The sequence below is a fragment of the Taurulus bubalis genome (assembly GCF_910589615.1).
Source record: "Taurulus bubalis genome assembly, chromosome: 2".
NCBI lineage: Eukaryota > Metazoa > Chordata > Actinopteri > Perciformes > Cottidae > Taurulus > Taurulus bubalis.
In genome coordinates, this window is record NC_136590.1 from 34375071 (window position 1) to 34447159 (window position 72089).

At 40.1% G+C, this 72089-nt stretch overlaps 4 protein-coding genes across 4 annotated transcripts in view; all 4 read left to right on the top strand.

Annotated features, from left to right (window-relative positions):
- Positions 1-13326: 13326 nt before the first annotated feature.
- Positions 13327-46117, top strand: ubl3a (ubiquitin-like 3a). Its single transcript, XM_079214134.1, has 5 exons — positions 13327-13937; positions 41732-41840; positions 43393-43479; positions 44694-44771; positions 45855-46117. Exons 1-5 carry the CDS (start codon positions 13911-13913, stop codon positions 45905-45907), a joined length of 354 nt encoding a protein of 117 aa, XP_079070260.1. The 5' UTR covers positions 13327-13910; the 3' UTR covers positions 45908-46117.
- Positions 46118-61501: 15384 nt separating this feature from the next.
- LOC306753742 (olfactory receptor 1-like) lies at positions 61502-62485 on the top strand (the record flags this gene model as incomplete). The annotated part of the gene is made up of 1 exon (XM_079237659.1): positions 61502-62485. One exon carries the CDS (start codon positions 61502-61504, stop codon positions 62483-62485), a length of 984 nt encoding a protein of 327 aa, XP_079093785.1.
- Positions 62486-67024: 4539 nt separating this feature from the next.
- LOC306753937 (olfactory receptor 1E16-like) lies at positions 67025-67993 on the top strand (the record flags this gene model as incomplete). Its single annotated transcript, XM_079237850.1, has 1 exon — positions 67025-67993. The coding sequence occupies one exon, from the start codon at positions 67025-67027 to the stop codon at positions 67991-67993; it is 969 nt and encodes a 322-aa protein (XP_079093976.1).
- A 3420-nt stretch (positions 67994-71413) lies between these two features.
- The window catches only part of LOC306753938 (olfactory receptor 8G17-like), a gene marked incomplete at both ends in the record, with an annotated part of 981 nt that continues 305 nt past the window's right edge, over positions 71414-72089 (top strand). The window contains one exon of the mRNA XM_079237851.1: positions 71414-72089. This exon is cut by the window's right edge and continues 305 nt beyond it. Coding sequence (XP_079093977.1) covers positions 71414-72089 — 676 coding nt within the window.

Genomic DNA, 72089 nt, shown 5'->3' on the forward strand with positions numbered 1-72089 from the left:
ACTATAATATAGTTTAGGATGCCACAAACTCAGTCCTCCTAAACAAGATACTATTAAATTCAAAATTGATATCAAAATGTAAGGTAATCTACTTTATGTCTACAATTAAAAAGTATATTTTACCATAATGTTTTAATTGTGAAGTAAAATAAAAAGATACAAAATAACTGTGGCTTCCCTGCATTTCTGAAAACGTCATCATATGTCTAATCTTCCTGGTAGCCTTGAGCTGTTTGATCCTCATGGGTTTATTTTCCAATTTGGATAACTGGACTGGGAATTGGCTGCTCTGCTTCCCTTTTCCTTTACCCATCTAATGTTTACATAACATTTTCATTTGTCTTCTAAAGATGTTGACATATTTTGCTTGTGACAATCTAAAAAAAAAGATGTGTGGGTAGTAAAATGTGCATTAGACAAGACTCAGTTTGACCCCCTCACAGAGACATTTGTCACTAAAATGCACAAAGGCTCAGTTTGTATGTGCAGAGCCTCGCCGCCTGAGACAAGACCAAGACTGTGATGATCAGCCACCCCCTGAGAAACCAGACCGATGATAGTCTTTTTCTAAACTGAAAATCTGTGGAAAACAACCTTTTCTCAACAGGCATTTTGCACAGCCGGGAGTCTGCAGTCAGCAGAAGAAGCACATCATAACCCAATGTCTTTCGGGGTTGTGTTCACTGAAGTGGGCATATCAAGCCTCTGCAGAAGCCGGCCAGAAGGGTTTGATTAATTGCTTTTTTTCTGGATAAGAGAAGACGACATCCCAGAAGGATTGTGATTCAGTGAGTTTTTCCTTATCTTTTTTGTTTTCTATGAGAGGTTCTTGCATGCATATGTAAGACCAATGTAAATATTTTTTTTTATATTAACACGATGTCTTTAGTTCGTGAAGTGGGTTGGTAACAAACGGACAAAAGAGGAGGTAAAGATTTTATTTTACACAATATTATTAAATATTTGCAATACTTTTTGTTTGTATTGTGTCAAATTACAGTTTCAGCTTAGTTATTCACATGATATAAGTTTAGTCATTCATTGAATTTGCTTATTCTACATGTTGTTTATAAGTATAAATGTATAAATGAGTAAAACGGAACATCAGGGTGGGACTCAAAGAAAGTACAACCCGTAAGCACACAGCACATGCATGCACATACTTATGGGCTCTCGGTGTTCATGTATATTGACGTCTTTTATCTGTCTTGTGGGAACATAAATCTAATAGCATAATCACTTTATTGAGACCATATCTCTCCTGGGGGCAACATCCATGGCATGATTCATGTTGTAAAGTGGAGATAACTGTATTACAGGATGTACACATTTTAAGATTCAGGATGTTATGGTTAGGGTACGTTTAGAATTAGGCTGGTAGCGCCAAAGGTGAGGTGTCTGCAGAAAATTAATGTTAGTCGTAAAAACACTACTGTGTGTGTATTTGTGTGTGTGCCATCAATATCTCCAATTAAAAAAAAGAGGATCGGTGGTTCGAGCCCCGGCTCCGCTAGTCCATGTCGATGTGTCCTTGAGCAAGACACTTTACCCCAAATTGCTCCCCGTTGCTGTGTCTACGGTGTATAGCAAAAAAAATGTAAGTCGCTTTGGATAAAAGCGTCAGCTAAATGAAATGTAATGTGATTCAAAGTGAGGAACCAATCAGGGGCCTTTACTGAGTACCAGCCCCCTTCTGCACCAATCACGTGAGTGTTGACTTCCTCAGGCCTGGAGAATGAGGGACCACGCTGTCTGAGTTGACTGATTTCAAAGAGAAACAACATCTTTTAGTGTCTTGCATGAGGAATTATTTTATAGAGTGAACGTGCTGATCTGACCGAAGCAGCGATATAAAGATGGTTTCCACCACCATTTCACCCGAGCTGCACACTGCCATACAAACTGTTCCTCCACTGGGTGATGCTGTTTCAAAGGACAAGGATCTTGTGTTTGCCTACATTCTACTAGTTCACAGCCTTTCTGTGAATTATACAACCACCTCATTAGAGTAATGTAAAGGTCTTACACATATTTTATAAATATTATTCAGAAGCAGCAGATAAGTACACATATAAGTGTTGTCGACATGTCAGGTGCAACACTTCTGTTTTCACAATGGTATCCTTCAACAGGTGTAACAATTAAGCGTACTTCATCCCTTTAGGGGCTCCACAAAAAATGCAGAAAGTTGAACAAAGACGTGGGAGACGAGTCAAATCAAGAGGCATCTATGCCTGTCTGTGAAAGTGAATGACAGCGCTCGAGTGTGTGTTTGCATGTTCTTGAGCTTTTTCGAGGGAAACATTGTCGCAAAAGCAAGTAGGAGGCTATACAAATGTTGAGTTATTGTGAAATCAGATTTGTGACACTGCACTCATTGTTGCATATTATGAGTCATCTTGCATCTCTTCTAGGCGTGTGTCTTTTGTATAAGACTGTATTAGTGTTTCGGCAGCCACTGTAGTGGTGTATGTGCTTGTATTTATATATTGTTTGTATGAACTATGTGTGCAATCTCTATATGTTGACTTGTAGCTGGTGCACAGGAGACAGAAGTGTGTTGTGTATTGATGCAGAAAAAGAAAGACAGGCATTGGCAGAACAACAAAGAGAGTGACTAACACTACTGGGAACAACAGCAACCATGATGCGCCTTCTGTTGAAATGAGTGACAGATTTGTCACGGTTCATAGAATAAAGGCTATCACTCAGACTGTTGATTTAAAGTGGCCCTTCTCTTCAAGTGGAGAAGTGGATCCTATCATGTCAGGAAAAACTTTGTGTTTAGTGCTTATCATCAAATGTTCGCATACTGGGTAACAAGATGGTGAACCGGTTAATTATCAAACCTGCACGTTAGCCTTTAGCTCTTTATCTACAGTTTATTGTACAGCCGTTCAGAGCCACTATGGCATTAGACTCATGGTTTTGTAGAACTAAACTTGTGAGAATGTGCAGGTTTCAATAAAAAAAAGAAGGATAAACTAAATAAAAAAAACTTTTAAACACCACGAGGTACGAATGTACAAGCTCATTCTTTATGTCTAAAATAGATGTGGGCCGGACTTGGGACACAGATATTCTTCTAATGAAGTTGTTAAGTTAAGCTAGAAGTTGAAATGGAAGTAGAAATGGATTGATAGATTTAGATAAGTACTGCGAGTTGGCACAATAAAACATTGAATAAAATATGCATTGCTAGGATCAAATGCATCCTCGTGCTTCAAATCTGTCAAAGGAGCAAACAAATAATAATAATTCCTGACAGGGTGTTATTTGTGTAGGTTTTCAGTTATAAGCCCAAATTAATAGTGACAACAAAGCTGACATTTAATGATATACACTGTTAATATAATGGGGGTGCTGTGATTAGCACTGACAACTGGAGAACAGATTGCAAACATTGAAAAAATAGAAAAAAAATTGTTCCTAACAGCAGTGTTAAACATCCGTTTATTGATCCATAATCAATACCTTCAGTCTGTTATATTCCCCACTGAGTCTCTCCATCAGTTTGTATTTTGTGTGTGTGTGTGTGTGTGTGTGTGTGTGTGTGTGTGTGTGTGTGTGTGTGTGTGTGTGTGTGTGTGTGTGTGTGTGTGTGTGCACTGCTGTTTCATTATACAGGCAAACAAATCAAGCTCGAGATGAAACTGAAATGTCAAAGGAGTTGCTCAGTATTGTCCTAATTCAATATTGAGAGAAGAACCATTGAAGATGACATTAGCTAAAAGATGTGGAGGAAGAAAAGGAGGGAGGGATTAACAGGATGTTAATATAATATAATATATATAATATAATATAATTATAATATATATAAACAAGTGTGAGTGCAACGAGCTTTGCTGCCTCAATGTGTGGAGCGTGTTGAGATTCCAGAGGCTGAATTAGGCAATCAGGTCATCAACACAGTACAGGTTTGATTACACTGATTATACTGCAATCAAAGAGCCAATATAAGAATATTTCCCAGTTGGGAATTGCAAATAAGGCATTTCTCTAGTTCAGCACTTTATCAGACTGAACAAATAAGCCATCATGGGAACCAGGGCTAATGTTTTTATCTTGAGGTAAACTTATCTCTTCTCTGTTGGGCAGCTGGAATTGTTGCATAAACAGATTTTTTAATGTCACTTTTCAATAAAGAAAATGTACAAGGAAAGCACATTTAGACCAGTTGCCATTTTCAGCACAGAACAAAGTAGCAACAAAACAGTACCCATTTACCCAATTAAAATAAAACATTGCAAAGACTTTACATACGTTAAACCCTCCACCCCCTATAAAATACGTTTGAAAGATAAATCCAGGATTTCAAACAGATTTAGCAGCAAAAAAAGGTAGAAAAGATCACAGTGTAATCAGAAGACAAAGCAATTAATAAGTAACAACACTGTTCCTGTGAAGCCGGGTCCGTCTGTATACTGTTATTACAAAGCAATAGCAGCATACATGCATTCAGTATAACTTTAGTTGCATGTTGAGTGCTAACGCTAGTTAATTGATGTGGTAACGTTCTCTGCTAATGTTAGCTCGAAAGGTTTTTACGTAGAAACGAACGTTTTAGAAACGCACATCTCCAACCTCTCCGAATAACAAGTATCACTTCTACAAAAACATGTTCAAACATGCCTAAAAATTAAGAAAATCTGGACCGATTGCATGAGAGTCTAAGGAGGAGAGGCGATTAATTGTTCGACCCAGTTTAAAGCTGGCCGAAGCTTCTTTTTTTTTAACACAGGGCTGTTTTTGGTCTACTAACTTCATATCAGGCTGAGAAGCAGTGTTTCATTTGACCTCTCTTGAATATTTGAACGTCTGTTGTTTCTCTGAGCACAAACAGCATCAGGTTGCTCTTTATAGATGCAAGGGATTTTGTTGTAGCCGCCCAGGGTAGCCCAACTTTCCTCCAAGTTCACAGATGATGCCATAAACTTAACACTGTTCACAGTTTAGTTGTAAACCCTCCAACGTGAGCTGGGAGGAAGATTGAGGATTTGGGCACTTTCACAATTTGGCTGAAAGTGCCCACATCGTGGGTTTTTATTATCAGACTCTCATAAGCCTCTTCTATTTAGGCTTTTTGCATTCAGAATTCTGGCACATTCATTAATGGATTGGTTATCAGCTAAAATCCTCATACTCATTACTATATACAACTTGATTGGATATTAGTAAAAAGCCATTATAGACACTACTAGACAGTAAACCCATATTAGGCTCACCCTGGCAACGTAGTTTCACTATAGGGGTGAATACAATGACATGTACAACTTTACAATGCTATTGCAATACATATTCACTTTGTGAATCTGATCATTCACATGAGGTACTTTGTAAAAGAATATAATTATCCCAGTATCATGGAAAATCATAAAGTAGTCACAAAATGCAATCTATTGCAATCTAACAATGCCAATGGAAAGTCAATAAGAATCTTTTTTTGGTAGTGGACACACAAATGAAATGCTTCCATGTGACTTTGCAAATTTCAGAACAAGTGAAGTAGTATTAAATATTGACAAAGCCCACTTTGACTTTCAACCACGAGACCGGTGTTCGGCATTACGTGTCCCAACGTCCGTGACGTTTTTCCTAAAGTGGTTTTGTTGCGTTAACCTTACTTTTGTTTTGTAACGTAATGTCGTTCTGAAAAATAAGTTGTTTCGTGGAACACGAATAAATGCGTGTCCCTGTACACAAAACCAATAGATTGCATTTCATGAACATTTGACAAACTATGAGACCGTGTTGTATAATTTACTGAATAAAGGCATTGATGTGAATGCATAATGTCTAATATGTCTAATAGTGTGCGCACCTTGTCGAGTAATATTCAGGGTCGTTCCCTTAAATGATTTACAGCTGCTTGACTGGAACATTTCCTGCACTTTTCCTTCCTTGTGTAATGAGGAAGCGATCATTTAATTCAGGGTCAACTTAAAAAAAAAATACCTCTGGTAAAAACGCTTTTGTGTGTTGTTGTTAAATGTGTGAAATGCTGAATGCAACTCCGCTTGTGACACCCTTCAAATGATGTTCTTGACACTATTTGTGCGTGATGCTTGAAGTTGTTCAGCCTTCTCTCGGTCTTTGTTTTTATATTCAGCTTTTGCAATCACTGCCATGTGATAATCTTTGTTTCTGTTGTATCACAAAGTTACGTGGTTATGGGACCAAAGGATAAACATTGAAGAAAACCAGCCACAGCCAACAGTCCTCTTGTTTTTGTTTTGAGCTCTATGGGGAAGACCGCTGCTCATCTAATCACAGCTGTTTTGTGACATGATAACTGCCTGACATCCACATAGCCATAATGCCAGTGCTGATAACGCCGCCTCACCCTTTACTTTATACCTGCCTAGTCACCATGAGAGAGGGAGGAAAAAGAGGAAGAACAAAAAAGGGGGAGGCAAAGAAGGAAGTGAGGCTGACTCTGGTACACAGAAGTTGGTGCTGCGTGTGGCTTGCTCTAAAAAAAGTGTGCGTGCCAATAATATCTGACAACAACTACTGACGTGAAAAGGGTTGAGACATTAATCACACTAGACTGTATCATAGGCAGACTCTATGATTATGGCAGGACGTCTGATAACAGTCACTGCAAATAAATGCAAGCTTGACGGTGTCACAGTGATAACTGGATTTCTACCTGATGTCATATGCATTCTCTCAAAATCATTCTGTTTGTCTCTGCAGATATAAGCGGTTAATGGTAATGGGTGGATGGTCCAAGCATTTGTGAGATTTTATGATAGCATCACCAGCATGTCAGTTTACGCTGAACCAAATACACCAGTCTGATGGTGGGGATAAATGAGATGCCCGAGTATCTTCATCAGGATACATCATCTGCGAACCACGAATACCACGGAAATGTCATGAGCCTTGAGTGGTGGACCAACCTGCTGGGGCAGCTAAAAAAAACCTCGCTCTCTCGCTCTCTCTATCACACACACACACACACACACACACACACACACACACACACACACACACACACACACACACACACACACACACACACACACACGAACACACACACACACACGCACGCACACACACATGCACACACGCACACACACACACACACACCCACACACACACCTACACCTACACACACACACACACACACACACACACACGCACACACACACAGGTTAAACAGGAGAGCCAGTTACTGTAATCTAGACTGAACAGAACATCCCTAGGACACATTGTACAACAAGTAGCAGTAAGAAACACACACACACAAAATGCTAAGTAACTCCCACACACACTTAGGTAAACAGGTAGGCACAAGGAGCATCTACTCTCATTGGGTTAAAAAAGCTACGTCTGCCAGCTGTGGGACCATGGGAGATTTGGATTGTATGCATGGGCAAACTAAACATGATGACACAGGTAGTTTTTGTGTGAGTGGGGAAGCTGCGGACGAGGCAAAGTAAGAGCAACATTTCTTGCAGGATTAAATAGCAAAGTCAAGAGAAATAGAACAGAGAAATGTGTGAGCACAAAGTGTTTGTTTGTGCAACTAATCTTCTCATCTATTCAAACTCAGGACCTATAAAGGTAATAGGAACATATTTGCCAAAGAGTGACACACATTTATTCAGCTTACAAATAAAAATCAAAACACCCCCCCCCATGCCCCCCCCCCCCCCCCCACACACACACACACACACACTCACACAGGTTAAACAGGAGAGACAGTTTCTGTAATCTAGACTGAACAGAACATCCCTAGGACACATTGTACAACCAGTAACAGTAAGAAACACACACACACAAAATGCTAAGTAACTCCCACACACACTTAGGTAAACAGGTAGGCACGAGGAGCATCTACTCTCTTGGGTTCAGGTGCACAGATATAAAATACAAGCATTGAGCATGTACTTTATTCCCCTTCTGGCAGACAGATGGCAAATACATCAGATGATGACAAATTGTTTTCACAGGGGGGAGGGCTTTACCAACAAGACTATTCAAATGTTGTTTCTCTTCTCGTATATCGTCAAACAAACCAGCAACTGCACTCGACACTCGTTCAAAACACACACACACACACACACACACACACACACACACACACACACACACACACACACACACACACTCAAACGCAGTAACTTGAGATCTCAGATACCACTTGTATCTCAGATTTAGCCTCCAGAAAATAAAGTCTATCTGAGGCCTCTCAGGACAAATCCCTGTGTATATTTATCACTCAGGGTGTTCGACAGGTAGGTAGATTAGAGGAGCACCCACCTCCTCTTGATCCCCATAACAACAGTTCATTATAGATAAGCCCAGGCTTAGACTGTCTCCTGATAAATCTGAGCCAAATCCAACTCAGGTTTAGACTTTTGCTTTTGAGAGGAACATGATCCTGCGTAATAAAGGCAGCTCTTTGAGGGTTGGTGACATTGTACCAGAGCTACCAGTCACAGAAAAGACTGGCTTCATGAGAGCTGTTAATGACGATGACAGGAGAGAGTGTTTCAAATGCAGGCTATAGAGGAATTTGGGGGCTCATTTACGGTTCAGTGCATTATGGGAGGTTGGAGGTTAATTCTGTACTTATTGCACTTCTGGCCATCCTGGGAGAGGGATCCCTCCTCAGTTGCTCTCTTTGAGGTTTCTTTCTTTTTTTTCCCAGTTGAAGGTTGAAGGTATGTTGTACAGATATTGTGCTATACAAATATAATTTACTGTAATTGTATTGAATTTTAATAGAGGTAAATGAGCAATGTGAAACAAGATGATATTCAGTTTTTATCCATAAGACAATAAATTATAATGCTTGACCATTTTTACAACACTATGTACATTGCCAGGAAGCGAAATTAATACCATGAACAAGTGGTCAGCAACCTTTTTGATATTAAGTTCCATTTTTTAAATTTTCTTGTGAATCATGCCATATTAACATTACGGTTGACATTCGAGAACAATTATGACACCACATAAAAATTATAACTCCAACAGATCTGTAATTTTATTCCATCCATGTAAGCAACGTGCTGCATTTACATCTGGGTTGGAAACATTAACCCCAACCATCCACCAATCTTGTTGATCAGCAATAAACAACTTTGGTGGGTCTTTGTGGAACAAACTACAATAAACAACAAGCGGCGCAACTGGCAAAAGCTGTAAGAGGTCATTTAATTGGCAACATTAGCATGCTAACTACTCACAACAACATTGCTGATGTTTAGCAGGTTTAACGTTCTCCATCTGAAATGTGTTTGATCGCATGATAATTTGCACTAAACACAAAGTGAAACTGAGGCTGACGGGAATGACGGGAGTTGCTTTGCGGGTAGTCATAACCCAAATTACTGGATAAACTGAAAATTGTATGTGACGATGGCAAAAAAAAGTCACGGTGTTATAAGGTTAAAACAATTAATCCCGATGAAAATACATTTCATGACATTCCATCCTATAGAGAGTAAAGACATGTCAACCACTAAAGAAACAATAGTCCATATGAAAACTGGTCACAGCGAGGCATGTGAGCTATTTGAAAGAGTTATTGTATTGGGGGTTGACAAAAATAAGATTGCACACTTAAAACCCAAACTATCTGCGTGCCTGTAGACCACTCGAGGAAAGTGAGATTTTGTTTATATTTTGGGTGACTTTAAGACAGCGTTCCCGTCGTTGACCTCTCTCAGTCAGAGACTGATGGCCATGAGGGACAAAGGACGAGCAGGAAGGGGACGTGAAACAATACTGTGGTTATGGTTATGTGGTTAATAATCGCTCACACCTCCTCTGGGAGAGCCAAATCTAATCGTCCTCCTATAGTCAGGGGATGTGAGGCGTCATGCTGGGTATTGCGTTGCGTCGCTGGTTTGCAACACCAACCTTTGCGCTTGCTGCGAGATCTCAGAATAGCTGATGGCAATCGAGCGTGTTAATAATCTGTGGGAAACATGGGGAGGCAGTGGCAGCAAAGCGGTGGGATGTTTGAGTGCTATACTGAACATCAGTGTTTATGGAGCAGCGGTTACCACCAAGTGTGTTGTGCATACTGCCCTTCAAAGACAAATAGCAGCAACTGTTTTGTAGTGACACTGGAAACAGGAATAGATCAAAGTTCATCATCCGCTCTGTCAACGTGCGAGAGGACACCGCATACCATTAAACAACTTTAATCATGCCCTCTGACCTTTCAAACACAGAAACTCCTTTTCATGACCGTTGTTCCCTCGATGTGTTTCATGTGCTCTATATGTCTGTGTGTGGTTTGAGCAGGTGCTCAGAGGAAAATCTAAATGAGAACAGAGTCAAGAGGCTTTAAAGGATTATAGAGTTGTATTGTCTTTGCACAAAATGTAACGTTTATATTTGATCAGCAGACCTTAAAGTGAAGAACTGAGGGACTGTAGAGGTGACATGAAGGCTCATATTACACAGACCTGCACTGTCGAACAAGTACAGGCCGGGACAGAGGAGGGAAACACACACACAGTGTACAGATGTACACACTTGATCTAGATACATTCATGAGATGGCAGCAAGTCAGATAATGATAGCACTTATGGAAAAATGACGTCAACTACATGCAGGTACTGGTGTGTCCTTGAACTCTAAAGATTTGTGTATATTTTTAACATAACTCGAATAGTCTTAACCCTCTACTATATTACACCTAAAATGACGTGATTTTGAACCTGATCATTGGACATTGCTGGAGCCTTGAAAGCAGAAAGATTACATATGTTTATGATTTAAGATGAATTTTCGCTGAACATTGAAGATTATTTTGTACACAATCCATTCTTAATAGAAAAAAGACCATGTGGGTCTTTGTTTCAGAACGATAAATCGATGAACTGATTAGTCGACATAAAATCGATCGACAATAATTTCGATAATATTAAGCTCCTCACATGGACTTTCTTTGGTTTAGGACTGTTGGTCAGACAAAACAAACAATTTGAAGCCGTCACCTTGAGATAATATTTCAATTCCTATTATACGTATCAATTTAGATTAGAACATAATCAAGAGATTAATTAATAATGACAATAATCATTAGTTAATGGCCTACTTGGTACTAGACAAAAATCACGTGGCCTTAATTTTGATTCACACCTTAAAAACGATTCACACCTTGTGTGTGTTTGTGCAGTATACATATGCTTGTGTGTGTGTTTGTGAGAGTGTGTGCCAGACTCACTACCCCATCTCCACTCTCCCTTTATGGTGGGGAGATTAGTTAGTTAATCCTGTAGATCTCAGAGAAAAGCCACTCCTGATGCCACAATGGATTTCACTCAGTCCACCAGAGAGAGGACAGACCTGCTGCCGATACACATCGACCTCTGACGGAAACAGCCCCCCCCCCCCCCCCACACACACACAAGGTGGAGCACTTCCCCAAGGACAGTATATTATATTACATGTATTAGATGCATGCTATAAATAACATCACAAGCTTATTGCGCTAATATTATGAAACTGTCATGCCTTGTTTGCACTCTCTATGATAATGCTTACTGAATACTGTATTACATCATGTAATACTTACTATATTGTATGAAATAATATATCTTACATATCCAGTAAAACCAAGTATTTACTTTGAAAGTCTCTCAGGCATTCTTTACCCGCCATGACAGCACATGTAATCATGGATAATGATTTGCTTATTTATTGATTAAGTCATTACACAGGGGTGATGAGCCTTTTCCCCTTGTCTTCACCTCCAAGTAACTGATCACTTCCAATGGACCTACTGCCACCAGCATGACTGTAAATAAAACTGTAAACAGTCCATGTTGAGTGCTACTGTGAATAAAGACTCAAGTTGAAGGGCAGATCTTGCAGTGCTGTTCTGCAGCTGATCCTGATCTTTAACCTTTCCAGACCTGATAGGCAGTTTAGAGTTTTTCTTGTCTGTTCAATAAAGTATCATATTGCTAATAGTTAGAAAAGCCTTGATTATGATTTTTCTACAGCCACTAAACCGACACTTAACGACACATTATTGTGTCTGAATCAGTTGTAGCATATAAACATTAATAACAGTCTGTCATTCATTTCTTATTTCCTCAGAAAGGAATTGATTATCCCCACCCCTTCACATCTCTGAGCCTCTTTTTACAAGAGCAAAAAAAACTCTCCAAGCTTGTTTCTGAGGGGTGTGTGTGTGTGTGTGTGCAGTCATTCCTCCATAAACTGCACTCTCTCCCACTCATGCTCCCACTATTTACAGCACTCTCTTTCCTGTTCAACCACCCGTCTGGGGACTGCCGCCATGTTCTTAAAGGGGCTGCATCAAGCAGCACGTTGAGAAACACTAAACCCGGAAACAAATAATTCTGACTTCAAAATAAAACATAAACTTAAAATACACCTAAAACACGATAACATCTATCAAAAGTGTATTGCAATTGGTTTTATAAATACGATTTTAATTTAAACATGTATTACATCTTTATGTTATGGGTAGGTGTTAAATCCACCTGGACCAACTCCAACTTTAAATACAATTTGCATGTTAATACATCAATAATAATGATTACATAATATGATAATGTGACACTGACTGGGTGACTATGCACGCTTAAACTTTTCATACTTTATTTCTATACCTATACTTATGTAATTACAATTTTGGATTAGGACTTTTACTTGTAATGTTGTCCCAACCTGGTTCTTGAGCCATGCCAAACATGGAAGACCCACGTGTCAATGGTTTAAAAAAATGTATTTATTCAACAAAAGCAATTGAATTAAAGTTATAACCAAATATTGAATAGGCTGGGAGTGTGAAAACCAGGTTAAATCTGTGTTGTAAGGTGCACACAAGATAACACTGCAGTCCTCACATGACTGAGGCCTGCAGGACAGAAGAGGATTAATTATGAGAGTGAGCAAACCAGTTTATTCATAGAGAGGTATCGCTACTTTCATTTAAACAAATGATCCGAATACTTCCTCCACCACTGTGAGGTCACATCAGTCACATGGGAACCACACATGTGTTATCATCTGAAGAATCCAACAGCTGATAAATATTTTACTTTTGAGGATTTAGAGTTGGGTGAATGCAACCCCATTTTACCCAACCTTAAACCCCTTCCATTTGTGTGCCCCCACGAATAAACTTGCCCTGCCTTTCCTAATGTTCCTTGTAATAAAGTAATATAATCACCCTCAAGTAAAAAAAAAAAAAAAAATGGGCATACTGCACAAGAAAGATCAGCGGTTTTATTTTATGAATGCACACCCGGAAGTCCCATGTGTGTTTCCATTGCTGCATTGACGTTAGTTTGGAGAGGCAGGCTGACAGCTGAACGGGTCGTAGAGGTACAGCAACGCAGTCTGGAACATTAGGTCCGCAACAATCACAACAAACTCCCGTCTTCAACGAAAGAACCGACAGACCTCGCCGCGTGACGCGTGTCCTGTACCAACCCGAGGACGTGTTTAAGTTCACCAGAGGACGGCCACCGTTAACCTTGCGGATATTTTTTTGTTCTTTTTCCACCAAGAGAGAAAAAAAGATCCGTGTCCGGATGTGCCAGCAGTGTTGGCTTTTTCGCATGGCGTAGGCACCTTTTCTAAAGCAGGATACTGTTGATGTTTGCAGGGTCGGAGGAGGCCCTCGGGGTCGACAGCGTGTCCCGCTAGCATTAACCTCACCTGCGAAAGTCCCAATTAGTGTGGGGAATGATCCACGGAATGGTTGCGCAATAGAGAGGAAGAAGCGTCGCGACACATCCCGTCCTCCCTCACTTCTGCGCCTGTGGAGAGAGACAGCGAGTCACCGGGATTACGTTCCTGCTCCGAAGCCTCACCAACGACGTTTGTTTGAGATCTTTTGGCTCCTTGGCTCCTGTGTTGACTCTGTGAGAACCCCTCCGAGGATCGGGAGAACCTTCACGATGACGGGCAGCACCCCGGCGGACATGGTGAGAGAATTTCACCCGTAACCATTTACATCCATGCATTTCCTGCAGGGGGTCGAGCGAGTTCTTCAAGCTGCTAATGGGTTTATTTGTTTTATTGGACAGCATCGTTGTCTAGACCCAGTATGAAATTTTGATTATGAACTATAAATAACATCGTAGTGGGTTTCAAAGTTGGGTTTGTGGCTCTACAGTGAAACTTGGAAAGGAAACTGGCAGTTCAACTTTATTATTATTATTATTATCAGTGGTTACACGTTTTATCTCCTTAACTTAAACTTGTGTATGCCTTTTATACTTTGCTGCACATACAATGTAATATATGTATGTATGTATGTATGTACAGCAGGTTTTTCCTATAGTTCCAGGTAGCCATTGGCTCCCATTGATTTCTCCCCAGTATGAAACTCGTTTTGCACACTACTGACACATATTTGTGTTCTGTAATCTATTGGTGAACACCAAATCCGCATTAAAGCCTGAGTGTCACGTCACCTTGACACCAGACATTTAATTCCCGGTGAGATTTGAATGTTTCCACTGACTTGCATCAGAATGTTGATGGAAGTCTGACTAAATTAATGTAGACTTGGTGTTCATTAGAGGTGAAACGGAGATATTATATATTAATAAGTTGAATGGGGAGATTTATGGTCAGTGTTGACCACTGAGTCGCCATTTATCAAGCACATAATAGCTGGTTCCAGCTTTTGAAATGTGGGGATTTCCTGATTTCTCTGTTTTATATGAACTTTATATTGAACACATTTAGTTTCAGACTGTTGGCCAACAAAACACACACTTTGAAGATGTCAACATGAGCTTTTGAGAAATTGTGATGGGCGTCTGTCAGTATTTTCAAGTAATTTATGGACTAACTGAGTAATTGGAAAAGTAATGGACAATAATATCAGCAATCAGAAATAAAGTGTGTACCCTGATGCTCATTGCGGTGGATTACAACACTTTAGTGAACCTCCAGCATCACAGAAAGCCAGGCAGGAAAGCCGTTGAGCAGAAGGCGAGCTGCTCTTTTGCTGGTCTGAAGTGCACATGCCCGGTAATTGCATTGCTTACTACAACCCCATTATGTCACACCCACTGATGTAGTGGTGCTTTTAAAGGAGGCTAAACTATGACTTTAAGTCTGCGGTCACCATCAGGTGACTTTATCAGCTTACCCCCCCACCCTCTCTGGACACCATCCTTTTATAACGTATTTTAGCTTACTGACTGGTGTGTGTTATGAGCTCCCATCATAAAGATTTATGTCAGCAGCTCGTGGGTAAGCTATTCCACAAATTTAAAGACGTGTAAAATGAGTTTAATTTGGCTCACCCAGTCTTAGACGTGATATTTCCCCTCTGTCTGTCATCTTTGCTGCTGGTGCGCTCTAAGAATAGTTCCAGGTCTATGTATAGAAAGGATAAACCACGTAATGTGCCCCTCTACGCAGAGATCAGCTACCCCAGCTGTGCCTGTACTCCTGCGTCCAAGTCGATGATCCCCTGAACAGCAGGTCCATTATGTTGTTGGGATAATACTGTGTAGAAGTTAAAGGTGAGCCGGCCTCTACTTATACAGTATGTGGTCCAGAGCAGCACATCACAAAAAATGTCCGTGAACATAATCATGAGTTGAATCGTTCATCCCCTGACCTCTTATGACTGGTAGCTAAATAAAAAATAAAAACGTTTATAGAAGGTCTTTTGTAACATCACTATCTGTGTGTGTGTGTGCGAGGCTTCGTATTATGACCTTTAGTCGCAGTGTTATGGGTCAGTTTATGGTCCTTGTGGTGTTTTTCTTGTATATTATAGGATTATCATTCAGACAACTTTGATAGACGCCTCCAGCTCCGCTGCTGAAGTGTCTTTAAGCAACACACTGATTCCCTGCCAGCTGGGTTATAGCTCAGCCTTTTGCTGTGAGAATATCCCTGTGGGGGATAGTATCACATTATTATCGCATCATTTATCGTCAGTGTCGGGCATAAAGTTCAATGGTAAAGTAATAATATTTCCAACTGCCAACTCCCAAGCATTGTTTTATATGTTTTTTTTATATTCCTGCCAGAGATGCTGTCTTCAGGCTCATGTTATCAACATGCCTGCAGAAGAAACATAAAGGTCAAACTCTGCACACAAGGAAGACGTTTCAGGATTACTGCCAGTGAAAATCTTCAAAGCATAGCTTCCTTTTGTGGCTTCGTTCAATCTATGCATCAAACTAGCTCCTTCCCCGAGGAAATATGCATTTAACTCATACTATGTTGTGGAAATCAGCAGCAGATGCACTCTTCGTTTTCCCCATCAACCCTCACTTAGTCTGGGGAATGAGCAAGTGTTTACACACACACACACACACACACACACACACACACACACACACACACACACACACACACACACACACACACACACACACACACACACACACACACACACACACACACACACACACACACAGACAGACACAGACACACGTATAAAGACTGTGTAGGGTAGGAGGAGAGGAGATTGCTGGTGCCAACATTGTGGGTGAATGAATCTGAGAGAAAGAAAAGGAGAAGGAATAGTCATGCCTCTTGAGAATGGAGGATGGGATTATTTTTTTCCTGTCCTGAAAAGGAGGAGGGGTGGAGGGACAGGAAGAGTGAAGGATGGGGAGGGGGCTAATTGCCTCGCTCCGGGTGGACCACAGAAGTGCTGACAGGGCTGAAATGGTTCCCATGGCAACAGTGGGACGCTTTGATGTGAAGTCTGGATGCCCGCGTGAGCATGTGGAAGGGTTGGGCCGGGGTGCACTGCAGCTATGTGTGCAACAACAAGCTGACAAGAGAGCAGTACAGAAGCAGGAGAAGAATAAAGCACCTCTGTTCAGATAAGACCCGACGAATAAATACACTCCAGAAAAAGACTTGAGAGTCCCACGGAGCAGAGAGTGAATTTCAAACATTAGCGCTTTCGATACATCCCAGCGGAGCGAGACGGGGAGAGTCAAATGTAGACACGCACACATAGAGAGGGAAGTGCATGAAAGTTCATCAGGTGTATCTATCGCCGCTGTATCTATGGTGTTTAATACGTTAGTTACTTGTTATATTACATTAATAAGAAGAACTTGGTTGAGAATCAACTGAAATTATTCAATTCAATTTCTTTTGTATAGCCCAAAATCCAAAATTAAAATTTTTGCCTCAAAGGGCTTTACAATCATAGAAACATCCTCTGTCCCGGGACCTTGCATCGGTTCAGGAAAAACTCTCCCAAAAAAACCTTTAACAGGGAGAAAAAGAGTAGTAACCTTCGGGAGAGCAACAGAGGAGGATCCCTCTCCCCGGATGGACAGAAGTACAATAGATGTCATGTGTACAGAATGAACAACGTAATAGTTGTTAGTCCAATTAATTAATTGATTACTTGCAACTATTTCAAAGTAGTATTGCCACACATTAAATGGTTTCCAGCTTCTCAAAAGTGAATAAAATAAATATATTTGTATTTTTTGACAAAACAAGTAATTTGAAGATCTTTGGAAATTTACGACAAGTTTTCTAAAGTCATATTTAATTTTTCTGTCTTCAGAAACAAGAACTTGTCAGAATCTGTTCTTTATAAATGATGTTTAAAACACAAGTTAATAACTGAACCATTAATGAAGCCAAAGCCCAAAGTGGTAACAACATGACTTCTCCTGTTTAAGTGTTTACTTAAGTTTTACAGGCATACATCTGATACTGATATGAAGAAATACACACTGTTTACACACGTACACAGTCCAGTACACACTCTGCGGGTAGTACTCAAACACCCTGTCATTTGTGCAGTGGTGAGTATGTGTTAATCTGTGTTGGAGATGGCAATCACAGCTCTAATACTCACCCAGACCATGAGGGACGGCAGAGCGAATTAACCCTTCAAATGTCAGGTGAAATTGTATTTGAATGTTCTTGCACACCATCAGGTCTTATTGACAAGTGTGTCGGATCATAAACTCTTGACTGAGAAGGAACCAAAGCATCCCAAACGATTGATCACTTTTACTCACCTCCTCACTCATTCATTTAGTCAAGCAGCTCCTGCACCACACGAGGTCTACGGGTCAACTGTTAGTCGGGAAATGCTGCTGGTGTCCTTTGATGGAAATATTCTTAATAATGTTAGTACGACGAAACTAACTTGATTTTGTAGGTTTGTTATTTAGGGCTGTGACTAATGATAAAAAAAAGAGAGAAAGAAATCTAGATAATCATTTAGTCATGTTATAACATATCATATCATATCATATCATGTCATAACAGAAAATAGTAAAAATTGTAAAGCTCAAGGCGATGTTTTTCAAATGTCTTGACAAATAGTGAAAACCCCAAGATATTCCGTTTAGTATTGTAAAAGGCGAAAAGAAACCAACAAGAATTCCCATTAGAGAAGCTGTAACCAGCGATGCTACTATAAATGTATCAACATTTCTATTTATAAATGAAACATCTACTCAGAATAGTGTATTTTTGTGTTATTTTACCAGTATGTAGCTGAAACCTACCTCTGCTACTCTGTGTGTGGCTAATTATAATGATGGTGCTTTGAAAGCAGTCTATAGTTCATTCCCACATTGTCAGAGTCCCCTTGGGGATACACACACACACACACACACACACATACACACACACACAAAGGAGGCAAAGGTTGGGGTCGGAGGTCAGCGGTGTGTCGGTTGCGTATGAAAGAACAATGGGGGGATCCTAGCTGCTGAAAACAGCACACCCTTTCCCTCTTTCCAACTCCAGTTTAGCTCAGCACTTATGACATCGGGTAGCTAGAGACGGAGAGAGGTCGGCAGGCGGGCCTTCAGCCTCGGGCAGGAGCTGCTAACAGGGCTTTGATTGACACATTCAGTGGGAGAAAGAACACTATTGAATCCTGACTGTTGGATGAAACATGTCAGGGAATATGTGCGCAGTTGCAGATGCCATGTGTCGCAAGTCTGAGTCACAGATCAGGATTACATCACCCTGCCCGGGTGCAGGTCTTGATGTATCGACTGTGACATTGTCACATGTAGGGTTCTGAGCGCAATGGAAAGTTCTGACGGCAGTTCTGAAGATGTGTGATTGTGCTGGATTTTGCATTAATTTCAAGCATATCAGGAAACTGATGACTCAGAGTTGAAATTCAATTCAATTCAGTTTATTTTGTATAGCCCAACATCACAAATACAAGTTTGCCTCGGAGGGCTTTACAATCTGTACACATGACATCCCTGTCCCGGGACCTCACATCGGATCAGGAAAAACTCCCCCAAAAAGATAGTAAAACCCTTTCACAGGGAAAAAAAGTGGAAGAAACCTGAGGGAGAGCAACAGAGGAGGATCCCTCTCCCCGGATGGACAGAAGCAATAGATGTCATGTGGCCAGAATGAATAACGTAACGGAGTTACAGCACATTCAATGAATGTGACAGAAATGATTCATATAATGAGTAGTATACATGGTCCATGATCCAGATAGCCATGACCCATTAAGCAGAAGGAGGTAGAGAGGAGGGGCATCCCAGGGGCAATGGGAGGAGAAAGCAGGGCCATGGCAGGGGGAGGACCGGGGTCCTCCCCCTGGTTCCAGGCAGCCACGAATCCATGGAAAAAGAAAGTAGAGTTAGTAATATGCATTGAAGAGACAATCATTTATCCAGAAGGAGAGAAAGAAGAGGTGAAGAGGAGGAGAGGAGGAGCAAAAAGAGGAAGAGAAGGAAAGGAGTAGCTCAGTGTATCCTAAAATGTCCCCCAGCAGTCTAGGCCTATAGCAGCATATTTAGGGGCTGGACCAGGGCAAACCTGAGCCAGCCCTAACTATAAGCCTGAAACAGCCCTAACTATAAGCGCCATCAAAGAGGAAAGTCTTAAGTCTACTCTTAAATGAGGTGACCGTGCCTGCCCCCCGAACTGAAAGTGGAAGCTGATTCCACAGAAGAGGAGCCCGATAACTGAAAGCTCTAGCCCCCAACCTACTTTTTAACACTCTGGGAACCACAAGTAACCCTGCATTCAGTGAGCGTAATGCTCCTCTGGGGTAATATGGCACTATAAGGTCCTTAAGATATGATGGTGCATCACCAATTAAGGCTTTGTAGGTAAGGAGAAGGATTTTAAATATGATTCTCGATCTTACAGGAAGCCAGTGGAGAGCAGCTAGTACAGGAGTAATGTGATCTCTCTTCCGCGTCCTCGTTAGTACACGAGCTGCAGCATTCTGGATCAGTTGGAGAGATCCAAGGGATTTACCAGGGCAGCCTGATAAAACGGAGTTACAGTAATCCAGTCTTGAGGTAACAAATGCGTGGATCAATGTTTCTGCATTGCGTTGAGACAGGATGTGCCAGATCTTTGAAATGTTCCGTAGGTGAAAAAAGGCGGTCCTTGAGATCTGTTTCACGTGGGAGCCAAAGGACAGGTCCTGGTCAAAAATAACTCAGAGATTCCTTACGGTGGTGGTAGATGCCAGAGCGATGCCATCCAGAGAAACCATATCATCAGATACTTGATTTCTGAGGTGAAATGCTGACAGATTGTGTAATGCTGCAGCTAAACTATCTATTCTGCTTAAAACGAATCACGTAAATGCCCGGTTGTTAATGGTATTACTGTACACTGAGTTGGTAAATAATAATTTACATTTAATATTTGTATTGACAGTTGCTGGTATTATCAAGCATTCACATTTTGTCGATGTCTATGTCCGGCAGCCTTCTGTTATTTTGTACCATCAATTCAATTGTATGCAGGTCTACAACAGCAACAGGAAGCACATTGAGAACCTCTCGTCCATTGGTTGCTTATGTAACTGTTTATTTGCATTGTGTTTGTCTGTGTATTCTTCATTGTGGCATGTGTCTGTGCACGTGCATCCATATGATGTCCTCCATGAATAATGACTACTACTGTACCTGCCTGTCAACACTCCTGCTGTGGCTTGTTCCATCTTTCATGTCGCAGATCACTTATTCATGATAATATGCTCTGTAGATGCTTGTTTCCCCAATGGGGCCCATATTTCTTATGGTGGTGGAGAATGTCAGAAATATATAATGTACAGGAGGCAATCAATATACCTTTCTGGAAACTTGACAGCTATGAATCTTTGATTTTCAGAAACTGCACAGTGCATTAACATGCCGTGTATTCTCCTACGTTTGAGTTGTCATCATAGTAGAACGATGCTCCTGTACTGTGTGTGTGGATCGAGCCTAATCTGGTCACTTTTACTGTTCTGGCCATAAATGTTAGCAAAGTCACTTGGCAAAGTACTAATCGTGTAAGATTCTCATTAGTAAATAGATCACTACTAATCACCATTGCTGCGTTTCCTTCTGTCACAGTAACGTTACTGCAAGCAGCTCCCCATAGGGGGGTGTTTCCTTTGCAACTACGCATTTCATTTGGTGGGTCTAATGATGCAAGAAGAAAAGGCAGCCGGTGTCAGAGCGAGAATATATTGTAGTTATATTAATATATTGCAAGGCTACTATATATTATCCTTCATTTGCTCAAGTTCAGGTTTTGTTATTGTGAATCTTGCACGATCAGCACTTTTTGACATTCTCTTCACTTCGTGGCTCAGTAGTAGTTTAGAAGGCACCAAAGGTTCAAGAGTCAGACACGATCAGGACCGTGTTCTTATTATTTTCATGTCGCCAGATAACAAATTATATTTTCGAAATGAAGATGGATAATATTTCGTGGTAATTCTGTCGAGACCTAAATGTTTTAAAAGACACCCTAACCCCTATGTGTAGTTATTACACAGTCATGTCTAATGCTGTGTTCACACCAAACGCGGTGCGAATTTTTTGCGCGACCAGATTACATGCAAAGTCAATGCACAATAGGTAATAGGTTGCGAAGACGCGTCTTTTTCACGGGGGGGCGCGATAGACGTGTTTGAGGCGGCGCAAACAGAACGTTTGACGCGGGTCAAACAGAGCGAAGGACGCGGCGCAAATTCGTGCCAGGGTGAAATTTCCCAATCACGGAAAAATCGTGTGAGTCATCGTTGCGTCAGCCAATCAGCGCTGAGAGGCTCTGCCCGTCACCACCGCCGTCCTGCCATTGCTGAATCAAACTGCTGCTGCTCCACCTGAAGTAGCGCTGGTAGCGGCTTCATTTAGACACTGTTGTGGGACTACGGATAATATTATGAACCCAGACACCATGGAGTTTGATGTTCCGACGTATGTGGAATTTACACAACAAGTTTAAAGCAGAACTAGTAGTTATTTTCATGGCGGAAGCGGTATCCGTTTTACAGAGATAAGCCAGGGAGACTGTGGTTCCTGGAGGAGTCGGTGAAATTCACCGAGCTGTGTGCGGCTACGGATGGTGTTATGAACCCAAACATGAGGGCGTTTCATGTTCCGACATTTTTGGGACTTCCACAACAAGTAAAGCTCTTTTCATGGAGAGGCAACGGAGATAAACCACTCCCCCTTCGGTGTGAACACTCTTTTATTGTCGAGCGAGTAAACTGCCGCGGTAAACGTTTGGTGTGAACGTAGCATAAGGGACCGACATGTTTGTTTCCTGGTTAGATGGCATGAGTCCTGAATGGCCGCACCTACGACCCATCTACCTCAGTTAATTAAAAAACAATTAATCTCACACGCCCTGGCATAAAAGCCAAAGTATGAAGGCATTTTGCTTTTTCTTCCACCCAACTCTGAGAGGGTGTAGCGAATCACGAAGGAGAATGCAATGTGCCTATGTTGCACACTTTGGAACTAAGATACAATGTTCCTCTACGTTTTTCCGGACACAGCGATACTCGGCAACCAAACCAAACCCAAACTTAAGTCACGGAGTCACTGAGGAAAGCAGGTTGGATGGGAACTCTGAGAGGGCGTAGCGAATCACATATTCCAGAAAGCTTTATTTTTGTACGAGACTTTAATGCTTAGTTCCTACAACAGGGGGATTCGTTTGAAGAGAAGTCTATTTTATTAATTTGTGAATAAGAACAGCTTGTTATGTCAGAACCTGCTGCATTCTGTGTTTTTACTACAAGGATGCTGCTACAGGCCCAATTTAATTTCTTTATTTGTTGGTTCTCTTTGCAATGCTTAAAAATGACAGTTAATGCATCTCTTCTCGTGAATTAATAGAAGATAAAGGAAGTTAATACTGTATATACATAACATAATCTGTTTTTTTAATAAAACATTTTGATGCGTTAAGATGAATCGTTTTATCATCGCATTGCAGCCCTCTGAATCGGAATTGAATCGTGAGCTGCCCAGAGATTCCCATCCCGACTAGAGCAACATTTCACAAAGCAAACTATAATAACCACCAAGATTAAATCTTTAGGATAAAGCTACACCTATTAGATTTCACCCACAAGGTCTGTAAGTGCGACCTATCTCCTTTGTTGTTGGTTTCTATTTCTGATCCGCCCAGCTAGAAGACTGAATAGTTCTGTGAGTAACTCGGAGGGTTTCTAAGAAGACAAGTCAGTGTGTGTGTGTGTTGGGATAAGGGCTTATTCTGCTGGAAAATCCCCCTCTTTTCAGCAGTCAGTGTTGGCAGGTATGGCTTTGCTCAAGCTGAGTAATGTCTTGAACTACTTCACTGTTTTTGGGGCTGCCGAGGTCCTGGTTCAAGAGAAAACTTCTGGTCTACCCCATTGATTCCGGTCCTGATCTCTCTCGACCATGAATAGGCACTTGTTGTATGCTGCAGGTCCTCATGCCCTTGAACATTAATATCCCAGAAGCAGAAATGGCGATCTAATGAGCACCAAATTCACAGCTCTAATAACTCATTCCTGATCATTGGGTGCTTCTCTACTGTGCATGCCCGACACCTCAGGATAGAAGAAAAGTGAGGACACTCTTCAGATTGTATGCACGCTGTCACAGTCAGAGCCTGACGCAGAAGAGTGGGTGTGAGTGCGAGCACTAATATGACAAAGTGCTGACTAGATTCTGTACTCCACAGTTTCTGTGCATATTTTGTTTATCCATGTGCACATTTGCATGCAGCAAAACCCAGCAAGATACCACCTGAAGCACAACCGCTTCTTCCTGTTCAGTGTGACGTGTTTGCTGTTGGCTTTGCCAGTGGAGTAACACCCATTAAACAAACTGGAGTGGCGCTTTAAAGGTCATTGTTTTACGCATGATGGCATTGTGGCACTGTGCCACTGTGCCACTTGGTCCCTCATACCGGTTACCTCTGTGTTCTATCTCTGTTAGTCTTACTCATCACCAAAAAGTGAGGGAAATTCTCTGACGATGATGCTGCTGAAAGCCTTCTCCGGAATTGCAGGGATACAATTCTGGGAGAAAAATGCAATTGTCTTTTTGCTTTAAACAAAGTCAGTCATTTTGAATGTACATTTGTGCAAACATACAAAAGATTTGAAAGTACGTTCCTCTCCTGTCCAACATATAGTGAATACAGATAATAATAATAATAAAGTGAAAATAGATTAAAAAAAAGAACACAGACAACATATATATTAAGAAAACTATCGGTCTGTATTGTAGCAGCAGTCACACATGGAATCTTAGCAGCATTCAGACATAAGAGTCTAAAAGAGGAGGGAGTGGGATGGTGGGGAGAGAGTTCAGCTTCCTGACAAACAAAGTGTAGTTGAGGTATAAATGTAGACTGTTAACTCTTCCGCCACTTCTCCGCCCTTTAAAACCAAACTCAGAAACCAGACCAAAGACATGGCCCAGTGTCCTCCGTGTAAGCTATGCTCCTGACTCTTTAAGTTAAACCCAATGAGCAACAACTTTTGTGTTAAAGGAAAAAGGAGAAGATGAGTTACTGCTTCCTCATACTGAAGAAGTGATAGTCATCGGGTGCTGTGTGCTGCTTGAATTGAGAAACAGAAATGAGGAAGATAAACATGTGTTGAGAAAGGGTCGCAGAGTGAGCGGCCGAACACAAGCTCATTTTACGGAAGTTCTCAGTCTCTAAACGTACAGTGTGTTTAACCTTTTGCTCATTTGCATTTCTCATATCAACTGAGACAGTTGTGTGCCTCATCAAATATTCTACTAAGACATGTAAGTAATGTGAACTAAAGTGACTAATTAATGGAGACAGGGAGTTCCTGGGTTATGCGTTCCCATTTTGGATAATACGTTAAGAATGGAAGATCTGTGTTCTCAGTGCACACACACTGTAATGATTTCAGTTGTTCACCAGCCAAACTCGGGCATCTTGATACAATCTTTTGTTGCTATTGTCATTCAAGTGATGTTTCAGGATGGGGTCTTTCCACACGCTGTCATTTTCCTACATATAATCTAAATAGATGGAAAACAAAGGCTCTCAAGTGAAAACACTGTGTTTGCTTGTGGGTCTAAATGTTGAGTAGAAATAGAGTGCAAGTGTGTGAAGGAGAAATCAGGGATGGGGAGGGCTGGTGTTTGACTAGCTCAATAAAAGGAGCCTTTCAGCTGCACTGGAAACAATTTCCAGCTGAGGGGACATTTATATTAAAGCTTCGCCTTTTCCAGCACAGACTGTGTGTGTGTGTGTGTGTGTGTGTGTGTGTGTGTGTGTGTGTGTGTGCATCAGGGCCGCTAGCTAACAAGAATAAACTGTCCCTCTTCCTGATACATGTTGGGACAGACTGCCATTTCTAAATCAGCCCTTAAATCTGTCCCAATATTAAAATGTCCTGTGCCAGTGCAGTCAGACGGACAATGCGTACTGGGGGAATTAGAGGGGCAGTGTTGAGGCTCTTTGGGTCTCAGACAGGGCAGACATTAGCCACGGAGCAGTCATCCAAAGGTCAGCCTCATCGACTGGCTGTTCCAACAGGATCAGCTGGCCTCTGGACCTCACATCTATGCCTTTAACCCAGACCTTTACTCTGTTGTGGCTGTTAATTAGAGAATTACCTTTGTATGCTTTCAAAATGTAAATGGTCTGACAAGCTTTTGTAGTTGAACCCTAATCAGCAATGCAGAATATTTGACTGTCTTATATCTTGTAGCTATAAGAGTTAGCAACTTATGATTATGTCCATAGTCAATTATTCTGTTTATTTTTGTGGTTCATTCAATAATAGTTCATTCTTTTAAATGTCAGTAAAAAAAAAAAATGCTGGTCAAAGCTCCTCAGGTTTGTCCAAAACCTAAATATATTGAAATGTGTTTTCATACAAAACAAATCATGACATTTGAGAAGCTAGAGCCAAAACATGTTTGGCATTTTGCTGGCGAAAAACACTGAAATGAGGAATCAATTATTCAAATTGATGGGGATTGTAGTATTTAGAGCCATCCACTATTGCAAACATATTGGACAAACCCTGATTCCTCAGTAACACAGCTTGAATAATTCAAATTTAAGACCATAACATAAACCTATAGGATCATTACATCATCCAGGAGAGCCGTGTCATGGGTCGCGAGGACAAGATTTCCAAATGTGAATGTGGAAAAGCGCTTCATGAAATAGCCGTCCTCGGGCCTCCCGACCCTGTAGACTGACTATTTGTCGCGAGGTAACCATCTCCAGAGTTCATCCTCCAGACGCTCGTGCGTCACATACACCAAGCACGAACTAAACTAGAGCCATACTCCTCAGCTAATAGCATGAGCCAGTTTTAGTATTTAAACTTTCAGGGGTTTGTGAACAGACGACAGTAATCCTGCAAATTTTACATATGGTTATTGTATCTAAAGTTATTGTTTTTGTCCACCACTCTAAATCCTTTTCAGCAACTTCAGAAGAAATATACTACTTTTGGTGCCCTTGGACTTCACTTACGAAGACAAACTCCTGTTTATTTGCTGTACACTGGGAAGTGTTTCTGATCCTAATGCTGAAAGATTGTCAAGTTTATGTTGAACAAGATGTGACGGTGCATTAAATGTGTACCGCGTGCATATTTTAACTTGTGAGCTGTAATGGCAAGTGCCAACACAATTGGCAGGCAATGTTTTGGCTTGTTGCTGAAACGTCATGATGTCAGAGGTACCAATAGGAGATGTAGGTTTTTATTTTTTTGCATTTTATTTTTGTGTGTGTGTGAGAATGATAGAGAGAGGGCATATTTGGCCTTCATGCTGTCTTACACAAATGTGTCTTTGCATGTTGGATGCTATGAAGCACTCTGACTGAATATCTCTAATGATCCCAGCGGGGTTTTGTGTGTGTCTGTGATCTGAATGAACTAGCATTAATGAAGCATTGGACCTTGGCTCTGGAATGATTGAATACTTTGAATCTCCTTTTTGTTCTTGGTTACTTATAATGAGGAAGCAGTGGTTTATCTTTAGGGAACCAGCAGAACTATGACTCACAAAAGAGGACATCAGATATCGACCCTATTGTTTAGCTTAATTACACATTTCTGTGAAGCGGCTTCTCTGTGCCAGAGATCATTTGGCTAAACATACGGTTACCAACGCAACGGCAGCGTTCACTGTCTCTTACGTTCTGTACATGCTCGTGGGTTTGAAAGCTGGAATGTTTGTTCCCCAGTAAGGCTGGCACGTGTTAGCTAAGTTGGGCTGACTTCCATTTAGCTTGGCACAGAATAGCTCAGTCAGGTGGTCGTGGTACAGTTACAGTTCATAGTGCAGCGCTGTTTAAGGCTCACTAGAACCATTAAGGCTCAGAGATGGCAGGTACAGTAGTCCCGTTTAATTTGTAATCTAAATGTCACAGTGTTGAATAAACAGGGCATTATCTGTGAAGCCAAAGTGTGCTTCATTCTCAATGTGGTCTTGACCTTTTAAGCTACGTCTGCAAACACTCTTTTTTTGGTTTTTGTGAACTCGGGTGGATATATGAGGAGTAATAATACGGTCTACCATGGCTGTAAACATCTTCATTATTATTACTTTACAGGCTTCACAACATCTCTTAAACACCACCCCTTGGCTGGCTATGTCATCTGTATTATATATATTTTTCTGCCTTGGTGTGGAACAAGGTTCGTCAAAGATCTTGATTGGGTCCCCAGCCGCCACCCTTCTCGTCCTCGCTTCCCCGTGCCTTCCTGTTGTTGCTTGTTTAAGCGGTTACCTCCACTGCTTCCCACTGAGGCTGCCTTTTCCTGTTGTGCACAAGACAAACATAACAAGGGGCTCAGATCTCTAACAAGACAACAATGAAAAAGGAAACCCCTATAGATGCATGTCTTACATACTGCAAACACTCAGACAGTCAGTGTGATAATGAATTCAATTCATTTCACATATTATTTATTTTGGGACTGTTGCATTAGATCACACTATATGATGCAATGCAGGATTGCATTGTGCCCTCCCACTATATTATCATATTATCATTAATATTATTATTTAGTGCTTTATATTTCTACAATATACAGCTATCTACAGTACAATACATCTAATACATTTGATGTTTAAATGTTACTTACTACACTTGCATCTATTCCTGTCACTGTCTGCTTCTTCGTTCCTGAATAGGCCTTGACAATGATGTGTGTGCGTGTGCGTGTGCGTGTGCGCGCGTGCGCGGAGAGTAGTAAAACCTCTGGTTGTTTCTGTCCTGTGCCATCTGGTAAATTCCAGCACAGAGGGCATTTTAGCTTGCCAGCAGTCTCTATCTGTGTGCCTTTCTCTCACACAGACACACACACTCGCATGTAGACACACATTTCCCCTGCTACACACACATGGCATCACGTGAGTTGTGACTGCAGGGTAGTTCTGTTTTCTGGGGGAGAAAAAAGAAAATGCAGCGTTGTGGATGTAACTGCTGTTTTCCAGCCTTTTCTCCTTTCTACTCTGATGTTGATGCTCTCTCTCTCCATTCTCTCTCTCTCTCTCCCATGTTACATCAGTTTCTTCCATGTCTGCTAAGCCTTTATCATATCTGAGGACACGGACAAAGATAGTAATAGAAAGGGAATGAGTTTGGGAACCGCAATTTCTGCAGAAATGTGCTTTGTCAATGGGGTGAAAACCATCTAGAAAAACAACTTGTCAGGATTTAAGATTCAGATTTGTATTTACGGGCCAACCGTTCACCTTGAATAATGGATTTTGTTTGAAAATGTTTATATATATATATATATATATATATATATATATATATATATATATATAAATATATATATATATATATAAAAAGCAACACATTCTCGCATTGTGAGACTAATTAATCAACTATCAAAATTGTTCTCTGGAAACAGATTTTGATCAACGACTGCACATTTCAGCATTACAGCACTTTTGTTTTACAAGATGTATTTCTAAATTGTATGGGGGGCCAGCTGCGAATGTATCATTGCATGAAATCAATTAATGTTTCCAAATATATTTCAATAATCTGAGCCTTGATGCTTGATGTTGGATGCACTTGAACAACATGGAAAAGGGCTAAGAAAGCACAACCTGAAGGGTTACTAATCAAGTTAATCCTAGCTGCAGGGCATCAGCTACACACACCGGGGAGACCACCTAGGAAAGAGGATTGGGAAGGGATGTAGACACAGAATAGGGAGGGGAGGGGGGAGACAGAGGTCACCACATAGTATCTGGTTCTCTTGGGAGGGAGAGAACAGCATTGGGATGCTTTACTTGACTCTAGGGCTTTCGCTTACTGGGGGGTCGAGAAAACACGGGGGAGGAAGTGACATTGGTGAGGCACACTGTGACGGAAGTAAGGGAGAGTAAGGGTGAGGGGAGCGGGCAGACAGGGCTGCTGCAGAGCAAATGGAAGGAGGTAGAGGACAGGAGGTCCTTTCATCACAGCCATCATCAGGGATCATCAACCCTCTGTGTGGTCCCTTCCCACCAGCATCACGCCGACACGTGGCTTGTTGTCCTTTGGGTTTGTGTCTCTGCTGGTAGCTGTGTTTTCCCCCAGACATAATTTAGCAGAGCATGCTGGACAATTAATGTTTAATTTGTAAAACAACTGCACCAAAATGAACTCAAAATTCTAATGGTTTGATTGAAAACATAATCCAGGGCTGAATTTAAATGACGCTTAATACAGATTTAAAACTCCATTGCTATCAGCTTACATGTTTTCTTTCAGTCACAGCTTTCCTGTTCAACTGTATTTTATTGTGCTTTTTAATATTTTACTTGAAACAAAGAACAAGAAAGAAGTTGCCATGGCATGCAAAGCTGAATACACCATGCTGAAGAAAGCCAAAATGAAATTTACTCCTAAATTTTACTCCTAAATGTTTTATTAAATCAAGCCCTTGCTTTTGTTATGGTCAAGACAATCTCCTGAACTCCAAACTGAATGTCAGAATGGGAAAGAAAGGTGATTTAAGCAATTGGTCTTCCAAAAGGGTTTTGTATAAACATTTACTTTGGAATAATTGTCTTATCAACCTTTTTTGCTGAATGAACAGGTTATTGTAGTTCAGTCTTTCTCTCTGCTTCCCAGCCAACAATCAGCTCCATTTGCCACACAGACCTGATGTAACTATTCATAGATGAGAGAAAGGCACATTTTGGAGACCGAGGACATCGTGTAACTCACCATTGTGCTGTTTAACCAGAGTGTTGCAGTCGGTTTGATACACACAAAAGTGACCTATGAGTTATGGACCCAACTGTCTCAAGAAAAGTTTGAAAATAGCTGTTGCTTAACTTTACTTTGACACAGTTTGTATGTGCAGAAGCAGGGTGTTGCCGATGCTCATTATTGGCTGATATTCATTTTAGTTGTTTTGTTACGTTACAGCAGCTGGTAGACGAGGCTCCGTCAAAAATGATATTTGTTATCCTTTTATATAGTCATCTATAGTGGTAATTTGCATCAATTGTGGTAATTTGCATAAAATACACAATTAAACTGGTTTGAGATTAAAAGATTGTGTTTTTATTGATTACAAAATCATGTATCATGTGATACATAATTATGTATTGTAGAGCTCGTAGAGCTTGATTTAGGAAGTTAGCCAGGTCATAATTCTCTTTCTAACATCTATTTGATATTACTGTGAAAATATTCCCTTGCATTTATTTGATAAACCTCTTGCCTAAAACAACATTTTACAAGATTACATTTGAACACATCATGATAGCGTTAAAATATATTTTCGCACAACACACATTTTGACTGAATCAAGCATGAATTCTTCATAATGTGCCTGTATGTTAGCTGTTAGCTCCAGTGCTGCTAACAAAACTAGCTCTCCTCCAGCTGATTTAAACACATATATGTTGTTCTCAATGGAGAGTTATCAGGGCTCTGTGACTAGAAAGCATTCATGAAAAGATCCAGATGGCATATTTTAACGATCAGCAGTAAAACATAATTTCACACTATGATGGTTAAATTACGGCTCACATGAGTGTCAAACCGTGAGGGGGATCTGTACGGATCACGGATCGACTCCAGTCCGTTATACTTATGCTTCTTTTTAAATCACGTATATACCATTCTCTATATCTTATGTCTTACCTTGTGTTTAGGAGAAGGGGACAAACAGTCTAGACGCTGACGGAGGGATCTGAGGAAAATCGATTGAAGCATACGAGAGCAATTTCACGTCTCGTCCCACAGCTTCAAAAGCAGAGCCTCAGCAGGCATTTTCAGTGTGCACGTGTGTCTGTGTTTATTGCTCATATGTTAGCAAATGTGTGCGAATGTAAAACAACAAATAGTTTGTGGATGACCAAAGGAACAAAGTGGATTTTACATTCACGCTTCCTCTTCTCGCCGCGTCCCTCTGACCTTCGTTGTTCCCTCTTTGAATCCTCTGTGAGTTCCCTCTCTCATTTCCTTCCTCAGTCCCGCGGGCAGGCCTCCAAAAATGTCAGCGTTTCCTCTGTCCTCCTATAGCCTCAGACCTCGTCATCACTATCATGGCGTCTGTACAGCATCAGCACTTTGGAGGTGATGCTTGATACAGGACTCTGTGAATCTCTGTTTGTCTTTTTTTTTTTAAATTCACGTCACTCTGTGTTTAGTATTTTCTTTCTCACTCTGAAAGTATTAATGAGAGTGTTGTTCTCCCTGATGAGATGAGGAGAGCGCAGCCCACTCTAGCTGAGGGCTGTCAGTGGAAGTTAATCAAGTAAAACTGCTAAGTGAAGTTCTGTCTCACTTTACTACGTTTACATCCTCTTCTCGTTATGTTGTCTTTACTCTTCGTGTTGGCTTTGTAAAGATGAGGAAAAGACGTTCACCTTACAGAGAAAGGGAAGAGCCAAGATGGCAGTATGTGTGTGTGCGCGTCTTGAAAAATGGTGGCTAGTGGTGTACGGCTTCACACCAAAGAGAAAGATCTTGAACCTGCTATAGGAGCTATGGGGATTTTTGTGAACTCAACATTTACATTTCTGAGGTGATACGACAGAAAACGTTATTCTTATTTGCACAGAAGAACAAGTTGCATGGCACAATGAAATCCCTACTTTGCTGTCCTTTCTGACTGCCATTCGTAAAAATATGATCAAATAATGCTTAAGAGTGCCAAACAAGTTTAGATGCATATATAATACTGTACTGTAAAGTGTGATCACTGATAACTTGTTAAGAGCTAAATAGTGGAAATACAAAATAGAGATTAGAGAAAAGAGATTGTCTCATGGGCTATTTGTGTTTTATGAAAGCATTAAATGTGTGCACATGCATCAGTTGGCATGCCTGTGTGTAGCAGAACAGTGGAATGAGGAACTTGGGGCGTAGACGACTGGTATGACCTCAGATGATCATCTCTTCAAACAGTCAGGCCTGTTTAGTCTGGCTTCAAACAGGATCACCATTGGGTCTTCAACAATTTCATTAATGAATCCACTGACACTGTTTCAGATGCTAAAACCACATGCGTTTTATGTTCAAGGAATCATTTGTCATTTTGGAAATACATTTTCTTTTGATTCACTTTCTTGCCGAGAGTTAGATAAGAGATAGATGTGAGAGCATCAATCTTCACCAACAACCACGGACCGAAAGATTAGCTTCAACTCTCATAGTAGAATTGCAATGCTAGTAAGAAATAACTGTGTGTGTGTGTGTGTGTGTGTGTGTGTGTGTGTGTGTGTGTGTGTGTGTGTGTGTGTGTGTGTGTGTGTGTGTGTGTACACTGTACAGTAATTAACTTCAGTTTCGGCTCACATTTGGCATTAATTCCTTTGTCCCTGGGGTGTTGAATAGCCATTTTGAAAAGCGTGGAAGCAAGACAAAGAGTTGAGGGAGAGTCAGGAGGCAGCCATGCAAGGTAAACCTGCGTCAACCTCTTTGTGAAAGCTCTGATCACAGAGAGGAAGCGATAGGAAGAGCGTGTGATCAAAGGCACATACCTGGCGTCTGTCAGGAGGGAGGAATGTAGCCTGGGTGTGTGTGCGAGTTAAGCGAGTTTTCAGAGAAGAAACCAAGAGGGGAGATGACAGCATGAAAGGGAGCTCTACCTGTTTCTCGAACGAGGAGAAGCAGCTGATGGATTAAAGGGTTATCGGTTTGTAAACGGGGAGAAGGGAATGATGAAGAGAGAGGACATAGAGCAGGGAGCTGTCAGGCACAGTACCGGCTGGAGCGCAGGAAACTGCCTATCACGCTGGTGACGGGAAGGAGAGGGAGGGAAACAAGGAGCAGAGTGGTTTCATGGTTGTGATGAGGACGTCAGCTTTTCAAAGGATGGTTCTTTTTGAATGACAGTACAAAAGGAAGAGGGCTTGGAGAGAGAGATGAGGTATGATGGGGCAACTGTGTAATGAGACGTATGACTGATAGTTGTGAGAGCAACTGAAGGGGGTTTTGTCGCTCATTTTCTCCCGGATCCAAAACCCAGAGCTTTAACTGCAGCGGTGGGATAATGATGATTATGCCCAACACTTTGAGGGTCAGAGTTAAAAGTCGGAAAAAGAAGACCCTGAGATACAAAAATCCTCAATGCCCAATGAGTTTTCCAAAATAATTATAGCATAGATTATGTGTTTTTGGTCTTTGCACAGGAGCCGAAAGTGGAGAGTTTCTTTTCTTTGGGCAATTAAACGACCACAGGATATTTGATCGTGTACTGAAGGAAAAAAGCCTTAATTTAACAACACTAATAAAGCTGTAATGCAGCCATTAGCCGCCTCTGCCACAGGAAGTTAGCATGATGAACCAGAAAGTGCATCGCATAGAGGTATGTGGTGTCGGCCTTTACGCTCCCTTTTACAGTACATCCTCTCTTTAATGATTAATGGCCTTAGTGGAGTCCAACAGGAGGAAGGTCTGTGTATTATGTCCAGTGAACAGGCTTCTCACTCTATACACTAAATAAATGGAAACTCTACTGGGAACTGATCTTAGACATGCAGGATCACATGTGTGGCTTCAGAGTTACCACCTAAATTAAGCTCATTATTATGTTTCTGCTGAACAGGCATTGCACTTGTTATGGCAGATATTTTGGGCCACATGGGGCAGCTAAACCCAATTGTGAACACACCATTGACACCATAGGCATAGCGGGCCTATGTCTGCATAGCAACATTATCATTCATTTGGAGTTGTGTTTAGTCCACCTGATGAAATTAAGTTCAGTCCACTCATCTTTTATCTCTGTTTTTGGTCTCCACGAACTCGTGAGGCTACTTAGCTGTTAAATGATTCACTATGTTCTTCAAGTAGTTTACACACTATTTCTGTCTGCTGTTTCGTGCTGAGCAGAATACAGCTTCGCACTGTATTATTTTAATGTCATTATGGCTTTTGTGCTCCAGGTTTTGCTGTCTGTATTTCTTGAATCCAGCCCCTCGTCCCCCAGCCTCGGGGGATAAAGTCTAATTCCTGGTTATAAGTAGAGTCAAAGGATTGTTTTGAATATGATCTCAGAGATGAGGCCACTGTATTCAGGCATGCCTGATATATTTGAATGAATGCAGCAGAAACATCAGCCGACGGTTATTTGCATTTTGCAACAGACACAAGAACACTGCATCATATCTTTTGAATAAAAGCCCAGTTGTTTGCTTGTTAGACACATGATGCTACTCAATCACTCTCAAATTAACGCGGACATTTCATGCTTGAGCCAAGTAGAGGCAAAAGCAGAAGCTACAGCTTATAAAAGGATCTGTATGAATGATCTACAATCAAGACATTGATAATATGTGAAATCTTAATGGGCATTTTTAGTCCATTTCATGCTGATTCGTCTTGTCTGTTGCAAAATCTGGACTGTGAATGCTTGATGAGCAATGTATTGTAGTGTGAGCTCGGCTTGCCTTTCAGCAAACACTGTTCATTTTCTCTAAGAATTCACAAACTTTTCCTGAAATTATGTCATTATGATATCAAGTTTTCCAAGTATTGGGGATTTTTGACTTTGATGTCCATCTGTTTCCTTCACTGTCATGGAGCAAGATAAGAAGGCCAATTTGCTTTGGTTGAACTTTAGATGAATCAAGGGATTAGAAAAGCAGAAAGCTCAGTGCGTGTCAAAGGCTCTGGTCTTTTAGGAAACTATTGAAGGCTGATCATGTTTTCCTGAGATATTATTATTGCCCGCTGGTACAAATGAGCATATATTAAATATACACAGATCATAATTAATGAACATTGTAATGACCTGAAAGATGCTCCTTCAGCCTTAACTAAAGTACCAAGGTCCATGACATGACACTAAAGACCAGTAGGGTCCATGCACATTGACAGCAAAACGGGAGGAAACGGCAGAGATGACTAACTTGCTCCCTGGTTAATACAAGTGTTGGCATGGCAACCGGCCGAGCATCACTGTAGGCATATTTGGCATTGCTGGAATAAATCGTGACCAGTCAGATTGCCTAACTGGAGCTTTCTTTTTTATTTTCTTACAGCAAAAAAAAATTCTCTCAAAAACAAAATCTTCCTCTCTGTATTTGGTTTCTTGAGGTACACAGTACACACACATAGGAATACCTCACTTGTTGTCTTACTTTATTTCATAGTTTATATATTTGTTTAATGTTCTTTGTTCAACCTTTGTCAATGGAAACAACGGATACCTAATGCTTTGCATATGGTGCATGTTGTGTAATACAAGCTGTTCGTTAAGCAGGTCAAAACAAACTATGACACACAGGCCATCGTAGATAAGTGCCCTATAAAGATGGTAAAGTTAATAATAAACAAACTTCAGCTGGGTCAAGGTCCTACTGTTTATTTCTAGATCATTACTGCAGTAAAACGGTCTGTTGCGTCCCTTAGCTGACTTCAGTGACGCAGATGTTTGTGCCGAGCACATATAGTATATGCCTTGATATTGAAGCTATATTTGGATAGCCAACAATCTGAAAATAAATGACGTGCATGAAAAGTGTTTAGTATGATATGACCGCACAAAAATACATTATAATTGGTACAAAAACGTGGATATGGCCTCACCGGCATGTTTCTAAAGTGAAGATTTAAATCGTCATACATTTATCGGTATCTTCTGAAGTAAGGTAAATATCTGTTGAGGTCTCTTTGAAGTTCTATCAAAGTTGTTTTATAACAATAATCGAACCGTCACTTTTTTTGTTTTGAAGCAGAACTACGTCCCATTTGATCCAAAGTACAGAGCCCTCTGCATATAATGTGACTTATTTCTGAAGGAAAAAAATCAAACAAATGAAATTTGAGTGAGTACCTAAAAAAACTGATTGCAGCACCGCACTACCCTCAACACGATGATACACACACACTCACAACCACAGCAAGATTACGAGCCCTTGCCTTCTGTATCACACTATCTCACACAAAGAAAACAACTATTTATAATATTGTATTAAATATGTCAGACTCAAAATGAGGCTATTTGACATATCAAAAGAGTTTATTTTCCTGTGAGCTCTTTCCGCACATTGTGACATCTGAAGCAATGGAGTCGCATTCAGCAATGCTGCTCAATCACTGCACTGATTTATTTTCAGGGTGTTTTTAAATAATAATAAAAAACAATGGCTCCAAGATAGAATTTGTGTGCTAATGTGGGTTCATAATTGCGATAACTCTTTATGTGTTTGCAAAATTACTAAGACCCTGCAAAGCGGTTTTGTTTACTCAGTTTTGGCTAATTAATCAAATCAGAGGAGAGTCTTGGCTGCTCTTCTTGCTCTCTTCTTTTTTGTGCTTTTCTTTTCTGCTTTTCTTCTCGTTTGTTCACAGTTTGTTCAACAAGCCGCAACACACCAAATATGTCTCCTATTTTATAGCTGTTCAGAGTCATTGAAATAATCGACAGCTGTGCCAAAAAGAAAAGGCCCTGCAAATAATAATCAATGAAATCAGTGACTGATAATTAATGTGTGATTTGTATTCTCAAAGCGGTGTTCTTGAGTTTACAGTTGAATTTTCACCCAATTTAATTAGCAAGTTAAAGCAGGCTGCCTGCTGGATCCAGCTGGCTTGTTTTAAACAGACCCCAGTCGGGCTAATCACCCGCCGCCTCTCTTAAACTCATTCATACCGTTAGGCATCTACACTGACAGCAGCGGCTAACCTTACGCAGACTGCACATAAAGCTGGTCTAATATATTCCCACAGGAAGGCTTCCCGCTCTGTAATTTGTTGACTGCTGCAGAGGGTCTAAAGAGCAGCAATACTCTTTAATGCACTTATAAACACACACACACACACGCACGCACGCACACACACACACACACACACACACACACACGTACACACACGTACACACACACTCTATTGCCTTGAGAAAGAGTTGAGAGTGGTACTTGGGAGGAATAATTATAGATAGCATTGCATTTCCTGCTCTCCACCGTGTGCAAACAGTGTTTAGCCGAGAGGGTTTGCTTACATCACATGTTTACACCGTGGCACTACTTGGTAGCAGGGTCTCATTATTGTAGTGGGTAACATGAGGCTACATCCCCCACTTAAACTGTTTAAACTGATTGTTTACTCTGCTGTTGGTTGCATAGTGACAGAAAAAGTTGGGTATTCACTGAAATGTACTTTATAACAGTTACAAGTCAAAGTTTTACTACATCAGGAAATCAAGAAATTAGTTTTTGTTGTTGTTGTACTGGAAAGCAGCATTTACGCTATGTATGTTAACAGTTGTGCAGAACAAAATAAGAATAGATAACAAGAGAAAAGTCCTCCGTTTTATGTGCATCGCGCTACTCAAATGTGCAAATTGTGCTCTCAAACATCCGCTCCGTAGGGCTGACAACGCCGCTGGACACGGCGCTCGCAAAACGCTCACATAATATCTGGCTTCCTGCGCATGCAGGCAGCAGTGCATGATAAAATACACACAATATGAACACGTCTTGTGTGGATGCAGCCTGAATGTCGGCAGTTTTTCACAGAAGTGGACAGAAATGAGAAGCTGCTGCTGCACCAGGAAGTTTCAGCTTTACAAATACTTTCACATGCTCACATTGGGGAAGTGATATACTCACTATCTTCTAGTTCTCCACAGGCTTTACAAACTGGTGAAGCCTTCCTAGAGCAGATTTCTGACAATATGAGCTCAGAAAGAGACTAGTAGGACATGAACTTTGTGTTTGCCTGGAGATATGGATACAGTATATTAATGTTTATGCATGAATGCACAATATGCTGCTCTGCCCAATGCCTGGAGATATTGCATTTGTTCCAGAGGAAAGGTGATATTTGAATAACCTTACCTGAGCTGGCTGTGAAACCTCAATATCAGCCCCTCTGCAGAAGAGAGTCCAGGGAGGAAACACAAGGACGCACAGGGAGACGGTGGAGTGGGAGGCAAAAGAGCAAGAGAGTCAAGACCTTCATTGAGTTATAAATCTGAATGAAAATAAAGGGTGACACGAGGAAGAAGAGAAATGGATGGCAAAATCTCCCCTTAGAGATACAGAAAGAAAGAAAAAGTGTCCTCGTAAGGTGTTGCTTCAGTGTCACGGCTGGCAAGTGGTCGCGGCGCTTGGTCGTGCACCTCTGAATGTTTGTAACTTGGCGGGCGCAATTTTGCCACTGTCACAAATAATTCACTGATACAATCACTATTAAACAAAGAAGGCTAATTTGTTTTGAGGTGCTTTAGAAACAGGTGGTCTTAAAAATCTTTATTTGAGTGAATATTTTACAGCCCAATCAAATTGTTTACAGGAAATTAAACCTTCGGTCCTTTAGAATGCATGTGATACCAGGCTTGCACAAAGGTAATAAAGTAGTCAATAAATATGAGATACGAGTTTACAGATAATTATTATCCCTCCTCAGCATTGTTGAGGTTTTTTTTTTTTATCTTCACAATTCATTTTGTTTGTACACCCTCTGGCGTTTCGTAGAATAATTTAGCACACGGCCCATATAATATAAACGCCTCCGTTAATGCCATCTGCGGAGGCTGGCGCTACGGCGCCAAGCACGAGTATAAACAAAGCTTTACTTGGCATTGATCTGGCACGTCCCTGAACTCTACTAGAGGTTCTGATGCTGGTGGAGAGCAATAGCAAGCATTTTAATTCAACATTCCCTGTAGGTGGTAAATCTGTCGGCATCATCTTATCATTTGAATACTCAATGACCTTTGTACTATGGATGGAAGCATCTGCATCTTTCTATGTATCTTTCTATTTAGGTTATTCTTCTGTTTTGTCACCTGTCTGGGAAGAAAATAGAAAGTGACGAGCAAGAATGGAGAAAGGAGGGGAGAGAGGCAAAGAAAGACATTTAAAGTTGTGTGGATTGATGATACGAGGAGTATGGTTTAACGTTGTTCAAGTGAAGCTAGTGAATGGCTTGAACATTCCTTCACTGTACGCAGAGATGGACAGAGTGGGGGAGGGGGAAAGAGAGAGAGAGAGAGGGAGGGGGATGCTGAGATTGCTGCAAGGAGGAGAAGACAATATGATGTGACACTGTAGGAAATGGTTCAGAAGGGAGGAGGGGTAGAGCGATCTTGTAGGTGTTATCAGGTTCAGCCACCGACCAGTGACTGTCGCCATGGTGACACCATGGTAACGACCAGGTGATCAACCAGGATGGAGTAAGACCTTGCTCGTGTAAAAGGGCTTCCTCTCTGAATGAGACGGATGAAGACAGAGTCTGTCTTCAGGGTGCATTTGTAAAGAACCATCGGCGGCAGATGGAATAACTTTACGTTTCCCATTCGGCCGGTCACTCGCCAGCATTCTGATCTCTTTGAAGCGGCTTCACTCGTGTAAATTAATGTTCGTGGGGTCAATGTTTAGATCAACTGCGTCTTTTTCTTCGATGTATGTGTTGATGTGAGTTTCTCTGAATTGCTCTTCCGTTTTTAACCCTATAAGCTGATTCGTTAACATGCTTACAGATCTGTCAGTTTCAATCCGTTGGTGTTAGCTCTGTTACATCACTACAGCAGGCTCCCCGTGTGTGTGTGTTTGTGTGTGTATACGTACATATACACACTTGTAATTGTATGTGTGTGTTTGTGTGTGTGTCGCTTGGCATAGTGGTTTTGGTGGGGCAGCGGCTGGTATAGAGGGCTAACAGACGCTCGGCACATGAAAACATGGAAAGCAAAGTCAGACACACAACACACACCTCTGCTCTGGCTCTTTACAGCAAAGTCGCACCAATCAAATGTAAACAAGGAATTTGTCTTTCTGTCTTCATCAGGCTATTTGTTGGCATCTTTAAGATGCCATTTTAGACGAGGAGAGTAGCACAGTGAATCATAGCGGTAACACGCTTTATTTGTTGATTTGATTTTTGTAATGATATGCATAGTGATTGGAATAGTATTTCAAAATGTTTTGATTTTTACCATTCACCATTAACATTATGAAGTGGGACAAATAATGCTGAAAAACAGCTGAGCACAAGTTCACACTGTTTCCAATGGACGTTTTTGTTTTGGTACAGAAATGTGCAAGAAATTGTGATTTATCAGGATTTTGAGTATTCTTACCATATTTTAGCATAGCAAGCAAATTGTTGTCCTCCATATTTCCTGAGTCATTCAATATGGGTTGTATTCTGACTCTTATATGTCTCAGATAATAATAATCATAAAGTCTTTCCACACCTAAATCATGTCGTAGACCCCATAATGACCGTTCCCTACCGATCTAGCGTTCTGTTCAGTGGCTCACAGTCGAGAGGACTTGCACTCTGTGAACAAACGTCTCACTCTCATTAGTCATTTATTACTGTACTTGGCTGTCCCCACTGACTACTGGGATACGATATCTGAGGCAGGTTGCACATTTAACAGCTGGTTGTGGTCCAGCTAATTGTTTGGGTTTGGTGGCTGTTTTACACAGTGAAAAGTTTGGTTGTGTTGAAATTACAAAGATACCCACGATTTTATTTCATGAACGATAACGATCAAATTATCCTTATGTCCGCAAACCAGAATATTTTAATAGTGTACTCATTTTCCTAAATACTAAAACTAACCTTAAAATGCAATAAAAAAATTAAACAATTTGACAACTAGATGTTTTTTTCTTACTTAAATGAGGTAACTTATATCTTTGTAACCTGAGGAAATGATAGTTAAGGTGTTCAAACTATTTTACCTGGGGTTTGATCTCCACACAAAGAAACAAGGCAAAACAAATCATCTGGATCCTGAGTGGTGAAGGTGAGAAGGTGACAAGCGTGACAGAATTGTGAACCAAAGACAAAGAAACAGAGAGTGAGAGGGATGAGAGAAAAGTGAGGAGGAAGTTGGCGAGACAGCTGGGAGTTAATCCTGCGGAAGGACACTCCTCAGGGTCCTCATATCCTTCTCCTGTTTCCTATTAAATTACTTCACTTGAACCTGTGTGTCTCCTGAGTTGTACTGTGTTTAATGTGACACATGACGGTGGCTTGTGTTGTGTTGCATTTGATGTTTCCCATATAAAGCTCTGACAGACATGTCTTTTTTTCTTCTTCTGTTTTGCAGATAAACCTGCGGCTTATTTTAGTCAGCGGGAAGACGAAAGAATTCCTCTTCTCTCCCAACGACTCGGCAGCGGACATTGCCAAACACGTCTATGACAACTGGCCGATGGGTATGTAGCTCCATTTATATACCTCCATGATTGTTACTGGCAATGGCAGATGACGAATGATGCAGCCGTAGTTACATATTGAAGCCAATTAAATCATCCTGAGGTGATCCAGACATTTATTTTTCTTCACTCGGACATTGATGTATTTGTAACTCTTCACTATTTATTTAAAAAGTCTCGCAGGCACCATCGAACTAAATACCATCACACATCTCCAAACTCATTATCACACCATTTGGATTGTTCAATCTCAAAACTGACATCTGATCAAATTTTGGTATGTGGGGTTGAGCTAAACATATTGGGACGTTTGCTATTTGCCCACATTCTGCACATAAATAAAATAGACCCCGTGTTGTGTTATCTGGTATAAATCAAATTCTTGCATAAGCACAGCTGCAGTGTGTTTTGATAAGCTATAATTGCAAACAATTTAGCTGCTAATGCACTTGAAAACCAGGTGATCTGACTTATCGTGGCTGTTTCTATAGCTGAAGATGAAGGCAGATGAGGGGCTACACGCTGCATCCAGAGAGCTGATATCCCATTTAAACCCGCTGCTAATTACTTACGTGTAGGTCTATGTAGCAGTGTGGGAACGTGCCCATTCTTTGGTGTCGGGTAATTAGAGTGCGCTCCTCCTTCCAGCCTGATTATCATTGCATACAGGAATGTGGGGTCGCAGTACAGCCACCTCCTTGCTGTAATAAACCCACTTCCTCACTGCTTCTACACCAGTACTAGAATTGACCTGCCGACACCTTAAAATCTGCTTTTCCCACGGGGCTGGGACACTAATCCAATTTTGGAGAAGCCCACAGCCATGAAAAACTATAAATTATACCGATGGACTCATGAGTGAAAGGAAAACTCAAGGAGAATCTGTTGGTTTTGCAAGCGTGCCGTGTTCCCCCAAGACAACAGATCTGAACCCTGTGAGACCCGGAGCAGGCAATCCGTCAGCACCAACACCCTCCGCTTAGCTGGAGACAAACATCTGGTGGCCAGACGCTGTTGCTGCTGTGCAACTCCCCCCACTGTTTTCTCTCTCATTTAATACCTTCACTTTTGTCCATAGCTCTTCCAAAGCCACACCTCATGTTCTTCTTTTGCTTTCCTTCTTTCTCACAGTCTGTCGTGTGTCCCACAAAGACCACATGTCATACGTTCTGTATACAATGATCTTAAATACAGGCCCTAAATGTCCTAAAATATCTTGAGTACAGTTGTTGATGGTCTCTCTTTCTTTCGCCATGCAATGACTGTGTTCAATGATTTGGTTTCACTACACTGTTTACAGTATTTTATATTGACACAGAAAAAGATGACCACAATAGTTTAGAATTCAAAGCTTTTTCAGCATAATTTAGTCTCTTAACAATGACATTTTAGTTTTAGTTTATAGATAATAGATTAGACAACGATAATACTTTTAGGGGAAAGAGGTAAAATAAGAAGAGATAAGCATGAATGAGAAAATAAAGCAGGCTTGTCTTCCAGCTTTCTTCATGTCGATGCTTCTATTTAACTCGGGCCCTTTTTTTCCTTTCAGACTGGGAGGAAGAGCAGGTCAGCAGTCCTAACATCCTGAGGCTGATCTACCAGGGCCGGTTTCTACACGGCAACGTAACACTAGGAGGTGAGAAAACACAGAAAGTACACCTCCCAAAAAAATAATATAGCCTCATGTGCTCATAGACATGCACACAAAATCACAACAGTGTGTTGCTGGAAAGTTCTTTGCTGTTCTCATCTTTTTCCCGAGCAGCAGAACAGAGGTGCCTTAGTGCTCCGGACAAGTCTGCATTGACGGAGAGGGAGGAGAGAGGAAATACAGAAAAAGAGGGGAGAGAGATTGTGCAGGATAGGGGCAGGACGGGCCTCATTTTAGACCTGAAGCAGCACAAAGAAGAGACGAGGAAGGGGTGTGAAGCGAAAAAAAGGGACAGCAGCACACTTCACTTCTCCTGCCTTTTATGCTTTTTGAGTCTGCTTAACCCAATTTAGATTTGACGAGTGTTTAGTTTAGTTAATAGGGTTAAGGCCGTCCCTAACCCTTTTACACTCATCCCATTACTGCCATCTATCTGATAATTCTCTTATCTTTGGTTTAATGTGTTTCCACGATGACACAGAATCCTCTTAAAGTCGAGCCAAAACCCCCAGTGGTTTTGAAATGCAAATATAGACGTGTGAAGGCACGCAACACGTGATTGACGAGCAGTTTTGGCGAGTAACTACGATTGAGTGTGTAGATCAAGTTCTAGCAGCTCTTATGTTGTATTTTTTTCTGTCTAGTGCTACTTTTGACATTACAAATGTTTTTGCATTGTAACAGTTTAAAGAAAGACTTGGAGATAAGGTTGAAATAGGATAATTCTGATATTGACATTACAGTAGTTTGCGATAAAGCAAATACTTAACAAATCTGTGATGTTCAAAGCAATTGCTGTGTTCCAATTTTAGCTCACACTCTTCCTGTTGAAAAAGGGATCTGTCAATAACTGACTTGGACAAGCATTGATTTGGACAACATAAATAACATACGATCACGTCATCGAAACACATATTGATTTATCTTCCAACCCGATTGAAAGTGAATACATTTGAAACGTTTCTTTTCTCTGAAGAGCTTGCTGAGTTATTTCAGGCCTTTTCCTGACCTGCTAAGAGATTATTATTCTGCAACAAAATTGCTTAATGACATAATGACTTTATGCAGAAAGATATGCTGTATCTCACTGAATAACCTTTGCTCTCTCTCTCTCTCTCTCTCTCTCTCTCTCTCTCTCTCTCTCTCTCTCTCTCTCTCTCTCTCTCTCTCTCTCTCTCTCTCTCTCTCTCTCTCTTTAGCTCTCAAACTGCCCTTGGGGAAGACCACAGTGATGCATTTAGTTGCCAGAGAGACTTTGCCTGAGCCAAATTCCCAAGGTAACCGGCCCTTCTTTCCTTTCAGTGGGCCTTTTCACACGCTGAGCAACTTTAAATGTTCTGCTCCCGGCCATTATATATCTCTACACATGGCTTCTGTTTTAGGAACAGCTATTGGTGCAAATAATTGGCCCCTTTAAGTGTATCCCCAAGATACAGCACATTGTGTAGAATATACAGCTGATATAAATCATATTAGCTGACAGGTCTCCTGTTTGTGGATGTGTAGCGGAAGGTCTATTTTTGTAGAGACGGGTTGACTTCAACCTAACAAACAGTCAATCAGAGGGACATCTAAGGTCGCACAAAGTGCTCTAGTTATTGACTATCATCAATTTGCTTTTCATTCTATGTAACAACAAGCCCAAAGTAAGATAAGGTACAATAAAGAATTAGCTCAGTTTACTCCAGAAAACCTTTGTCTTGTGGAAGATCAATTACAAGGCAAAGTTTATGTATAAATGTGTGTTCTTCAAATGATCTAGAAAAACACATTTATTGCGACACAACATATTTCGCACACCTCAAATAGAGCCGTGTTTTCCCTCGTTTGACAGTTGCAATTGAAGAAACAATGTTTGTCGGCATCCCTGACTGTTCAAATAGAAACAAAGCTCTTAATTCTGAGATTACCTGGAAGTTTAGTGGCAGAATTTTAAGCATTCAGTCTTTGTTTTTATGAAACCGTCTAAGTTACACTGGTCTAACAGAAAATTGAAGTGAGCGTGTTGCTTCAGGTATCGGTGAGACAACAAATTAAATCCAGAAAGACCAGTTTGAGTCACATATCCACGAGTTTGAAGGCTTATCAGACACCAAAATGCGGCACAGTGGTTTGAAACTATTAGACAGGATTTGACAGCTATATTATCTTTAATTGCAGCAGTCACAAGGTAAACAGTAGAAGTACAGTGCTCACCCTATAAAGTAATCTAGTAGGAATGTGTGCTTACATGTCAACATAGCACGTTGTCGGGTGATGACGCTGTCTGAGTATGTTTGTCTTGATGATGACGTTCGTGTGTGTGTGTGTGTGTGTGTGTGTGTGTGTGTGTGTGTGTGTGTGTGTGTGTGTGTTTTCAGGTCAGAGGAATAGAGAGAAGACCGGGGAGAGTAACTGCTGTGTCATTCTGTGAACACACGCCGCCGGCCCTCCATCCTTCTCATCTTTTCTCGCCCTCAACATCCTGGACCTACTGAGTTTTTTTCCTGTCCTGAAACTTGCGTTTCGTCCACAATGCGGATATGCATACAGACAAACACATACACTCTGCTTCTTTTGTTTTCCTCCTCTCACACAAACACATGTATAGAAAGACAGCAGGCCCAGGCTGATTCAAGACACAGAAATGGGAGCAGGAAACTGATTAACATTAGAGTTGATTCCTTTGTTGTACTTGTTGTTTTTTTTTGTCATAACTGAAAACTAGTGGGAGGAACTGGATTTGCATGTGGGTTTTTTTGTTCTTTTTTCTTAATGCACACCTTTTTAAGCCTTCTGCTACACACACACACACACACACACACACGCACACACACACACACACACACACACACACACACACACACACACACACACACACGCACGCAATACACAACGTGTCTAACCATCCTCAGCCAGTCTGTTAAAAGCTCCTCATGCTTGCTGGTGGTCATAGTAATGCAGTGCCCAAGTTTGTGTGTGTGGCCTTTTTTTCTCATACAAACCGCTGAGAATTTTAACCACTAACAACTCGCCAACACACACACACACACACACACACACACACACACACACACACACACACACACACACAGTCACTCTATGACATCCTGTCTACAGATCCAACTATATGTGCTTGTGTGACCTCCCTCGGTGCAGCAGACGAAGCTCAGACGTGCCTGATCAGAGAACTCAACCCAGGACACATACACATATATAAACACACCGGTGTCCTTTTTACTGCCCTCCTCTGCATGTGCCCTTAAAGGTCACAAGAGATGAATTATTCCTTCCTGTCTGCAGAGTGCTGTCCTGCGTCTTTTAGTCGTCATATTCTTAGCCAAACAAAGCCTAACAAACAAACAAATAGAGAAACAAACAATGTTGGTGGTCTTGTTTTGGTTATTTGTTTGTCCATGACATTTGTGACTGTATTTTGACAGTCCATGCATATTACTGACCGACCAGTGTTGTGATTAATAAAAACGTCATGTCAGTTTTCCGCCCTGATGCACCATCCCTCCGTCTCTTTCTTCAAGGAAAGACTTATTGTGCTCCTTTTTTTTAAACAGTGTTGTGAAGGATCTCTCTGACAAATTGCTGTCCAAGCAGGGAATTAATTCGGAAGGAAAATGTTCCCCATTTGTCTTAATCTGCTTCTTACTCTCTCTTTAATTCTCTCTCTCTCAGCATTAATAAATCCAGTTTGCACAACCGAAGCATGTGCTCCTTCATCAGATTAATAAAAATGTATAAAAGGTTTTATTGTTTTATTTTATATTTTTCCAATGGAAGTAATGTTCCAAACTATGGTAACATGTAGAGTATATTTAATATGAATCTTATATAGAACATGATCACTCTAATCTTGTTGATATACAGTATATTGGTGTTTAGTCTATGATTGTGTGTACGGTTAGCTTCTAGCCAGTTCACAGTCACTCGCTGACGATGTCTTGTGCTTAACAGCAGCAAAACCTCCCTAATCATCAACAGACTGTATTTTTAATTTCTTTCTTCTGTGCTCTTTTATTCTTATTTTTTCATTTGTTTATAATTTAATGTAATCCTTTTTGTCTTTGTTTTTTTTGTGCTTTAAAGAATCGCTTTATAACAGCACTAGGTCTTAAAAAGATATATTGTTTATATTGATCAGGGTTCAAATCTGTACAGAGCTAAACGTTTTCAAACCAATTGTAAATAGCACTAATGCTCTCTCTCCCCCCTCCAAACTCCAAAATGGAATACATCTGTAAACTAAATAAAGGTTATTCAAATGCATTGTCTTTTGTCATGACTGAATTTGTAAATCTTTCGAGTGTCACCTTACTTTGGGAGCCTGCTGTGAACAAGAGCTTCAACAGACCGATAAATCAAATCTGCATTTTTATCTGACGACTACATGGAAGTGGATTGGGAAGTATTTCTGCTAAATAATTCTTGATAGTCTTCCGGGAAACTGTCAGTAGAGTCATGAAAGACACTTTCCAAAGTTAGGATTAGGGCCGTGTGTATCTTTACACACATAAAACGCGTATTAGAGTTATTACCATGTGTAGTTGAGTAACTTGAGTCGCAATTAAATTACAGTGTGGTCTGTAAAGTTATCTCTGTGCAAAATGACCCCTTTGAGAATAGTGGTACGTTATCATATATATGTTTTATATATACATCCTATTTTTTATTATCATTTCTGCTTTTTCTGAGAACATGTAAACATTGTTCCCAAACTTTTAGGATGTGATCCCTCATGTTTTCAGCATCTTTCTTTCCCCCCTTTTTTTAACAAGCAAAGATTATAGAAAATATTGCAAATCTGTTTAGCAGAACATTGTCTTTTTTCTTCGTTCCTGCACCATTCATCATCTCACAAAAGTTAAAATATCTGGGTATGTTTTGCACCACAAGATTATTGTGTGCTGTGTGTAACATAACTCGCTGTCAGATACATGGGAGTAAAAAGTACAGTTCCAGCTGAAATGTAGAAATAGTAGAAGTATAACTTAGTAAAACAATAAAGACACTGAAGCAAAGTAAAGTAGAGCTTGAGTAAATGTGCTATGCAGCATGGTGCGTAGGACTCTTTCTTGTGGGTTGGCTGTCAATTGATTCTGAAGGTGGTTGACAAGTACTTGTGACACCACCTTAAATGTTTAAATTGTTACTTGTCAGTTAAGGGTTGTTGACAGTCAATTTGCATGAAAGAGAATCAGAAGCTTACCAAAGCTTGTCTAAAGTGAAAGAGATTGCTTACTACACGCTCACTCAACATTCAACAGAGATGACAACCTTATAAAGTTTTTAATGCAAGAAAGAATAAAATGTAATTGCATCATTTTTCTGTGACAACCATGTGATGCTGTTTAGTAATTTGTCCAGTTTGCACAACAGTCAGTTGGCCAAAGGGCAGCAGGAAGAACAGAGTGGAACATCCCGACAGCCCTTTTTCAGATTTGTTTTGTCCCAAATAGTTTGCTAATGACACACTGAACAAACAAGAGATTACCGCTGAGATTGTTTTCAATTAAAGAAACAGAAGAATTAAAGTCTTTGAATAGCAACTACGTTTGTGACATGGCAGCATAGTATGAGGGGTGAAGATGTTATTTTATTAAAAGATGACGGCTGTAGTTTCTTTGACTGGACTTCTGTTACCTTCAGTGAACTCCTGTGTAGTTTTTTTCCTCTCCTCCTCCCTGTTTTCATCCCCTCCTTGAATCATGCTGTGTCCACACTGTGACATGAATGCAACTATTCTCCTGGTATTCAGACACACACACACACACACACACACACACACACACACACACACACACACACACACACACACACACACACACACACACACACACACACACTGTTTAAAGAGTCTAAATGCAGACAGAGAGGATTGTGGTTTCAGTAGTACCACTCAGATTCTGTTTGCGTGACATTGAACCACTCAGTATTGCTGCTGCCCGGCCTCTGAACACCAGTCTCTTTATACAGACACGTTATTGTTTCAAAGGTAGAGTGTGAGACCGCATGAGTAACCATTTTGCCGAAGTGATATTATTAACAACAGTGACATTTAAGTATACAGCTAGACTGTAAACATGAATGACAGATGACACGACCGACTACAACAGTGTAAAATGAGGCAGGCAGGTTATGGGGAAGCTCATAAAAAAGCTACACCAACACATTCATGACTCTTATTTGTATGGATCATATCAGCATATAATTATGGGATAACATCTACTAAACATAGCCAAACAGCATGGCAAGATATGATTTTCTGTCATCTGTTTGACCTATTTGTCAGGTTTGAGGATGTCGCCATCTTCTGGCAAAATACCTGCATAGCAACATTAACCACCAGCGCTGTAAATGAACAATAGATAGTGCTCTGGATAAAATATACCAATGAGTGGCCATATGTTTTATTAGATGGATGATTCAAATAAAACAATATTCAGGATCCTTCTATAACTTTAAATAGGAGTCAATATCATATTTAGAGAATAACAGCGATGGACTCTAATGTGTTTTGTTTTTTGACACTCAAAAACCATGATTACTTCACTACGGTACACTTCTGCATGAAAAGGATATTTCCTTTAAAGGAATTTTGTTTCTCTTTTGTGCAACATTTAGTAAATCTACGTTCTGTTTTGTTTATGACAGCCAGGCCATATCTGATATGTCTGCAGTTTCTCTCTCTCTGTGGGATTTTTAAATGTTGGTGTAGTAAAGTTAGAATGCAATATTGCTTTAATTTAAGTACAAGGAACTCTGTCTAGTTGGCTACATTTTGGATTGACTTGGAAAGAACCAAACTATAACTGAGTGTCGCACAAAATACACAGTCGACAGTATAGTGTGGACACACACTAAAAGCCTACTCATGATGTAAATATACAGATGGTACATTGCAAATATATGTGCACACACTAGTGCTATTCAAATAAGTGATATTATATTTTTAAACATGCTGGTTTAAGTTCAAGTTTAGTGTTTCCAGTGGCGGTCGGCCAATAGAGGGCCACAGGGCCTGGCCCCACCCACCTTGAGCCACACAAAAAATGTATATATATATTTATAATATTATTAACTATAAAAATCATAATAACATTAATAAATTATACAAATTGCAACATTTGTGTTTTTGAGATTTGGAATATACCCAGTAATATTTGTAAAATAGGATATCTTCTCAAAATATATGCTTTTCCTGCTTGCCCTCTCTGCTAGTGCACCTCTCAGCTGCCCCCCGTGCACGTGCTGGGGCCAGATCGATTTGGCCCAAGGAAGACCGGTCTAATACGCAGTTTAGCCAATCACTGATTAAAGATAATAATGAGTGACATACAATCAGTGGCGGTTCTACATGTAATTACGCCCCTGGCGAGACCCCCTCCGAGCGCCCCCCCCCCCGTGCCGGGATTTATTTTTTAAACGTATTTTTATTTTTTATTATAAACTTATAAACAATAGAATATTTGAATAACACACTTAAGAGAATCAATGCACACAATTCTGCATAAAAGTGACAAATATATATACAATCAGATATAGAAAAAAATGAACAAGAGCAGAGATACAATAATATAAAATATTAAGAATAATATACAAATACAATATAGAATCAATAAACAAACATGTAAAAACACACTAAAGAAAATCTAATTATTACACTACTGCACTAAGAACAGAAAACACAAACTAAAACTAAAACTTAACCTTTCTGGCCTACCTTGATGCAAAATCATCAATAATGTCATCATATGAAATCTACTGACTTAAGCCCACTAATTGCATTAGAGCAACGGTCCCCAACCCCCGGGCCGTGGGTCCCTTGGTACTGGGCCGCAGAGAAAGAATTTATAAAAAATTTAAATAAATAAAAAGCCGGAAAAATGTTTTATTTTGAAAAAAGACCGGATACATCCGTCTGTGCGCAGCCTCGAACGTGATAGGTTACCCCAAAAGTGAAATTTAAAAGTCCGTTACAACTCTGTGTTCTGGATTAAAATCAAGGCAGAGTATACTGAGATCGCCAAAAAAGCTCTGAAACCCTGCCTCCATTTCAACATCCTGTCTTTGTGAAGCGGGTTTTAATGAAGTGACAGATTGCACATAAAGGTTTAAGTTACGGAGTAGAGTCAGTAGACTGGACATAAACAACAGACGTCGGGGCTCTCTCTTTTTCTCCCGTCACCCCGAGATGGGACTGGCTTGTAGCAGAGAAACAAGCTCAGGGCTCCACTAATGCAGCGTCATGGTGAGTTGTATCTTTATGCACTTTATAATTGTCTTTATGCCGGTCGTATTACATCATATTTTTCGCCCACACCGTGAAGGCCGGTCCGCGAAAATGCGAACCCCATCACACATGATCTGTAGACGGCACCTTCTTAGCAAGCAGGGTCGCTTGCAGCTGCAGGGGGCGCCAATTTGCCAATTCCCCACACAGTGATGTGATAGATAAGGGAAAACCGCTTCGTGACCCAGATGATTTTTTTTTTTTTAAGTGGTCGTGCCGCCCCCCACGTGACATGAAAAAGTGCCCAAAACCGCCCCTGCATACAATTTATCCAATCAGCGCCCTAAAAAAGACTTCCGGAGGGGCCAACTGTGTCCCTGTTCTCTCAGGGCTCGTGTCTCGTTCTCATCTCATTCTATCGCCATTCAAGCTGACAAGATGAGTGACTTTCAAGATAAGATGTAGCTGTCTTCGTGAATACTGTGTTGTTTAATTTTTCAATACAGTGTCAAACGTTCTCATATACATATACAAATTAAACAATACGGCTTTCACAAGGACAGCTATGTTGTCTTCCTATTCTCAACAGCTGTCGTAACTACGAAAACGACTGAAAGTCGCTAGTTAACAAGGTCACCGGCCTCTGTTACGGCACTGATAAAAGAGAAAACATGTTTGTTTATTTTCTTTTACACTAAGTGCTGTTGTACTGGCAATCTAATTGGCAGCCTTAACTGGAACACAGGTTTTAAATGGGATTGGGATGGGAATATTATTATTACTTTCATTTTGTTGGCTGTGTGTATATAATGTGACCGGGAGGAAGTGACACGAGGGGTTTGTTTTGGTCGGAATTCTGAGGTCTGGGCGAAGCAGTCGGCACTTGGAGGGTTCAGGACGGCGTGTATTTATATATCATATTATACTGAATATTATTATAGATGTTTGCTGAAATTGATTGGATGGCCCTACCCAAAAAAAGATCCAACAGTTTTCCCACAGTCTAAAAACATTAGAATATCTTCATACAGTGTTGTGTAACAATAACATGGGCTACAGAATATTATGTCATAAAAAGATGGCGATGACTAAATGTCGGTTGGTAACATCATCGGTCAGGGAACCTTTTATATCAAGTAAGGACCGCTGGGCTGGAGCAGTGCTGCTTCAAGATGGAGCAGATAACATCAGCCAACCGGTCTCGTACTACTCGGTCAAGTTCAAACGTCCGCAGCTAAATTACTCCTTACGCCTTGCAACATTTCGAAGTGTACGTGGGCTTCAGCACAGCTGCTGTTGTGGTATACACCGACCACAACCCTTTGGTATTCCTCAACCGGATGTACAACCAGAATCAGAGGCTGATGCGCTGGGCATTACTGGTCCAAGAATATAATCTCAAGATCTGCAGAAGCACCGATAATACCCAACCAGTCCTAGGAACCGCCAGAGTTCCCGTCTGGTGGAGGGTACTGGGTAAGACAGGACAGCATCCACTTTCGCAGTCACGGGGCGCACTTGCCCAAGGCCAACCTGCTTTCCCAGATTGGTCACAACAGCCTTTCCGAACTCACATTTTGACAGGTTCAACGTCAGCGACGCTTGAGCTAAACGGGCAAACACATTTGTTAGCGTAGTTATGTGATCAGACCAGCAGGAGGAGTACACTACTACATCATCTAAGTACACATTACAGTTGGGAAGGTCACCCAGTACCAGATTCATGAGCCTTTGAAAAGTGGCTGGGGCATTGCGCATCCCAAAAGGCATCACAGTGTACTGAAGAAAATCATCGGGTGTGACAAAAGCGGAGATGTCAGACGCTCTGGAGGTAAGAGGAACCTGCCAGTATCCTTTCAACATGTCTAGTTTGGTGATGTAGGCAACAGCACCTATACTGTCCACACAGTCCTCCATGCGAGGCAATGGAAACGAGTCTGCTACAGTGACTGCATTCACCTTATGAAAATCTGTGCAGAAACGAGGGGAACCATCTGACTTAGGCGTCATTTTCAAGCAAGTACTTCACCTCTTGCTTCATCAGCTCCCTTTTTGCCATAGGACAACAATAAGCTTGTTGTTTCATTGGAGGAGTGTTACCAACGTCAACATCGTGCTTCACCATAGTGGTACGCGAGGGCACATCTCCGAAAAGAGTAGGGTAAGACTGAATTAGCTCCTGTATATCCTGCTTTTGGGAATCTGGAAGATAGGAGAGGCGAGTGTCAAGGTTAGCAAGTATTTCCGAGTCAGGCAGCCTACCACACTGCTGGAGGTCGTCACGCAACCTCAAACCATCAGTGTGATCCGCCAACTTGGACACAATGGAGACTGTAGGCTCAGGCTGCTTCTCCTTTGGATCCTGGACATCCTGGACAACTCCCCTAGAGTGAAACAGCTTGAGCATATTGACATGGCATAGACGCAGTTGGCGTCTTCGGTCAGGAGTATCAATGATGTAGTCTGTGTGATTCACTTTCCTTTCCGTGCAGTGAGGGCAGGACAAGGTGTAGGCATCAGTACCAACACATTATCACCTGGCTGGAAAGTACGTACGACTGCTTTCTTGTCATAGTGGAGTTTCATACCCTCTTGCTTGGACAAAAGAAACGTTTTAGCTAACGAACAAGCATGGTGCAGACGCCCCAGGAACCGTGCAACGAAATCGAGCACATTGGTTTGCTGTGCTGAATTTGCAGACAAGAATTGTTCTTTCAGCACTCAATGGTCCCCGTACAGTATGGCCGAACACTAGTTCTGCTGGACTGAAACCCAGATACTCCTGCTTGGCTTCTCGGGCAGCAAAATGCAAGAAGGGCAGACCATCGTCCCAATCCTTCTCAGTCTCGAAGCAGTATTTCCGCAACATTTTTTTTTCACTCGCGCGAGTAAACTGAAGCGGTAAACTGAAGCGGTAAACTGAAGCGGTAAACGCGTCGCGTTTGGTGTGATCGCTGCATTTTAATTAATTTATTCTTTCTTTAACCCCCCTGTTATGTTGTTCAAAGTTTGAACATATAGGAAAAATATTTTAAAATACTTTTTTCTGTATGAAACGTCTTTTGCTTGCCTTGATTGGTGTAATCAACATAAAAAATAAATAAAATTGACTGGCAGTGAAAGTGGAGGCTATAAGTGGTCAGAAGGGTCAAGTTTAGACCATTTCTGTTTTTGAAAATGTGAGAGACAGTCTTTCTTACTCCCTCCTACCAGGTTTCATCACATTTCTCACACACACACACACGCACGCACGCACGCACGCACACACGCACGCGCACAAAAAAGCAGGTGTTTGTTATGGGAACCATCTCTGTCCTGCTTCATGTGCCCATCGCCCCACGTGAACCACACCTTCCAGACTAAACAATGCTTATCTTCTCACTTTCCCCATAAATACACCGGGAACATCAAAGTAAGGGTTTCTTTCATGTCTTTCCTAATAAATATGGTACTATAGGATTTGTAATAGACTGACTGAGACCCTGACTGAGAGTGACACACACATTCCATCCCAATCTCAGATGCATGCACACTCTCTTTCTAACTACCCCACCTGTGCGAGAAATATTTTGACGGGAACCTTTTTTTCCCCGCGGGAAAACTCCGCCCACACTTAGCAGGGGAGGTGAAACATACAAAGTTCTACCAACTTTACAGTCTGCAGATACAACTCCGCAGCTTACTGTTGGGCAACATGAGCAACAGAAACAAAAGGATGACGGCCCTGGAGCATATCCTTGATCACAACGATGAAATAGAGGAGTAAGTGTCTGAAGATGAACACCATCTTGAGGTCAATTTAGATTTCTTAACACTATAAATAAACATAACTAAAGTTTACTTTCAATATAAATCCTCATGACTCATTTGGCTTGATTTTGAGTCAGCGGGTCAATAGGACCCTGAAAAGCATAGGTGTCTCATCGCTATTTATCTACATCAGCCCAAGAAAAAAAAAAATCAAAATGCAAATAGAATTTAGGAAAAAATACATGTTATGGTAGACGAATGCAATTTATATCTAGGTTTTTTCAATGCACCTAAAAAATTGTTTGAACATGTATTTTTCATTAAAACAAGTGAGTTAGCCTAATTGAACTATTATCTATGGAGGGGTGAATAACTCGATTCCACTAAAAACGGATTGAATTGTTAGTAATGGTGTTGGTGATGAGGTAAAAACTATATTTATTAGGATTTTTTTGTTTCTGACAACTTTTGGATGATTCAACACTCACCGTCAAATTGACCTGGGAACATCATTGCTGTACCTAAGAAACAAACGTAACAGGAGGGTTAAGCTTGTTATATTCTACCGTGTCATAATCAGTAGTGATTTAATTGATTTATTATAATGCTTGGGCTATGCATCTTCTATAGTAGAAAACATACTCCTCTCTATAATATATAATAGGTTGCCTACAGCTTGGCATCAACACCAGCCTGCATGCAGAGCTGAGATGTCTGAGAGATTCACTCAGGTTTTAGGAGCAGTGTTCCAGTCAGGACGCTCGGATATTGTATACATCATGGTCAAGGGAAACAATCTGAATTTCTACAGTGAATGGAAGATACTATTTTGCGATCGGGGTTCCGCCCTCAAGAAAATGTTTTGACTTTTTGGACCATTATTATTATAAAGCCTGAACAAGTTAAAGAAACTAATTTGCAATCGTTGAATAATTATTGTATAATTTACACATATCACAGCCTTGGTCTGAACATTTAGTTCTTCTGAAAATTATATTCTGCAAATCAGAAGAGCAGATTCAGAAAAAGTGTTTTATTTTTGTTGACAAAAATAAAATAAAACATATCACGAACAATTCATTAATTATTTTCTCAAAAAGGACGTTAACATTGTATCAATAAATAAGCACCCTTATTCTCACTCCCTCTTCCCTGTGCTGATGATGTCATACTATGTGTCGGCTCATCCAGATGCGGTTCACATAGTTTTTATGTTCATACAGTTTATGAGGCCCAATAATGCTGATGCTGCGCTGTATGATTAGGAATCGCCCAGAGAACCTGGTATGGAGAGGGTAGTAGGAGAACCGGCAGCAAGTGAGAAGCGCTGGTGCTGAAGAGGTCTCCAAATAGTAAAATGTGGAAGTGCCGTAGAAGTGCCGTAGAAGTTTACTGCGTACCACTTCAAACATTACTAATAAAGGACAATAAAGGACAGAAGCTGCCATATTATGTATGATATGATGGCCGATTTCACTACAGGCTGAACCACGTTGATAAAGAAAATACAGCTCAATTAAAAGGCCAAAAATGTCAAAGGCAGAACACACAGTGATGGTGGGAATTGCTATATGTCTTTCCAAACCAAAAAAAGACTTACAAAGAGAAAAGTACTTGAACAACAATATGCTGCATCGTTTTGTGTGATACATATTTGTGTCTCTGTCTGTGTGTATTGGGGGCCGAACACTCTCAGGATCAATTAGTCAGTTTGGTCATAACATGTTTAAGCAAGACTGTTGTCCTCTGGGAAACAGGAGGAGAAACAGTTCTCTCATGAGGGCAAATGAGGAGGTGCAGTGGCATTGTGGTGGAATTCCCCTGAGTCACCTTGCTCGAGAGTTGACAGTTTGTAGTTGAAGAAAGTCTAAAGCTTATCATACAAATGCTGAAATGAATAGTTTGGTTGAGTGACAGAAAATATCTGTTGTTTTAAGTAATTTATAAACTAAAAATGGTAAGATTGTGTGAGGAGTGTGCATTGGCAACTTATCTTATTCTGACATTTTGTTGAAGAAATTCAGTAAAAGATAAATTGATAAAGAATAAAATCATTAGTTGTAGACCCACTATATAGGTGCTGGTCATATAATTACAATATCATCAAAAAGTTGATTTATTTCACTAATTCAAAATTCAAAAAGTGAAACTTGTCTATTATATTCATTCATTACACACAGAATAATATATTTCAAATGTTTATTTCTTTTAATTTTGATGATTATAACTGACAACTAAGGAAAATCCAAAATGCAGTATCTCAGAAAATTAGAATATTACTTAAGACCAATACAAAGAAACACCTGTAATATACCCCAGGGAGCTAATTTCATTTATTTGGCGACAATAGCTTAATAGTATATCCCTACGGAGAAAACTCATAATAGTTTTGAGTTCAAATCTCTCATGGCCCTGGAGCTTTAATAGTCTCTGGAGTAGATTCTAATATTATTTTAGAAACAGCATACTGAGCCAGATGAAATTAATGAGAATTATAAATGTAAGTATCCCTGGAATTTAGAATGGTCTTTCTCCAAGGCAGGAGTTAGTGTTTAGTCCATCTCCAAATTGTTTTAACCTTACCGAACACTTATAGAGTGCAGGTCTATTGATTATGAAGATCTTACGTGTTTATATGATGCTAGTTTTCATTTTATATGGTAAAGTATCATGTGTGCATACAGACAGAGGGAATTACTTTTGTAATTTAATTATAATACATTTTAGGGATGAACAGCTGTACTTTACATTTATGTATTTTTGACAATTGGCCTTTGATTTATTCATCCTTCAACTTAAAATGAATTGTTTTCATAGAATATCAAAATTGATAACGAACATTTTTCCACTAATTAATTGTGTCTCTCATGAGATCTGCTATTGTTCATCTTGAACTTTTGTTGTGAAAAAAAGTAACGATGCAATAGTGTATGGCAACAAAGCAAGGCCATACAGTAAGAGGAATGTGTTATTTCATGTTTGCATGTGCACTAAATTCAAAGGAATAGTTCAACATTTTGAGAAATACACACACATGTCTGTGCAATATGTGAAGCGAGAGTCAACCGCTAAAAAAGGCAGCACGAAACAGGCTGTTTCGTGCTGTAACTGCTTCTTGTTCAGGAAGTCAAATGAAGTGTATTCCTCAAAATCCTAAAACATTGTTGCAGGTACCGATGTACTTCATTACAATAATCTATTTTTGGTATTTGTAGAAGATGAGAATGGGGTTTCTTATGCCAATCAAATTTTGTACTCATCCTTAGTAAATGTGAATCCCTCCTTTACATAATCTGTACAACCCCAGGACCCTCATGGACCAAATTCAGATGTGTTGTGACACCTGGGAAATAGAATAAGTGCTTAATAAGCGTTTACTCCATTTTTGCAGATTTAACGCAGAGCTGTTCTCTTATGATTCAGATTAGATCACAAACAAGTAATACAAAGGTAATTATGTGCTTGTTGTTAAAATGATCCAGGACACAAACAAGTTTATAGTGCATGAGGCAATGCAGTTCTTGCTGTCTACCAATTTACTATACATTACACCCTCTCCCTTGACTGTACCGTGCAGTTTGGGACAAAGTGTTTACCTAACTGTTCTGGATGTCATCATCCTGCAAGAGCAGTGTCAACTAACAACTCATTAACAGCCTCATTAGACTGAGTTGTTCCAGCTTTCAGCAAGGGAGTAAAGCACAGTTCAGTTGTGAACTTCTTACTCAGGGGGCCTGCCAGAGAAAGTATGAAAGTATGAAACGACAAAACAAAGTTTTTTCATTCTGGCTTCATGGATAAACAGCTGGAAACATTCTACTTCCAGCTTTCATTCAATAGGTTCAATAGGTTCTGAGCAGGAACTTATCTTTTTGGTTTGTACCCAAAGGTCATGACTACAACTGAGGTAACGTTGGATGAATCCAACAAGTGTTGGCTCCAGTTTTACGATGATGGTCCAGTACAGCATCCTCATGACTTTAGACACCACCTGTGAATCCCATGCTCCCTATGGAGCTCATGCATGAACAAGATCTTGACATATCTGTCATTTTGGACAGGGACACTTTTCTAAGTATCATGATTTACACCGGACTGCTGCACATTGTGTGCTGGAGGTAGGGACTGGGCAATATGGCTTATAATATCTCAATACTGTTAGGCTAAGCTGCAATATACAATATATATATATATATATATATATATATATATATATATATATATATATATATATATATATATCAATATATTTAATAATTACTTTAAATATATGTTTAATTTAAACCTGAGCCCTGTACCACAAAGCGAGTTGAACATACACAGGTTATCTTTTGGTTATCTGGCTTAACTAACCCGAACAACCGCAGTCCCACAAAGCTGCTTACCAGCTGTGTAAATCAACCCAGGGTTTCTCAATTTGATTAAGAGTGTGTTCACTTATATGGTTGGCGTTTGCAGCATATGACCAATCACAAACATGGACAAGTGTGCCGTCAGCAGAGGGGCGCATTTTACAAATAATGAGAAAACTATAATATTGGACAAATACGTAGACGTTAAACACGTAATTCAGGCAGAAAGTAACACAGTTTAGAAAGCTGGTAAGAAATTGCTGACAAAATCAACTTCTTGGAATTTGTCGGTTGCCATCTTTTTTTTTGCAACCAGTCAACAGAAGTGACCATATTTGGACAGCAAAGGAATGACGCCGTAGTAGAGGCGCTGTACAAAATATTGGTAGCAACCTGTCAATCACAATGTAGCCACGCCCTCAAGCATTCCCTGCTTTATCGACTGTTTTACTCTAAATGGGACCATAATTGACAAAACAGACATCATGCTAAATTTAAGAAGACTTCAATCTAACTATTGAGACCATAAACTCATGTTTACAATGTTTACTGAGGTAATAAATCCTGTGAGAGGTAAGGTCATTTTCTCATAGACTGCAATACAATCAGACTTATTTGTACAAACCAGAGGAGTCACCCCCTGATGGCCAGTAGAAGCTTAAGGCAATTTAGTTAGCTCTGAAGCTTGTAACAACCACACAGGCTCACTTAAAGGCTTACCTTTAAGGTGGATTAGCTAAATGACAAGCCTCTACTTTGAGGTTTGCTTTGCTTTGCTTCTATTTTTATGTTTTTATATTTATTTGAACTGTTTAACCAAAAGTATTAATTTAAAATGTGTATTGTCGGTAAGCCCCCCCCTTCATGTGCTTGTTTAAGAGCTCATATATTGTGTTCTACTGTCACAAGTCCCATGTATGAATCCCAGACATATAAGCACATGTATCATGTTTTCAACATAGTTCAAGTATGAGCATAAACCATAAGTATGAACAAGATGTCTCGAAAAGGACTCCGAGAGAGTTCCCCACGTTATGGAAAATATTAAATTGTGTCGTGTTAACTTGATGCTACACACGATAAGCTCACCTTTCTATAAAGCTTATTGCCTTTGTCGGCCAAGCACCCGCAGCTAGATAACCCAGTTTTAGTATGGGTATGACCACCTTCCAATTTTCAGAAAATAGGGCTTGCTTTCTAAAAGGTTAATAGTTAAATGGTTAATTATTGACATTCCTAGGTAATAAAAGGGTTGTTGTTGTCACAATATTGGAACAATACCATGCCTGGAAAAATACAGATACAAAATACAGATTGGGAAGTGTGTGTACAGTTTAGGCTATTGTTCAATGAATAGATGCTACAACTCCCATGGCTTGCTTGCCAACTGCTGCTGATTGAAGTGAAGGGGGGGTTTGGTTTTGGTTAAATAGAATAGACTTAAGGGCTTTTAGGCATTGTCCCGCAGAGAGGGAGAGGGAAAACATTTAAAGTTTTTCAGAGCTTCATTGTCAGAAAGAGAGAGAGAGAGAGAGAGAGAGAGAGAGAGAGAGGGAGAGAGAGAGAGAGAGAGAGAGAGAGAGAAGAGCTCACCTCTGTTTAACAGAACCCAGTGTTGATGTGTAGTACTGCTATCTACATTAAACACTGCTTCGGACTGATACAAATTTGAGAATTTACAATGGACTTTTTTAACTCGGCCCTTGGAAAAAACATCACTTTTGTGCGTCCTGCATATTTTGTAATAAGTGGTTTTTCTGGCATCCTGAATATCAAGTATTACTATGTCTTCCTCTGTTTTGTTTATATTGTTTCAGTGCTTGGGAACACAGTTGTGATGGCAGTAATATGCTTGGATCATAATCTGAGAACTGCAAAATATATTGCAGTTTTTCATTTAGCATTTGTGGACCTGATTGGTAGCTCTGCTCTGATGCCTAAGCTTCTTGACATCTTTCTGTTTAACCATCGCTACATCCCCTACAATGACTGCTTGACATTTCTTTTTTTCTGCTACACCTGCCTTTCCATGCAGTCATTTAATCTTGTTGCACTTTCCTATGACAGACTAATTGCCATCATCTTCCCGCTGCACTATCAGGTGAAGGTGACCCACAGGTTCATGCTGTCTTTGATAGCCTTTTTCTGGGCCTTTGTTATTACTGTTGCTCTTATTGCAGTTGGTCTTCTTACGAGACTTTCCTTCTGTGAGTCTGTGGTTATTAACAGCTATTTCTGTGACCACGGCCAGATATACAGGCTGGCCTGCAATGACAATACACCCAACATTATCATCAGTGGGGTGTTAATAGCTCTAATACTTTGGCTTCCACTGGCATTTATCGTGTTAAGTTATGTATGTATTGGTTATGCTTTGTCTAAAGTGGCCACAGTTCAGGAAAGACACAAGGCCTTTAAAACCTGCACAGCTCATCTTTCATTAGTGGCAATCTATTTCATCCCAATATTAACCACATTTAGTATGGCTTCAAAAATACATCCAAATGCCAGGATCATAAACCTGTCTCTGACCTCTGTTTTTCCTCCCATGCTGAACCCAATCATTTATGTTCTGCAGACACAAGAAATCAAAGTATCAGTAAAAAAAATATTAAAACTCAGAAAGGAAAGCAAAGTTAAAGTGAAGAAAGTTATCATAAAATGACCACCTGCGTTTATGTCTTGGGCATTGTGTTGAAGATTGCCAATTTGTACAATACTTGTTGATTAAAATCAATTAAGCGGGAGCTATTGTAAATATTTAAACATTAAATTCAACCTGAATTTTCTTTTGAATTAATTCTATTCAAATGCTGATCTTCTATTTTGAGACTAATTATACATGTTTTAAGTTACTTTAATTAAGAACCACTTGTCAATGACTACTTTGTTGCCATTTATTAGTTGTATTTATTTACTATTTACAATATTTGTGTTTTCTGTTTTTGTCTGTATGTTTAACTGTTTAATTGTTTGTTATATTGTCTGTTGACACTTTTATGTTTTAACTTTGTGTAATATGTAGAACCCCCTCAACCATAATGACCTATAATCTCATGACAAATAACTCAATTACATGTTTTTATTTGTTCTGATGTGGTTTTGTAATGCAAGAAAATAAGTTATTGTTATTTAAAGTTTGTGTATCTGCACATGCTCACTGTACCTTACGAAATGTATATAGTTCACAATGAAATATTGGGATTTTTTTTTCTTTATGGACATAAATATCTCATATTTATAAACCACCGAGACCCATCTTGTTTTCTTGTCTGCTTCTCTTTTCTGAACCACTTTGCTGTGTCTTTTTTTAACCCAACCACCTTCACATTAAAGCTCTCCAACCATTCAGGGACATACAGACTTTACTTCATTTATGTTCTGCAGACACAAGAAATCAAAGTATCAGTGAAAAGGTTATTAAGAATTACTACCCTTATTGTGCTGGAGTGACAGCTCCTCAGCAGGAGTAAAATCTGGAGTCTTAGGTCCTCCCTCCATCTTGACCATATCAGCCCTCTTTTTGTTTGCTAAAATATGAAGGATATGACACTGACAAGTTGTTCAATACATTACCATGGCACATGTGACCACAAGGCCCTGGTCGGATAAATTATACTTCGTGCTGCACCTTTAACACTGGCTCAAAACCACTAAAGAGCTCAGTTTATAAGGATACATGTGGCAGTGGATGGATTAATGAGACCAGGGATTACTCCAAGATTATAATATTTATTACAAGAAACACTTTGACTGGGTTATAAAATACAGGATGTCCATCACATCTAACAGGTTAAAACCAATAAAACAAGTATATCTAATATACTTAGAGATATAGATTCACAATTAAAAAGGATAACTAAATGAACTAACGAACACAAAACCATGCAAAACAAAGCCAAGCAACACAAAACAATGCAAATCAAAACTAAGCAAAACAAAAACCATAAATATAAGTAAATTAGTGACTTAAACAAAACAGCAGTGGCAGTCAGCATCACTAGCCTGCTCACTGCACAACCCCACCCAGAAAGCTCGACGGGGAAGTGGGAATCTCTGGAGCTGGACCTATCGAGTAAAAGACAAAAAGTTGAAACCCACGGCAAATATGCCTCAATTTAGGAAGTCTACACCTAACGAAGCCTGGTAGTCAGAACGAGAGAAAGAGGCAGCTCATGGGGTGGCTTACATATGGCAGCCCAAGCTAATTGGGAACCAGGAAGTAATAATAAATAATAATAATAATACATTTCATTTATATAGCGCTTTTCCAAATGCTCAAAGACGCTTGACAGAGACAAAGTACTAAGTAGGAGGGGCTAAGGCCTACTCAGCCCTAGAGTAGCCCAGGGGGAACATTTCATTAGACGTCTACACACATATTGTATTGACTCACCATAATGAATAATGTTTTTGTGCTTAGCTTTTACTTGCTCCCATGTCCTCTTGATGGCTGGGTTGCAACTACATGGGGGTTGAAAGCACTCATAATTATATGACAGTGTTATTTGTACACCATAGCATATCATAATTGTAGAACATTATTCAGGTGGACTCATGATAAGAGTAGAGAGAATCATACACAATTTCTTTTCACTGCTTCAATTGATTGAATTTCTGATTATGAATAATTCATACATACATACACACTGATTCACATACACATATTCAAACTCCTAGTTCTATATGGTAATACACACACACACACACACACACACACACACACACACACACGTATATACACCAGTGGCGAGCCGGCAGGGCCTGCTAAGCCTTCTCTGCTGGCCTAAACAGAATCACAAAGTTTAAACTTAAATTTAATTTTTGTATTATTTATTTTGTATTATTTATTTTGAATTTCTATAATTAAAAGTTATATTTATTTTATAATGTAATTGTTTTTCACAAATACACTACATGTATTATAATTATTTTTCCCTATTAGCTTATTTTCTCATTGCACAGCGTCTGTGTTCCTCTGTTGCTCTGCTCCCAGCCACGCCGTGATCAGCTGTTAAACTAAATAGCAGGCCTAAACAAATCAGACCAAATCCATGGCCCACCACTGATTTACACATATATGGTACATGATACATAAGCGTACATGATACTTAAGCAGTACATATATCCTCATAAGTATCTATTCATTTGTATCAATTAGATACTCTTTGGGCTTATTTTTATCTACTTATTCTGAAAGAGTTGAGATAATTATTTTCACCAGCAAGATCTCATTCGATGATGCATTCCTTACTGCTCCCTGGGCGCCTCTCAGCGCAGCCCACTGCTCCTTAACCAAGGATGGGTCAAATGCAGAGAAGAATTTCCCCAAGGGGATTAATAAATGATCATTTCTTTCTTCTTTAAATGTGCCTATGAGCAGCTAGGGGTTAAGTGTCTTGCTCAGGGACACTTCAACATGTGAACTATGGGGGGACTGGGGATCGAGCCGGCTACCTTGTGGTTACGGGACAACCACTCATCCCCCTGAGCTTGATTGGGGTGATGAGGCACTTAAAATTAGCCTATACATTTCCCCAACACTTACACATTTAACTTGCCTGCAATATTTTGCCATGCTTCTTGTATATTACATTACATTTCATTTAGCTGACGCTTTTATCCAAAGCGACTTACAATAAGTGCAATTCCAACAAGAATCAAGAAAGTACAATTTCAATAAAGTTAAACTACAAAGTGCTATCAGTAAGTGCCATCTAAATGCTACTAAAGTGCTACTACGGCGCTATCTTCCTTATTCAAGGTGTAGTCGAAAAAGATGTGTTTTTAGTTTGCGACAGAAAATGTAGAGACTTTCTGCTGTCCTGATGTCAATGGGGAGCTCATTCCACCATTGAGGAGCCAGGACAGCAAACAGTATAGCCCTCGCAGCGGTGGCGGTGTTAGATTTTGTCATGATTATGGTCTTGAATCCCTCATATGCGTTCATGATCATCTCCTGCTCGTCAGCAGAGAAAAAAAGAGGCTCTTCCTCTGAGTTTATTTGCCATTGTACTGTTAGAAAATCATGGTTTCGGTGATCGGTGCTTTCCCCTTTGAAGGTAGAACAAGCACGCGCAATTATCCTGATTACAGAAGTCTGGTTTGAATTTGGTAATAGCCTTTGAGAAACCAGGATAGCCTGACTTCAATCATCGCGTTAATTTAAGATGGCTAATAAGACATTTGATCGACTTAGTTGAATCACGTACGAGGAACAGGGCCCAGGACAGGGTGGGATGTGGGGTAAAGAGTGGGGGAGAGAAAGAACAAGACATATTCTGAAATTTATGGTGAGAATAAATATACATTACACATTTAAAAGGCAATGAGGAGTGAGGCCAAGGCTGGAGCATTGGAGAGGTAAGTGAAATCCCCCTCAACCGCCCCAATACAGCCAGCACTTTCAACAACAAGTGTAGTTGTCCTGCTGTTTGCTGACTTAGGCTGTGTGTTGTTTGTGTACGTTTAAGAGCACAGCCCCGACACAGAGAACAGAGGACTGAATAATACTTTAAAGAGTTAAAACGTACAGAAAAAGGAACAGATAATGTTGGAACTTATAAATAATACAGTATTTAATAATGTAGCACCCATCCCTGTTTAACACCCAGTTGTTGGTACCCATCCCCACTATTCATTAACTGTGTCGGTCTGCTGTTTGTTGCTGACAAGGTGGTGTTCAGTGTTTTTTTTTAATGTTTTGAATGAAAACCACTGCCTGTTCCGGTAAAAAATTAGCTAGGAGGTTGGTGAGAGTGAATCAAAACAGTTGTGGCCGGATAGCTGAAACTCTTTGCACATTCAGGTGATAATCATCCCTAGGTTTGTCACTATAAGTGTCTCCTTATACAATGCTATTTAATACATCATTCTTATAAAAAAATAAAAACTAATTTAAAGGTTACTTACTTCAATATTACACCAAGTATAAAATAAACAGTCGTACAGTAGATGATTGCTAGATTTGTGAACGTAAATTGGAGTCAGTAAAATTGATTTAAATTGGTGTGATGTCTGATGATGAGTTGCTTACATACAATAGACATAGGGGAAAATGCAGAGGAGGACGGAAAGCTTCTCTTAGTAGCCAATCCGGTCAAAACAGTTAAAGCCTGTCACCAGAAAGAGAGACACACCACAGTGCTAATTCTGAAGCACAGAAGAGGACACTTTACTTCATAAACCACTGGAAAGTTTTACAATGAATTTATTCAACTCGGCTCTTGGGAAAAATATCACTTTAGTCCATCCTGCCTACTTCATAATAAATGGTTTATCTGGCATCCTGAATATCGAGTATTACTATGTCTTCCTCTGTTTTGTTTATATTGTTACGGTGCTCGGGAACACAGTTGTGATGGCAGTAATATACTTGGATCATAATCTGAGAACTCCAAAATATATTGCAGTTTTTAATCTAGCATTTGTGGACCTGTTTGGTAGCTCTGCTCTGATGCCTAAGCTTCTTGACATCTTTCTGTTTAACCATCGCAACATCCCCTACAACGACTGCTTGACATTTCTTTTTTTCTGCTACACCTGCCTTTCCATGCAGTCATTTAATCTTGTTGCACTTTCCTATGACAGACTAATTGCCATCATCTTCCCTCTGCACTATCAGGTGAAGGTGACCCACAGGTTCATGCTGTCTTTGATTGCCTCTTTCTGGGTCTTTGTTATACTTGCTGTACTTATTGCAGTTGGCCTTCTCACAAGACTTTCCTTCTGTGAGTCTGTGGTTATTAACAGCTATTTCTGTGACCATGGCCAGATATACAGGCTTGCATGTAATGACCATTTCCCCAATTATGTCATTAGTTGTCTGTTCCCTGTTCTTATTTTTTGGCTTCCATTCATTTTCATCTTGTTAAGTTACCTATATATTGGCTACACTTTGGCTAAAGTAGCGACTGTTCAAGAAGGTCTCAAGGCCTTTAAAACATGCATAGCTCATCTCTCATTGGTGGCAATATATTTCATTCCAGTGTTAATCACATTTACTTTGATGGAAAAAATACATCCTAATGCCAGGATCATGAACCTGTCCTTGACCTCTATTTTTCCTCCCATGTTGAACCCAATCATTTATGTTCTGCAGACACAAGAAATCAAATTATCAGTGAAAAAGTTATTGAGAATCAAAGGGAAATCCAAAACCATAAAGAAATGAACCACAACGTGACATTAGTTTTGTTATACAGAATCTCTTTCGCTTCATTTGCTGTAAATTTGCCAATGATCCTATTTAACATCATGCAACGTTTTGGAAATTGATAATTCATGAATTGACTAATAATCAAGGTAATCAACACAAAAAAATCCACTCTGTCCTTACAAAAGTAATAGTAATATGTAAATACCTGAATAATCAAAGTGAAATAAATCATGTTTTTTCTTTCTCTTATATAGATGCTGGTAGTTATTTTAATGCAAAATGTCAAATTTGTTTGATGTTTTAAAATTTGTTCTGGACAAAAGAAATAAAATAAAAATGAATTTTGTGAGCAGATGTGAAGTCTGGAGAAAAAGCAAAATCTTATAAAGAAATGTGTTTTTGTCTTCTTTAAATCAATAATTGAACAAACAAGTTATTGTCTTTCAACACTTTTTGTCGTTACACATGCCATCTTGTTGGAGTATGCAGTCTACTTTGTATGTAGTTTACTTGTGTATTCATTTTAACATCTTTGATATACATAGTAGTATAGTATATGTCTTTTTTAAATCAATGATAACTTGGTTATTTATTGTTACAAATGTTTTGTTGTTAACCCTTGCATCACAATGAGTGTTCTTTCTAAAATGTAAATATCTTTTACTGACCTGTAATAAAACAAAAGACTCTACAGACATGCTCCCGGCTCAGTGAGACTGTACATGATGCTTTGAGCTTTAACATAATATTTGATTTTTTTGCAATTCAAATTATAAAAGATTAAAACAAAAAAGACTTGTCAAAAATAGAGAGAGCGAGAGAGAGAGAGAGAGAGAGAGAGAGAGAGAGAGAGAGAGAGAGAGAGAGAGAGAGAGAGGTGTCTGTGTGTGTGTAGTGTAAACTGGACAATGTGTCTCCACATTCTCCCACTGTACTATAGTGAAGCCAAAATGTTGCAGTATATGGAGATTTTAACTTCATTTAAAGCCAGAGTTCCGCACTGATCGGGGGCTGGAGCCGTGATATTATGGTCGTGCACACGGTAGCTGCTTGGCTGGAAAGATACAACAACTCAGTATAATTGGCACGTTCTATTACATAGACTCATGATGGTTATGGAAAGTTAAAGTTACATCTCGGCTCTTTTACAATTTCAGAGTATCTGGACTATTCCAAGAGCGACTACTTCTACCAGAGCTGTAACATTTTCACAGCGTTCAATCATGACGTCTCACCCCCTCTTAGACCATCAAATACCAAATGTATACCAAACTTATTAGAAACTTGAACACTTGAACGTACATCAGCATGATAAGAACTACCTGAAATGACAGGAACCGTTCATGGGAAACAATTATTTGATCTGTATTTGACCTTTTTAGTTTGGCCATGTACCTGCGCGAGGGAGCATTTATGACCTCTACGGTGGCCAGACACCAAGAGGGATAAAGATTTGATGGCGTCACTTTTGGGGATCTGTTATGTCATCCAATTGTATATACAGTCTATGATGTATACGAGGGGAGAGACCATAGATTGTATATAAGAAGTGGACATAGTCGTTGTGACGTCACCCATTAGTTTGTGGACTGCCATTTTTAAGCCTTTTTAAGATTACTGCCATTGTCATTTTGACTTTTTGTCACCAGTGAATAGAAGTGACCATATTTGGACAGCGGAGGAGTGACGTAGAGAGACCGTATGTGGCTCTGGTAGCGATAGCGACCTGTCAAACACAAGGCATCTTAAAGCATACTCCACTTTATGGTCTTTTCTACTCTGACTTGGACTATAATTTACGAAATAACCATCATGCTGTGTTGAAAAAGACTTGAAACTTGAGATAAAAAACTCAGAAAATGTTTACAATGTTTTCTGAGGTGATAAATTAAGAGAAAAGTAGGGTAATTTTCTTATAGACTTATACAATCAGACTTGTTTTTGCAACCAGAGGAGTCGCCCCCTGCTGGCCATTTGAAAGAATGCACGTTTAAGACACTTCCGCGTTGGCTTCACTTTAGCTAGCGAGGTAACAAGCCATAAAGAATCATAAAAATAAATAGGATTAATGTGTCAGGCAACTGTGCTGAATGTGAGATGCTCAGCTACATTCAACAGTAGTACACAAGAGTTTTGGTTATCTTTTTTTGGCTAAATGTTAGGTAGGGCGAATAAATTAGCATCACTAGCTTATACCACCTAGTGTCCCATTGCTAGAATCTCCTCTGGGCCCTCGTGTGTTTTTAATTTCATATTGCAGAACATGTATTGAGATATGAATTTAATTATTTTGGGAGGGAAAGATACACACCCCTTATTACCAATTATTGTAAGAAGTTTGTGAGTATTTACACGGCCAAAGTGAAATCACACCATCAAACATTAACCTTTGAAGAGCATTCTGTGCAGTGTGTTCTACTCTTTTAGGCCTGCTTTTATTTATTTGTTTTACAATTGTTTTCATTGCAATGTACAAGTAATGGACATGTAGTGTGGTAGCATCAAACATTTATCGCAATCAAAAACAGGCAACTATACATTTAATTGTGTGCACAGCTTCTCCATAGATACTTTTTTTTATTAATCTGTGAAATGTTGTATGTCGTACAACAGAAATACTGTTCCTACATAAGCAGCCCCAAATAAAACATTGTGTTAACGCATTTCTGTGTACCTTAGTTAATATACATTTGTTATATAATTTTGACAATATATATTGCCATATCGCCCAGCCCTAAACCCAATAAGTATAGATTGATTAATGTGTGCGTGTGTGTGTCTTTCTGTGTCTGTGTGTGTGTGAGTGTGTGTGTGTGTGTATCTCAGTTGTGGAGCTTTGTGACACAATGTAGCAGCACCATTACTGTTCCAGTGTTTTATATATATTGAAATACGGTCAGCAGCACCAGGTTCCTCTGGAAGCAGTCACAGTCTCAGTTGGTCACTTTTTACACCTTTGTACTGAGCTAACAAGCTTTTGATTTGTCCCAACAGTCTAGACGACTGATTTTACGATTGTGGGTTGAATTCATTCAATCAAACATTACAGCAGTGGTTATTGCAGAAACACCTCGCGAATATCTGCACTTTTCTGAGTGCACTTTTCTAGATGTATACTGTTTCTACATGAGAATCATGGATTGTGCCATAAACATATTCTTTATCCTATTCATTATCCTGGTGACTTAAGTTAACTGCGTTGACCTCATCAGTCCTTGGATGACATAAACTATGAGACAGTTACTCATTGACTGAACATGTGATACAGCCACTTGGGGTTCTATATAAATGTCAGGTCTCTCACAGCACAACTCACTGCACTGCACACTCAAAGTTGTCTGAGGTGAGTTTGGTGATTTGGTGGTTTCATCCTGTATTATATGTTCCTATTAATCTTGTTTTTTCTTTGTTCATCTAGGGAAACAGATATTCATAATGACCCCAGAAGAAAAAGCTGTTACCAATGTTAATGACACATTTGTTCGCCCTGCCAAATTCTATCTCAGTGGGTTTTCCAACACCCCTCACATTAAGTATTACTATGTCTTCCTGTGTTTTGCCTATATCATCACTGTTCTTGGGAATAGCTTCCTCCTCTCAATTATTTACCTGGCCAAGACGCTTCATACTCCAAAATACATGATTGTCTTTCACCTGGCTTTTACAGATTTGTGTGGGAGCACTGCTCTCATCCCAAAACTCCTAGACACACTTGTGTTCAACAGGAGATACATTATCTATGAGGCTTGCCTAAGTCATATGTTCTTTATTCTTTTCTTTGGAACTATTCAGTCATGGACACTTGCCACACTGGCATATGACAGATTAGTAGCAATTTGCTTCCCTTTAAGATACCATAGTATTGTTACAAATCAAGTTATTGCTGCAATGCTGCTGTTTGTGTGGGCTATTTCTTTGAGTGTACTAGCATTTATGGTTGGTGCTGTTGATCGCCTCTCCTTCTGTAATTCTTTGGTGGTGAAGAACATTTACTGTGATCATTCACCAGTTTATCGTCTGGCCTGTAATGACACGTCTTTAAATAACATATTGGCATATGTTGCTTTTGTTATATTCATCTGTATTCCTTTAGTAATAATAGTATTGACAT

What these genes read in the sequence shown, in the direction of transcription:
- ubl3a (XM_079214134.1), top strand. Translation starts at nt 13,911, where the DNA reads ATGACGGGCAGCACCCCGGCGGACATG. An exon ending in GCAGCACCCCGGCGGACATG is followed by an intron (nt 13,938 to 41,731) that starts GTGAGAGAATTT and finishes TCTGTTTTGCAG; the next exon opens with ATAAACCTGCGGCTTATTTT. An exon ending in GCCTGAGCCAAATTCCCAAG is followed by an intron (nt 44,772 to 45,854) that starts GTAACCGGCCCT and finishes GTGTGTTTTCAG; the next exon opens with GTCAGAGGAATAGAGAGAAG.